Consider the following 66772-nt stretch of genomic DNA (forward strand, 5'->3'; position numbering starts at 1 on the left):
CCTCGGTCTTCCCATCAGTAAGGTGGGTATAATAATAATGCATCCCTCACAGGTTTGTGAGGTGATTAAATGAATTAATACACATGAAGCACTAAGGATAGTGTCCATGGCATAGTGCCTGCTGAATAAGTGTTGGGTATCACTTTATTATATTACTATTCTCATTCCACATTTAGAGGCCCTAGTCTGAGGACTAAGATGGGGCCAAGGGTGTCCTTCATGAACAGAAGCACAGAGCATATTGTGAAAGGTGCATCGTAACAGCAATCCTACCGAGGGTGACAGTAATAGCAAAAATGCACCGAGTGCTTACCAAATGCCAGACGCTGTGCTAAGCGCTTTAGTAATGAATTCATTTAATCCGCCTTCTGGGACTCTTAATCCCCACCCCACCCCCTGCTTACAGATTCTCCTCCATAGCCCATAGGCCCTGCAAGGCCTGGCCTGTGCGCCCCCCCCTCCCCACCCCCACCCACCACCTTCCTGAGCTCATCTTTCATCACTTTCCTCATTCCTCACCACTCTCTGGCCTCACTGGTTCTATTTTTGTTCCACTCTTCAGGGCCTTTGCACTGGCTATTGTTCCTTTTGCCTAGAAAACCCTGCTCCTGGATACCCCCAGACTTTTTTCCCCCCATACTTCAGGGATCAGCTCAAGTGCTACTTTCACAGAGGTGTTCTCCCTCACCCTCCTATCCCCAAACTAACCAGTCCCTCTCACATCATCTCTCAGCTCATCTCTTCCTAGGACCTAGTGCACTATCTGTAATCACTGGACTCATGTCTTTATCTGTTTATTTATTCTCTGTCTCCCCTCCTGTGAGCCCCAAGAGAGCAGGGATCTTGTAAAGTACTGGATCCCTAGGACTGCAAACCCAGATCTTGGTACACAGAAGGTGCCTGATACATGTTTGTTGGACAAAGAATTGATCCTAGGAGGTGGGGGCTAATACAATCCTCATCTTACAGGTAAAGAAACAGACGCTGAGAACGAATGGCACTTGGCCATTCATTCCACAAACCTTTACTGAACAGCTTGTCTGTGCTAAGCACTGTTCTCCACGCTGGGCCTACAGCAGGACTGCAGCAGACCAAGTCCCACAGCGGAGCTGATTCAAATGGAGCTCTGTTTTGTTTCTGGTTTGTCTTTTTGTTTTTGACCGTGCCTTGAAGCATGTGGGGATCTTAGTTCCTCAACCAGGGATCAAACCCGTGTCCCCTGCAGCAGAAGTGTGGAGTCTTGGACCATTGGACCACCAGGGAAGTTCCTCAAATAGAGCTCTGACTGATAGCAGAGACCAAGCCCCTTATCTGACTGCCCTTCGGCTCTCTCTTGCATAACTAACGCCCCTCTCCCTGGCAAAGAGCTCCCTGAAATAATAAAAATCATGTTGGTTACTGCTCCCTTCTGGGCCAGATGAGGAAAGCAACAGGCCTTGAGTCAGGATTCTCACATACAAGACTTCCCTGACACTGCTATGAAGGACAAATAGTCCCATTTTACAGACGAGGAAACTGAGGCTCTGAGAGGGAACAGCGCTTGCCCCAGGTCACAGAACAGATAAGTGGTAGGGCGCTGGAAACCTAGTCAGTTCCGGGCTTGTCTTCTTACTCACTCAGCTGGAGGATCCCAATTTCCCAGGGAATCTCAGCCACTAGTCTATCCGCCAGTTAAATCACAAAGGACTCTGGACCTAAAAAGATGATGACGACGATGGCCACACTCATTTCACGGATATGTATCTCTGCTAGACAACATATCCCAGGCTTAGAAACAAGAACCCATCCAGCTGTCACACAAGCCAGGCAAACACTTACGAGGACTTACAAATCCAGGTCCTCTTCTGAGGGCTGTTGATATTCATGTAGTCCTCACAACAACCCCAGGAGGTAAATAGTGTTATTATTCCCATTGTATAGACAGGGAAATCGAGGCAAAGACAAGTGCCCAAGGTCACATAATTAATAAACAGGAGCTGGTTTTGAATCCAGACAGTCTCTTCTCTTAACCTCTCAGTACTCTGCTGCCTCTTAGGTGCTATTAGCTTCATTTTCAGACAAGGAAACAGGCTCAAAAGGTCAAGTCCAAAGGCTCCTAATTAATAGGTAAGGGAGTTTGTACTTGAGCCCAGACTTGGTGACCCGTGGCCCTATCACACTAACCACCACACTCTACTGCCTCTGATGAAAAGGCATGAAAACTGGGACCTCCAAGGCCCCTCTTGGGCTTGCGTGGATGGACTTGGATGACGATCAGAACTGGGTTCCTACGTTTTCACAGAGAAATGTGAATACAGGAGAGTGGTCTCTCCTCTTAATTGCAAGATGGAAACTTCCATTTCACCTTAAGAACTCAATAAACGGAGATAGTAAAGCAAAGAATTAAGATGGGGGTGTCACACAAGGCACCTCTAAGACAGTGAATGGAACCCAAATAGTGTTGTTAGGGCCATTAAGTGTTTTGAGGATTGGGAGTGTGTGTTGGGGGTAGGTGGGTGTGTTAAGCCTATAGTCCCCTATCCTTGCTGTGTGTCCTAGGTCACTTCAGTTGTATCCGACTCTTTGTGACCCTATGAACTGTAGCCTATCAGGCTCCTCTGTCCATGGGATTCTGCAGGCAAGAATACTGGAGTGGGTTGCCATGTCCTCCTTCAGGGGATCTTCCAGACCCAGGGATTAAACCCATGTCTCTTATATCTCTTGCATTGGCAGGCAGGTTCTCTACCACTAGCATCACCATGGGAAGCCCTCAGGGAATGTGTATTGAAAGGCTAGAACTCAGAGTACCCAGAGGTGGGATGGGAAGGGATAAGAAGGGAGCCAGAGGCTCGCACGAACAGAATGTGGTCAGGGGTAGGAGTCCTGAGAACTGATGGAAGCTGAGGACCAGGGACTGAGCCAAGGGGTCAAGGAAAGAAGGTGGAGCAGCTAGACTGAGAGGTTTCGGTGGGGAAATGAACCATGTCGGGGAATACCTGTGTGGATGCCCCACTTGCAGAACAGGCTACTTTCCGAGAAACCGGTGGCCCCCATGATCTGTCCGATCACGTGCACCTCAGCCATTGCCCTGAAAGGGGAAAATATAATCACAGCCTTATGAGAAAAGTGTACAATTATCTCCACCTAATAGATGGGAAGACTGAGGCCCACCAAGTAAGGAGCAATACATGGGATTCCAAGCTAGTTTCGTCAAACCACAGAGGTTGCGGTTTCAACCATGATACTAACTGCCTCTCCAGGAGAGTCTCAGAAAAATGAGGGGCGAGAAACGGACGCTCCAAGGAGCTGGCGCGTAACTCGGCCTGCCTCTAAAATAACTTCTTCCTAGGCTCAACGCCACGGAAAGTCCCGCCCCAGGGGCCCCAATGGCTCCGCCCACAACGCAAAAGCTCCGCCTCCCACGTCAGATATCCGCCCCCCAAGTCCATGAGGCGCATGCGTTTTAAGTTCTGGGCGCCTTAGCTCCGCCTGTGAGTTCGCGCATGCGTTATTCCTACCTCAGCGTACTTAACGGTTAGGAGAGGCAAGAGCGCTTGCGGGGATTGGAGTTCATGGGCCTGAGCTGTCCCTCTCTCCGCAGGCGCTGACTTCCCAGGTCTGGCTCACGCCTCTCCTAGGACCTTCCTGGCAGCGAGAGAGCTGAGGCGCAGATCTCTCCAAGACCGCGCCCGCCTCCTGCCTCCCAGGTTGTTGCCGGGGCAACGGCAGCCTCCTCCCCTGGACTTTCACCCGCCCTGCGGGTTGCTAATTGGCCCTAGCGGCACTTGGGGGGCGGGACTATGCTGTGATTGACACTTTCTCTCCCCCACCCATCTCCATTTTTGGGTAAGAAGTCTCTCCAGCCACGATCCACGGTTCAGCCATTTGCGGCGTGGCCACATTGTGGCCATGTTGAGCGCGGCGAAGAAGTTTGAACAGTGCCTGTCCTAGATATTCTCATAACAGAATAATCAAATCCATCCATGCCCCATTACCCCTCAAACTGTCTCTCAACAGGGACCACAAGACAGACTTGAGCCTGAGCTAAGGGGGAATCTCAAGAGTTTGGGTGCAACCCTCTGCCTCCTAACTGGAAATAAACTTCATCTGGTTGGCGGGGTTCCCTTTTAGAGTTCCCCCAAGCTCCTCAAAGAATGATTAATTCAACTTCCGTCTCAGAAATACCGCCCATTTCTTCATTGTTAATGCTGATTCTGAGCAGTGAGTGGGTGGGGTGGGGGAAGGGGTAAGAGAAATGAGGAACTGAGGCCACTTTATCTGCAGAAAATCCTGTTTTTTGAAGGCTGGACTCTGTCAGTAACTTAGGACCTTGAGCAGCTCTAGGTCTCAGATATCTCATCCATGTCATGAGCCTAAGTGGAGTGACTGAGTCAGGCACTCAACGTTCTGATTCCTGAACAGTACCTTCTCCACCCTCCAAGTCCAGTTGAACCAAGACCAGGAGTCCAAAGGGAACTTATTCCTCTACTTATTGTAAAACAGGGACAGCAAAAGTTAGAGTCACCAGCTCAAAGTTATAGGGAGGGGGGCAACATTTCAACAGGATAGTGTCGTGGTTTGTGTGCAGGTTAGAAAGGAATTTCCAGACATGAAGCAGAATGAGAGGAAGACAGAGTTTATTAGAGAGGGAGATGCCCTAGGAACTGCAGGCCTACCTCCTGACAGAGCAGCGAGAGCTGACTGTTAGAACAGCAGGCCGGCTCAAGGGAGAACCAACGCCTTTCATCGGCTAGTAGACAATTTCTGTAGCCTCAAGGCAAAACTTCTGCTGGAAGGGTGGCATTAGGTGATTGGTTAGGATGCTGTAGGGTGAATAATGGAGTGGGTGTTTTTACCTAATATGGGGTCGGGGAACTGAGTGGTTTAGATCTGGGGGGTGCTCATGGCAATGGTTGCTATGGGGACTCTGGTCAGTTCCTGAGATGACCTTAGTACGGGCCTTCACATCTGTGGACTCGGTACAAGGCTTTACACCTGTGACCTTAGTGTAGGGCTCCACAGATAGTATTTATATAAAAAAAATAATTCAATATATAATTCGATAATATTTCACTAATAGGTATATTTGAAAGCTACCATTTATCAAGTGATCTCTCTGTGCCAGCCACTGTAAACTGATTGTTTTGTAAGCATGATCTCCTTTAATCCTTAGATATCCCATGTGTGTGCTCAGTCGTGTCCGACTCTTTGCAACGCTTTGGACTGTAGCCTGCCAGGCTCCTCTGTCCATAGGGATTTTTCAGGCAAGAATACTGGAGTGGGTTGCCATTTCCTTCTCCAGGGGATCTTCCTGACCCAGGGATCAAATTCATGTCTCTTACATTGGCAGGTGGATTCTTTACCACTGCACCATCAGGGAAGCCCACAGATATTCCACAGGGTGGGTAATTATCAGTTTTATTTAAGATGAAGAAATTAGGGCAAAATCATTTATCCTTAAACCAAATTGACTATAGTTCTGTCCTGTGCTACGTGCTCAGTCGCGTCTGACTCTTTTGTGACTGCATGGACTGTAGGCTGCCAGGCTCCTCTGTCCATGGAATTTTCCAGGCAAGAATACTGGAGTGGGTTGCCAGTTCCTACTCCAGGGGATCTTCTCGACCCAGGGATCGAACCCATGTCTCCTGCATTGGTAGGTAGATTCTTAACTGCTGTGCCACCTGGGAAACCCATAGTTATCTCACGCTCTGTCCCAAAACTTTATGTTCTTCACCTCCTGCTGTCTTACTTCTCTTGGATACACATCTCATCTCCCAGTATCAAAGGAATATGGAGGTCATAGGTGTCATCCTCAACTCCATCACGTCCCACGTCCAGCCAGTCATCAAAGTCCTATACATGGGACTCACCTGGTCATCCAGTGGTTAAGACTCTCTGATTCCACTTCACTGGGCACAGGGTTCATTCTCTGGTCTCAGAACTAAGATCCCACATGCCACACAGCGTGGCCCCAAAACAAACAAACAGAAGTCTCATAAAAAGCTCCTTCTTAAATATTTTTTCTTTAGTTGGTGTCTTTCCCACTGGTAATATTAGTGATTAAGAAAATGCTTCCCAGTTCAACTACCTGGATTTAAGTCTTAGTTCTGGCCCTTCTGTTTGACCTTTAGCCCTCAGTTCCCTCGTCTGTAACAGGAGAATGAGTAATGGTACCCACCGTGTTAGATTGTGGTCAGAATTTAATGAATGTATGAAACTGGACATTTAAAACATGTCCACAGATTCTTGACACTCCTTTCACTAGGCAGTGGAGCCTGCCCCTCTTGAGTATAGGCTGCACCTTGTAACTTGCTCCTAACCAGTAGCTCGTGGTACAGTTGTTGCTGTGTGACTTCTGAGACTAAGCCATAAAAGGCATTGAGGAGTCCGCCTCCATTTCTCTCTTGCACGGCTCACCTTGAGAGAGCCCAGCCACCACGATGCGACAGCAGGGAAGCAGCCAGCAGAGAGACCCAAATGGGGAAGAACCAAAGCCAAACAAATCAGCACCATGTGAGACCTCTCTTGGAAGATCGTCAGCTGCAGCAAACCTTCAGGTGACTGTTGCAGCTGGCCACCATGCCAACTATAACTTCATGACACCCTGACCCAGAGTCAGCCAACAAAGCCATCAACAGATTCCTGACCAACAGAAACTATGTCTGATGGTAGGATTTCTTGTTTTAAGCCACTAAAGTTTTGGAGGATAATTTGTTATGCAGCAATAATAACAATGTAAATGCCTAATAATAATAATAATACAAATGCCTAATGAGTTTAGGGTAGTGCCTGGCACATAAGAAGCACTATAAATGTTTGTTATTATTGATAGTTTTTACTGTTCATGTTGTTGTTACTGAGATGGCATATTTTACATATTTTTTACAAGAAGCACACTGAATATCTCTTTATGTAGTTTTTATTCTTAAAGTCTTTTCAATTGTGATAACATATCGTAAGATTAACCATTTTAACCATTTTTAAGTGAACAGTTCAGTGGCCTTAAGTACATTCGCATAATTGTGCAATGTCTCTATAACTCTTTTCATTTTGCAAAACTGAAACTATACCAATTAAACAAAAACTCCCATCCCTCCCTCCCTTCCTCTGGCCCCTGGAAACCCCCTATTTACTATTTCTATGAATTTGACTACTGTAGGTACCCGATATGAGTGGAATCAATATTTGTCCTTTTATGACTGGGTTTTTTCATTTAGCATAATTTAGCATAATGTCCTCAAGGATCAGCCATGCTGTAGTGCATGTCAGAATTTCCTTGTGTTTCAAAATTATATGGCAATTATTTATTTATTTTGAAGCATAGTTGACCTCCAACACCATGTTAGTTCCAGGTGCACAACATAATGGTTTGGTATTTCTATACATTACAAAGTGGACATCACAGAATTTCCTTCCTTTCTAAAGTTGAATAATATTTTTAGATATACACTCTGTTTTCTTTATCCATTCATCTAGTTGGGTTGCTTCCACCTTTGGGCTATTGTGAATAAAGCTACTATGAACATGGGTGTATACACACATCTCTTTAGTACCTTGCTTTCAGTTTTTTTGGGTATACATCCAGAAGCAAAATTGCTGGGTCATATGGTAAGTCTATTTTTAATTTTTGGAGGAAATGCTGTACTCATTATTAGAGTGACTGTTCATCCTCTTTTATATCTTGGCTTTTTTTTTTTTTTTGACCAAGCAGAGTGGCTTGTGGGATCTTAGTTTCTTGACCAGGGACTGAACCCATCTTTGGCAGTGAAAGAGCCTAGTCCTAACCACTGAACCACAGGGAATTGCCACATCTTGCATTTTTCACTCAGTGATACATCTTGAAAGGTTATCCATATCTTTAGATCGAACTCACATTTTCAAAAATAAATGTTTGGCAGTATGTGTACAGAAATGTGCACAAATCATAAGCGAACAGCTGAATTAAATTTCATTAACTGAACACACCTGGTAACCAGAACTCAACTCATGAAAAGAACATGGCTAGCCTCCACGGATGCCCTTCATGCCTCATCCAGGATGCCCCCAAGGGAAACCACTAACTGGACTCCTAACAATATGCATTAATTTTGCCTGGTTTTGTACTTTATATAAATGAAATTTCGCAGTATGTATTGCTTTGTGTCTGCTATCTCTTGCTCAGTGCCTTGTGAAATTTATTCCATGCCATTGCATGTGGCTGTAGTTCTTTCATTCTGCTATATAGTTTCCTCTGTGTGAAGATGCTATACTTTGTCTATCTGTTGATGGGAACCTGTTTTCTGGTGGACATATGTTTATATCTTATTGGACTGGAATTGCTGGGTCATTAGGTGGCTCATTAGTAAAGAATCCACCTGCCAATTCAGGAGACCCAAGAGACATGAGTTTGATCCCTCAGTTGGGAAGATCCCCTGGAGAAGGAAATGGCAACCCACTCCAGTATTCCTGCCTGGAAAATACCATGGACAGGGAAGCTGGGTGGGCTACAGTCCGTGGGGGTCACAAAGAGTCAGACATGACTAAGTACGCACACGCACACACAAGATATGTTCAGCTATAGTAGAAACTGCCCAGGAGTTTTCCTAGTGGTTGAACCAATTTGGATGCTCATTCAACCTAGTGGCTGAACCAGTTTTAGATGTGTGAGAGTTCCCCTGCTCCACATCCTTACCAGTACTTCCTGGTGGCTTCTTCTATCATTTAACCATTCTGATGGGGGTGTATTGGTAATACACTGTGATTTTAATTTGCATTTGCCTGATGATTAGTTGGGTAATTTTTTAAATGCTCATTGCAACCTTGGTTTCCTCTTTTTGTGAAGTTTCGTTCAATTTTTTCATTTGATTTTCTTTCCATATATATATATATATATATATATGTATGTATATACACACATATATACACATATACATATATTATATTCATAATATTATTTTAACAGTAAAATTCTCCCAAGAACTAGAGGGTTCTCCTATATAACCATAATACCAGTTTAACATTTCCCCAAGTATCAATTTAATATTGATAGAAAACTATCATCTAATTCATAGTTTATATTCAAATTTCTCCCATTGTCCCAATAACATACCTTGTCACCATGTGCTCTCCATCTGGGATCACACTTTGTGTTTATTTGTCATGTAGGTAAGTGTTAGTCGCTCAGTTATGTCCAACTCTTTGCGACCCCATGGACTGCAGCCCACAAGGCTCCTCTATCATGAGATTTTCCAGGCAAGGATACTGGAGTAGGTTGCCATTTCCTTCTCCAGGGGATCTTCCCAACCCAGGGATCGAACCCAGGTCTCCTACACTGCAGGCAGATTCAGTCATGTCCGATTCTTCGCAACCCCATGGACTGTAGCCCGTCAGGCTCCTCTCTCTATGGAATTTTCCAGGCAACAATACCAGAGTGGGTTGCCATGCCCTCCTCCTAGGGATGTTCCCGATTCAGGGATTGAACCCAAGTCTCTTATGTCTCCTGCATTGGTAGGTGGGTTCTTTACCACTAGCACCACCTAGGAAGCCGGTCATGTTTCTTCGGTCACCTTTAACCTAGAACAGGCTGCCAACTTTTAGATTTTTATGTTTTCGTTTTCATGACACTGACATTTTAAATATGTATATTTAATCTGGCTGCATTAGGTCTCAGTTGTGGCACACAGGCTCTCTACTTGTGGCACATGGGCTCCAGAGCGTGCAGGCTTCATAGTTGCAACTCACGAACTTAGTTATTCCTTGGCATTGTCCCCTGCATTGCAAGGTGGATTCTTAACCACTGGACCACCAAGGAAATCCTAATACTGACATTTTTTTTCCATTTATTTTTATTAGTTGGAGGCTAATTACTTTATACCAATACTGACATTTTTGAAGAGTTCAGATCAGCTACTTTATAAAGTGTCCCACTATTTGGCTCTGTCCCATGTGTTCTCATGATTAGATTCAGATGATGCATTTTTGGCAGAAGCATTGTAGAAATGATGTCATGTCCTTCCTTTTCAAGTGCACGTCAGTAGGCACACAATGTTGATCTCTTCCAATACTGCTGATGTTCACTTCTACCACCTGATTTAAGTGGTGTCTGCTGACATTGTTCATTAATACTGTTTTTTTTTTTCCCCTTTGTAATAAGTTATCTGTGGGGGGATCCTTTGAGACTAAATACATGTCCTGTTCCTCATCAAACTTTCACTCAGTGGCTTAGGCTTCTGTTGATAATCCTGGCTGGGATTTCACGTTCAGTATTTCAGGACCATCACAAAGCCCAAGAACCCTGGAAGGGGCAGGGAGACTGTACAAGGTTGATGGTGGCCAGAGAATGTAGAGAAGTGAATAAATCTCTAGGGTGTGGGACTTCCCTGGTGGTCCAGTGGTCAGGACTTTGCGCTTCCACTGCAGGGGGTGTGGATTCCATCCATGGAATAAAATCCTGCATACAGCGTGACTAAAACCCCCCCCCCACAATTTCTAGGATGGCCTACAGGGTTGGGGGGCCCCATATTGTTCAGGGATTCAGTAAAAATCAGTAAATTCAGCCTCAGTAAAATGTACCGATTCAGCCTCAGTAACAAAGGGAAGCTGGTAAGAATTCATGTGCCCACACCACAAATAGGTATTCAAGGCTTGCTTTGCACCCGGGCACTGTTCTAGGCCCCAAGGCGCAGCAGTGAACAAGAGAGAGCAAATCCCAGCTCAGCTGCAGCTGGCACTGATGTGGGGGAATTCAAACTACAAACAGCCAAAGTATGTAGTATGTTTCACAGTGATAAGAGCAAGGTTAAGGAGATAAGGAGTAACAGGTTATCTCTCCTGATAGAACAGTCCTGCTCCCTCTCCTCTTCTATCCTCCCGTGGGTCTCCCCGCCTGTTGTCAGCCAGAATCTCTGGCTGAGCCAAGTGCACTTCCAGACACCATCTGCTCTCCCTGGGAGTGGGGCCCGTGCCAACTCCAGCGTCTGGACTCTTGGCACGGAGCCCCAGAGCCCTGGAGCGAGAGAACTCTGGCCGGCCCCACATCAGGAAGGGAATCCTCCAGTTTGGCTGTCTGCGACTGGTGAGATGGAGGGCTTCCGAGAGACAGGGAAGCCAGTGCAAGCTGGGTGGCCTCCTTGAAGGAGGTCGAAGCCTGTAGCGTGAGAAGAGTCCCTTCATCAGACTGAAGATGATGACTATATTAATAAATAATTCTATTCCCTAAGCACTATTAAACACGTTCAGAGTGCCTAGTTTGGGGCAAATGCTGGACATGTGTTATTGCACCTAATTAAAGTGCTTTATATATGTGATCGCAATCTAAGAGTCAGGGAGTACTTACCCCATTTTACAAATGGAGAAACTGGGGTTCAAAAAGGTGATGCTATTATGCAGAGGTCACATAGCAAGTGCTTTGAAGAGCCTGGAAAGGAACTCAGGTCTGTGTGGGTCCAAACGATAACTCATAACCACCGCCTGTACCACCTGATAACCAGCACACCATCCCTGGTCCACTCCCACCGCCGGCCCTTTACCTGGAAGCCCCCACCTCACCTTCTGCCTGTTTTCACCCCTCTAGCAGCCAGCAAGAAATACAGCCTTGGGTTAGAATCTGCCTGTGGGTCCTGGCACTAGTTGTTTACCTTGGACCAGTGAACTCACACACATCTCAGCCTCAGTTGCTTGATGTGCAGAATAGGGAGAGAAATAGAGAGGAATCTGTGAGATGATGAATGCAGCCCATCTAACGCAGGGGCAGGGCGTGGGTCACTGCACTCAGTGACCCTGCTGCGCGCCCTTAGGCAAGCTCTAACTCTCGGCTCCTGTTTCCTCCTGGGCACGACAGGACCACCAGTGATAGTGCCTCTCAGGTCGTTCTCAGAAACAAACGTGTCCGTGTATATACAGAACGTGTGTATGTAAAGCACTAAGAACCGTGCCCACAGTTAGCTGGGGTTGCTGCTTTGACTGTTGGGGAGCGGGGAGGGCGGTGGGCTGGAGGCGGGGCCAAGCCAGGAAGGCCCTGGAGAATCGGGGCGCCCCCTCCTCCGTCCTGCAGCTTTAGGGTCTGGGTTCGGGGAGTCAGGGCCCGCTGTTCTCAGAGACTCCCGCCCGCTCCTCCACACCGGGGAAGGTAGGGGTCCGCGCCCGGAGCTGACGTCGGCCTTCAAGGCCTCATCCCCGGGCCTCCACGGAGGGCGGAGCCCGGGAGCCCGCCGCCCCGCCCCCATCCCCGCCCCCGCGCGCTGCGGGCCGGGGGCGCTGAGAGGGGCACCGGGCTGAGCGTGGAAACCTCGAGCCCGCAGCCAGGCCTGGACCCCGGGGAGAGCGGGGCTCACTGAGTGTCCCCACCCTGGGCGGCAGGGTCGGGTCGGGTGTCGGTGCAGGGAACCCAGGTGGTCCCGGCCTATGGCTGTGGGCGGTGAGTGAGGGGCGCGGCTGCGGGCCGGGGGCACCACTTTTAGCCCAGGTCTTGGGTTTGGGGACAGGGAGGCAAAACCTTGGCGAGGAAATCGGCTCAAGCCAGGTTTGGACTGAGGGCAGAAGACTTGGGGACCCCCCTCTCCCCCCGGGCGATCGTGAGGGCCAGAAGAATATTGTCTGTGGTTGAGTGGAGTGTGTGGTGGGTTGGTGGTGTTCTGGGGGAGGAGTGCAGCGGTGGATTCTGGTCAAACAGGAGGTGTCTGGGGAGCAGGTGGGTGTGGGTCATGAATGTGGGTGGAGTAAGAGAGGGGTGTGTGGACCCTGGTGTTTGGGGCAGGTGTGCAGGGGAAGTGATGGAAACGGGAGAGTGTTCTGTCTGCGTGTAGGTACATATAGGTACCTACAGTGCATATAGGTACATCTGGGGAAATTCTGATGTTGAGGGGATTAGGATGAATGTACGAGCTGTTTGGGGTGAGTGTGTAAGAAGGTTGCAGGCCTCAGAGGGGTGTTTCCTGGGAGCTCATGTTGTTTGGGGCAAACTCCCTTGGGACATGGGTGTGCACAGGTGGGGATTGGGCTTGCCTGGATGGGTATGTGTGGCAGGGACTTGGGTATTGAGTATGCAGGCTTGGGGGGCACAGGGGGTGTGTGGACTAAACATCACTGGGGATGGCTGTGCTGGAGAGGGATGGGAGGGTGAACCCAGGATGGGTGTGTAGTTCCTGGGCCAAGTAAGTGTGTAAAGCATGGTTTGGAATAACTGTGGAACAGGTATGTGGTTTTGCCCTGAGGAGAGAGAAGCCCAGAACTGAATGTCCAGATTCCTGAGTGTTTTTTCTTTTTTCACAACTTGGACCATCCTCTTTAACTCTTTTTTTTTTTTTTTTTTTAATTTGGCCATGCTGGGTCTTAGTTGCAGCACACGAGATCTTCAGTCTTCATTGAGGCATGTGAGATCTAGTTCCCTGACCAGGGATTGAACCTGGGCCCCCTGCATTGGGAGTGCAGAGCCTTAGCCACTGGACCACCAGGGAAGTCCCTCTTTAACTCTTTAGACCTCAGTTTTGCTATCTGTAAAATGGGTCTTAGAATGGTTCAGCTACCTAGTTTCTGCCTGGAGTCTCTCCAAAGCCAGGAGTCAGGGGAGGGATGAAGGTGAAACTGTTAACATTGTCTTGTCTTTTCCCCTTCCCCTAGGAAGGAGCCTCTCCCCAGCCATGGAGAGCCCCAGTCTTCGAGAGCTCCAACAGCCCCTACTGGTGGGTGGTGAGCTTCCCATCCAGAAGTCCAGTGAGCCTGAGCTGGGGCCTCCCTTTCGAGAGACAGCCTTTGTGGAGTCGCTGAAGGGTTGGCAGTTCCTGCCACCATCTCTTCCTTCTGTGAGTGCAGGACTAGGGGAGCCAGGGACCCCCGACTTTGAGGTAGGAGCAGCACCACTAAGGAAGGCTCCCTAGTGGGAACTGGGGGAAGGGGCTGGAGGGAAACCCAGCTGTGGCCAACATCCAGCAGGCTGGCAGGTGTAGTGCCCATCTTTGGCCTGGAGTCTCACTTCCCAACTGCGTGCATGTTCCTGGGTTTCCAGTTGTGGTTTTTCCTGTTCCTCCTCTCCCCTGCTTTCTTTACCTTTTTCTCCCCAGATTCGTCTCTCATCTTTGTTCTTTTTGGCTCTTTCTTCCCAATCATTTTTGACCCCCTTGTTTTCTCTCTGTCCGTCTCTCTAAAGGTGATGCATCTCTGCAGCTCTTTTTTTCTCCCCCCCAGTTAATGTCATTTTTTATCATTTCTTATTCCGTGTCCGTATTCTCAAGCTTGTCTTTTATTTGCAAAGCATGGTTTTCCTGTTGCTACTGGTGTATAAGAAATCACCCAGAACTTGGTAGCTTAAAACGACAATCACTATCATGGCTCATGGTTTCCATCGGTTGGGAATTTGGGGAGGACTTGGGTGGTTCTGCCTCGGGGTCTTTCATGAGGTCGAGGCCAGCCAGTGGCCAGAAGTGGAACAGTCAGTGTCTGAAGCAGCAGGGGGGTCTGGTTGGGTATCTCTCTCTTAATGTGGTCTCAGGGCTTTCGCAGGAGTCACCCCATGTGGGCTGGTTTGGGCTCATGGCACGTAAGCTTCAGGACAGCACTCCAAATGTGCCTCCAGCCCTCCAGCAGGAGTGTTTCAACAAAGCTGAACCTGCCTCACCTTTTCTGACTTAGGCTTGTGAGTCGTGTGGTATTATTTCCACCACATTCTATCAATTACAGATGAATCATAGCCTGCCCAGACTCAAGGAAAGTGGACACAGACCTCACCCCTTGATGGGAAGATTATCAGTCACACTGGAAGAAGAGCCTGTGGGAGGGGAGAGGTGGTTATGGCCATTTTTAGTAACAGCCCGCCACACTGTGGCAGTAAGCTTCACTTTGACATGGTTATGTGTCTGATGATTCCAATATTTGAAGACTTTCAGGGCCTGCTAGTTCTCCTCCATTGTTCCTGCGTACCTGGTTATCTTTGATGGCATGTTGGTTATTGTATTTGAAAAATGGTTTTGAGGGTTAGAATGAAAGTACCTTGTCCAGAAAGGATTTGGTCTGCTTCTGTCAACTGCCCAGGGGCACTGCCATTCAGAGATCATTTTTAATATAGTTCAGGGTCTGAGTGAAAGATTAATTTTTCTGGGATTGGGAAATGCCTGCTGGGCAGAAGGGACCTTCTCTGTTAATTTTTTTTGTTGTCGTTGTTAAATTGATTTTTATTTTCACTTCAGTTTTGGCCTTACAGTAACTCCTTAAAGTCTTGTGAGCTATTTGATGCAAGATTAAATATATATATATATATATATATATATAATTCCAACTGACTCATTGGAAAAGACCCAGATGCTGGGAAAGATTGAAGGCAGGAGGAGAAGGGGATGACATGGGATGAGATGGTTGGAGGGCATCACTGACTTGACGGACATGAGTTTGAGCAAGCTCTGGGAGTTGGTGATGGACAGGGAAGCCTGGCGTGTTGCAGTCCATGAGGTCACAAAGAGACAGACATGACTGAGCGACTGAACTGAACTGATATATATATATATGTTAACCTAGAACCTGTGGTTTCAGCAGGCAGGTTTGTCCTAGTAATTCAGGCCACCAGAGCTCTCTCCTCTGATCTCCATCTTTTTGCAGGTTCCCGTCCCCATTGGTTTCTGTGTCTACTTCAGGGATTTTTAACTCAGGGCTTATGAGCAGGTGTAGTACCCACCCGTGGCTGGACCTGTGAACTTCTTGAAATTGAACTCAAAGCTTTTGAGCATGGGGGACGTTTTTCTCAGGAGGCAGGGTCCAAAGCTTCCCCTCGGAGACATCCAGGATATAGAGGGGTCACAAGTCTAACTCTGGGAACATTTCTCTCTCTTGGTGTCTTTGGGGGCATGGGGAGCAGAGCAGCGGGGCAGGGAAGGGGGATGGAGATGGCCACTCAGGCTGTCTCCTGCCCATAGGATGTCTCATCCAGTGACAGTGACTCGGACTGGGATGGGGGTGGCCTCCTCTCCCCGCTGCTACCCCACGACCACCTCGGCTTGGCTGTCTTCTCCATGTTGTGCTGTTTCTGGCCCTTGGGCATCGCCGCCTTCTGCCTGGCCCAGAAGGTCAGTCTCTGGGTGGGGTTGAGAGGGGACTGGATATAAAAGAGAAAATGGCATTTGAAAGAAAACAAATGAGAGGAGCCCTGCTTGGGTGGGTTGGGGGGGCGGGTTGGGAAGTGAAGAGGATTCACGTAGAAATATTCAGAAGTGAAACGAGGCGTGTTTGTCACAGAGGGGAGTGCAGAGTGAGCTCCACTCCTAGGCCCACCCCCCAGCCTCTGGTAAGGTGGTGGTCAAGCCACTTAACCTCCCTGTGCCTCATTTTCCTTATCTGTAAAATGGGGATGACTAATTCGTACCTCAGGGTCATTGTGAGGCTCAATGAGTTGGAACTGTGGCATATAGTAATATATGTCTATTTTTATTAGTCACCCAGTAAACCCAGTGCCCAGCTGTGCCTGACCCACGGTAGCTGCTCGCTATGTTTTTGGAACATATGAATACAAGGGTGTGGGGGATGGAGGAGGGATTGGGCTGCGGGAAGCAGGGTGGGATGAGGGGATGCCTGAGTCACCGCTGCCCAACGCCTCTACAGACCAACAAGGCTTGGGCCCAGGGGGACGTCCAGGGGGCAGGGGCCGCCTCCCGCCGAGCCTTCCTGCTGGGGGTCCTGGCCGTCGGGCTGGGTGTGTGCACGTACGCGGCCGCCCTGGTGACCCTGGCCGCCTACCTCGCCTCCCGGGACCCGCCCTAGCTGCCCCTGCGGCCCCCGCTGTGAACCCAGAGGCCGGCTGCCCAGCGCGTCTGCGGTTGGAGTGGAGAGTCCCGGTGGACGGGCGGCAGCGGCAGCATCCAGAAACGGGAGTGGGCTGGGCCGCCCCCTCCCTCCCGCCTCCCTGGAGGCCGCAGAGAGCGATTAAACACCAGACACTCTTGCCGCCAAACCTGTGTCTGTCTGAGTGTGTGGGCAGGTGGACAGGCGGGGCCAGAGTGACAGGCTGTCCCCCCGGGTGTTCCTGGACACCTCAGAGCCAGAGAAGGGAGAATCCATGGAGGCTCAGAGGGCCCCCAGATGGCAGAATATTCTCTCAGAACATGGGTGGTGGGCAGGGAATTAGGGAAAGCGAGGTTCCAAGTCCCTCCTCCTCTGAGTTCACTGTGTAACGTGTGGTCTGAGCCTCACTTTCCTCATCTGCAAAATGGGACTGATTTCCCCCACAGCTGGAGCAGTTATAGACACCAAATGAGTCGTACGGTCTACACAGCAGTCTCCTTCTGAGTCCCTTTAACAGCAGTGGCAGAAATCCAACTCTCTTACACAACAAAGGGGAGGAAAACAGAGAGAGAACTGGATTCAGGGTGTCGAGTGAAATGGTCTGGTCTCCCCATCTCTTGGCTTCCATTGTGCAGGCTCCCCCTCCTGGGGGAGGAAAATGGGAGCGGAAAACTCTGTTGCCACCAAGGTTGTCTTTGCCAGGCACCCTCTCATTGGCCCACCTGGGGTCCAAGGCAGCTGCATCCCACAGCCTGAGATTGGGATGGCTGGAGCCTCAAAGCATCAAAGCGCTAGCAGGCAAAATAGCTCTGTGCCTAACGTGCTTGTCAGATACATTAAATGGGGCCTGAGGGACTTCTCTGGTGGTCCAGTGGTTAAGACTCCACACTTCCAATGCAGGGGACGACAGTGCCATCCCTGGTTGGGGAACTAAGATCCCACATGCCATGGCCATCCCCCTCACCGCCCCCCGGCTGGATATTATCAAGTAATGAAGTGAGAGCTGTTTAGTTTTCTTCACTTAACGCCATTTTGGGGTTTCTCAGGTGGCACTAGTGGTAAAGAACATGCCTGCCAATACAGGAGATGGAAAAGATGTGGGTTTGATCCCTGGGTCAGGAAGATCCCCTGGAGGAGGGCATGGCAACCCACTCCAGTATTCTTGCCTGGAGAACCCCATGGACAGAGGAGCCTGGTGGACTACAGTCCATAGTTGCAGAGTGGCGCACTACCAAAGCATGCACAGGCACACTGCCATTTAATCCTGCTAGAAGAAAACATTATTCACTGTCTACGCTCTCCTGAGCATTTTCACGGAGCATAATTTCAAGCTATTTATGCATTTCCTTGGTTACTGGGGATGAAAATGACACCTGCCCAAAGGGGCAACTGTGAGTCAGTGCACCCATGTGAAGCTGCAGTGAAGGACCCCCTCCCCCAACACGTCGTTTTCACCATAAACCCCCAAACACCAGTGGCAGACAGGATCTGGCAGGCATGTGGCCCACCTGTGGGAATGTTATTCCTTGCAGGATGCTGCATCTTCTTGGCTCCTGCCCCCCAAATCTGAGGGTGGGGATCAGTCAAATCAGAACTGAAAACATACCTGTTTCCAGAAGCCCCTTATGGGGTGCTACCACCCGACTGAGAACCAACAGGCCTTGGCCACTTCCATTCACCGTCAGGGACCTGAGGTCCAGAGTGTGCCGAGTCTCTTGGGGTCTGAATAGTGAGGGCTCTGGGTCTGGACTCCAAGCAGGGACCCGTGTTCCACCACTAACTAGCTAGTGACCTCCGGTAGTTAACTGGCTCCTAAGTTTGTTTCCTTACCTTAAAATAGGGATCGTAACAGCCCCACCTCAGGGGGTTGCTGGATAAAGGCAGTGCTCAGGGGCAGATTGCCCTCCAAGGCACACGAAGCCCGTTGTCTCCCTGACCATCTCTTCCCTCCCTACCGCCCTCCTTTCCTCTACTCCAGCCACACCAGCCATCCTGCTGGTCCTTGAACCTCTGCCTATCTCTGCCAAGGGGTCCTCCCCCCCATGTGTCCATGAGTCCCTAAGCTCATCCCTGGCCTCCTTCTGGACTTCCCTCGGATGCCCCCTCTCCACAAAGGTGTCCCCAACTGATGGACTGAATCTGTCCCCTTCCCCCACCATGAACTCACCTAAATCCCCCTTTAAAAAATTTTTTGTATTGTTTTATTTTTTAAATAGCATCCACCATCCAACACACACTACCGTTATTTGTCTATCACCTCACCATTCCTCGAACCTGGGCCTCGTTCACTGCTGAGGCCTTAGCACCCAGCAGGCTTTGCACACTCTTAACTGCAGTCTCGGCTTCATGGGGCTGTTAGAAGGAGTAGCTTCATTCAGTGAATGCACTACCCTACCAGTGTCTTCCTGGAGTGGGGTGGGGTCTGTGCCCGTCCCCCATGCCCAGGGGGCTGGCTATAGCCACTCTCTTCTCGCCAGGGCTGGCCTGCTGGCTTCTTTGACGCTGGAGGTGGCGGGAGGGGCGGCCTGCCCTGGCTTGCCTCAGCTCTTGGAGTAACGCCTCTGCAGCGATTCCCGGTAGAAGCGGAAGACGTGTGTGGAGGCAGTCTGGGCCGCAGCCAGGCACTGCTGGAGCTGGGAGGGGAGAGGGGGGTCAGTGCCGGGGCCCCCACCTGACTCCCAGAGCCCCCCAAACCTAACACCTCCCCTTCCACTAGGAGCCTCTCTCCCCAGGGGAGGGTGGTGGTGAGGGGGTTACTCCATGTGCGTTCCTATCCTCCCCACTTCATGGCCTCCTTAGAGAAGGCTTCAGGGCTGATTAAAATAGCTCCAGGCCCTCAGACCAACAGCATCAGGCATCCTGCCCCCTGGAAGCATTCCCAGGCTTATTGAGCTCCGGACCCAGAGAGATTGGAATTTTAGACCCAGAGGCCCTGTGACTCCAAATACTCTTAAAAGTCATGGAACTTAAGATCCCAAATCTTTACTGCCGTGTATACCTGGATTCACAGGAGGGCCAGGTGGTAAATGTTCTTGGTGACCATTATTTGGCCCAACAGGTGCCAAACTCTGTTCAGACACCTCAAACTCCGGGGTGCACAGCTCTGAGCTGGAAGCTGGGAGGCCTTCAAGTGCCCTGTGTCCTGATTTCCACCTGAGCCCCTCTTCTCATAAACTGGGCTTCCCTTTCAAATTCCCACAAAGGTTTCTATGGCCACAAAGTTTAGAAACTCCTATTTACAGAAGGGGTGCAAGGAAGGGGTTCCCCTTAAGCCTCTTAGAATAGTGACTGGACCTCATGTCAGGTGGGTGGGAAGGATCTGGCATTCACCCCCAATCGTGCAGTGGTACCTCGGCATCGGAGTAGAGCCCCTTGGTGGTGGACATCAGCAGCTTCCGTTCCACGCTGTCAAGAGCAAAGGTCAGGACTGCCCGGGCCTCCTAGGAATGAGAGGTACAAGGTGGAAGACCTGGGACCTTCCTCTCAGATACAATCACAGCTGGCCCCAAAGCAGGCATGCGCTTGTGTGTGTGTGTGTGTGTGTGTGTGTGGGAGGGGGTTGCTTTTTCTGCAGCCAGGCCCTCACGTAGCAAGTATATTATTTGAGGGGAGTCTACACATCACCCCTTCCCTGGGGAATTGCTCCCCACGTGATCCCATCACATGGTTCCAACAGGGGTTTCCAAAGCACAGTATCCTGCCCCAGAGGAGCAGCCACAGTAATGGTCATCCCCCAGTGCCTCCCAGCAGTGCTCTGTTCTCTGGGGCTGGAAGCCAGCAAGCTCTGTTTCCCAGGTTCCCCTGCCAGTTTGGTTCTAGCGGGAATCTGGTGGGAGACAAGAAAGGAGAAAGCAGCATCCAGGTCCTCACAGGAGTTTGGGGCTTATCACCTGCCACAGTCATTATGGAGATGGGGTGGCTGTTTCCATTAGATCTGACTGCTCGCGTGTCCCCAACAGCACCCAGCAGGAGCTGGCTTCAGGCTTCTCATCTCGGGGTGGAGGGGTCCTCCCTTCTTCCCTTTTGCTTCTCCAGCTCTTCCAGCATGGCTGTTGTGACCAGTTCAATCCCCCCGCTACCGTCTGAAGCCCTCAAGGGGTTTCCTTCTGCTTTCCCAACTGGATGTGACTGTCACAGTCCTGAGCAGATAACTGGGAATAACCGGAGCCCCAGCACCTTGTGAACTTGAGCCACTGAAGAAACTCTGATTTTTTGCTTTTGTTTTTGAACCTCTTAAAATCAACTCCCTTGTCATTTCAGCGGGTTAGAGCTGGGTTTCTAGCAATTGCCCAGAGGAACAGAGCGGAGCTTGCCAGCTGAGCCTGAGGTGGTACCAGCCAACTGTTTCAGAGAAGCGAGGCCCAGAGGAGGAGAGGGAGGGTGCCTGCCCAGGGCCTTTCATCACCCTGCCCTTCATCCTTACCTTTTCCTGTTTAGCAGTAGGGTCTAGCATGAGGGTCCCATCAGAGTCCAGAGCACAAGTGACCCCACAGAAGAGGGCCCGCATGGGCACACCGGCGTCCACCAGGGCCATGCAGGCAGCATTCAGGCAACAGGCCAGGAGCTGAGTGCCACAGGCAGTGGTTAAGAGTTTCTTTTTTAATCCTTTTTTTTTTAACCACTCTATGTGGCTTGTGGCATCTTAGTTCCCCCACCAGCAATTGAACCCGGGCCCTCAGCAGTTACAACGCAGAGTCCTAACCACTGGCTTGCCAGGGAATTCCCATGTTAAGAGTTTCTACTGAAGCTTGGTCAGCAGAACACATCCATGACTCCGGTTCACCAGGCCAGTGCCTGTGAACACCAGACATCTAATTGATCACAGAAAGGCAGAGTAATCCTGGGATCTAGTATCCCTGGGTTCCAAACCTGAACTGCTACCTCTAAGCTGTGTGACCTTGAACAAGCTACTTACTCTCTCTGAGCCTCAGTCAGGGATCACAATGATACTCAGCAGGTATGCACCTTCAGGGAAACAAAGGTCAGAAGCCTTTCAAGATAAAACAAGGAGGCAGTGGCAGAGCCAGGCCCAGGGCTGGGCAATTGAGCAAGCAGTGCTACCAGGTGACAGACTGGCAGGATGATGGAGGGAGGAGTCAGTGTCCTCAGGGAGCCTGCAGTCCAGGGGAGAGGTGTGGCCCTGGCCCTGTGCAAGGTGAGCACAGGTCTGAGTCAGACAGCTAGCCCCAGCTTAGTTTCCTCAAGTCTTTCCCCCCCAAGGCCCAGCTTTACAATCAATCAGTCAGCCCCACCTCTGCCACTGCCCCTCCATTATCTCCCATCTGTGAAGTGGGTTCACAGTGATCCGCTTCCCCCATCTGTGAAGTATCTGCCCAACGCAGGGCCACACACACACCCACAAAGCTGTCTAGAAATGCCCATTTCTGGGCCTCTGCCTCTTGCATCCAAACTGCAGCCACATTCCAAGGATGAGCTGCTGAACCAAAGGCTCTGCCTACTCAGGGCTCCTGCAGTGTTGAGCCTCAAATTCAAGCTCAGGATCAGAGATGAGGTCAATGGCACAGGCTCTGGAGTCAGAGATGTGAATTCTGCATGTGAATTCAGCCTCTGTCGCCTTCCAGCTGTGTGACCTTGGGTAAGCGAACTCCCCTCTCTTGGCCTTGGTTTCCTCACCTGAAACATGAGACGAGGACCCAGCTGCTAGGGCCTTGAGCTCTAGAACCACATGGCTTGGGCTCATATCCTGGCACTGCCAGTTACTAGAAGTGTGAATTGTCCATGCTGTATAAATTGCCTGACACATAGTAAACACTCAAGCCGTGTTTGCTGTTCCTACAAGTTGACATCTGTCAAGCAGACTAGGAGAGGGTGTGTACATGGCCATCGGCAAGAAGGGCAGTCAATGAGATTCTGGAGGACTTCCTGGAGGAAAGGATACAGAGCCAGCATCGCTAACGACCTGCAGCACCACAGTTATGGAGGTTCGGGGGTGCAGCGCTCCCAGTACCACCGCTTCGCATGTGTTTCTGATCAGCCGCTCCCGGCTCTTCTCCGCTACGCCTGCAGAAATCAGGGGTGGGGTTGGACTGTCAGGCTCTTCCTGTCCAGCTGGCTCACCTGTCTCCATATGCCCCAACCAAGCCTCCAGAAAAGGGCCTGCAGTCTCAGCCCGGAAAGATCTTGCAGGGATGACAGAGGAGTCCCAGGGGGAGGGAGGTGGGGCCTGACTGCCACCCACTTGATGCCTGCCACCTCCAGCACCCACCAAGGGAGCCTCTCGGTGGCGGGGGAGAACCTCAGAGCTCTCCCATGTCATGCTGCTGTCCATTCCCATCCCAGTGCACCTGGCCCTGGGGAGTGAGGGGGGCAGAGAGTAAAAGGGTGGAAAAACAGATTAATGGAAAGGAGGAGAGATGGAGCCAGGAAAGAAGTGGGGTGGGGAGTGAAGATGGAGAGAGACAGGGAGAAAAGTGATAGAGACGTACAGGCAGACAGCTGGTGAAAAAGACAGAAATAGCTGAGGGGAGATGAGAGGAGTGGAGACCAGAAAGGGCAGTGACGGGGATACTGGGCGAGAGGACCAGTTACCAGGCAGACCAGTCTTCGGCCTCAGGATCACTTCCAGCGTGGCCTTGTTGAAGATCTCTTTGCTAACCTTCACCTCGGCTGGCCCGTACACGCCGGCCAGGACGGAGGTATCCCCTGGGGAGACAGCGTGGGAGAGCTCACCCACATCTTCCCTGCCTCTGGGGTCTGACACGAGGCACTTAACATGGTGGGCCCTGAGCTGGGCGGCCAGGGGTTCCCACGTCACCCTCACTCTGGCCCACCACTTGTTGGCAGTGATTCCTTGAGCATTTGCTTCATATCTCTGCCTCCACTTCCTCATCTGTAAAATGAGGATAACTACAGTATCCCTGGGACTTCCCTGGTGGTCCACTGGCTAAGACTGCGCTCCCAATGCAGAGGACCTGGGTTCGACCCCTGGTCAGGGAACTAGATCCTGCATGCTACAGCTAAGAGTTTGCATGCTGGAACTAAGACCCGGTGCAGCCAGAAAAAAAACCCAAAAAACAAACACAAACACCTACAGAACATCCTTCACAGCTATGAGGATTAAATGAGATAAAAACAGAAACACTTAGGATGCTGTCTGCAAATTTGCTGAGTGCCCAAAGGACTTTAGCTACTATTATAAACTTTAACAGGAAGTTCTTCCTGAGTGCTAACCTTCCTCTTTCTTACTGCTACTAGTCCCAACTTCTCCTTCCAAAGCTTCCCCCAGGCCAAGTTCTCTTCCCTCTGGCTCACATGCCCAAACTCTGCAGCAGTCAGGACACCTGAGAAAGGGATGAATGTCTAGGGCTGGGTCCTGACACCTGCTTATTTCCTCCTGGCTCTGTAATCTCAGCTGATTTTGCTTACTTCTCTGGGCCTCAGTTTTCCCATCAGCAAAATGGGTAGACTGGACTACAAGAGCAGCTTCCAAACATTCCTGATCCTAACTCCCTGTAAGAAATACATTTTAGACTCAAATACATTTCAGGACCCAAAACTCACACAAATCTGTGTGGATGTAAATCGAACAGACGCCTCCCAAAATAACTGTTACTGTTACTGCTTTGATGTACTTGGATATTTTCTACTCTATTTCAGTTACAAAGAACCACTAAAGGGGACTTCCCTGGTGGCCCAGTGGTTAAGAATCCGCCTTCCAACGCAGGGGATACCGGTTCAATACCTGATCAGGGAACTAAGATCGTGCATGCCGTGGAGCAACTAAGCCCATGCGCCACAATTAAAACCTGACCTGACCAAAGAACAGAAATAAAATGGAAACAAAAACAAAAACCCACTAGTGAACACAGTAGTTCTCAACCCTGTATGCACACTGGGCTCACTGCAGAACTTTAAGGACTGGCATCCTTGGGTCAGGAAGATCCCCTGGAGGAGGAAATGGCAACCTGCTCCAGTATTCTTGCTGGGATAATCCCATGGGCAGAGAAGCCTGGCTGACACGACTGAGCGACTAAACAATAAGGACAAAGAGGGCTGACCTTAGTTGGCGTAGGTAGGTTCTGGGGCTTGGCATTTTTAACCTCACTGGAGAGTCTAGTGAGGGTTTGCAGAGGACCCTGCTGCAGGGTCCTGGGCTTTGGGGTTTTAGAACATACAAGGGGCTCAGTATTTCTTTCTTTTTTAGAACACACAAGGGGCTCAGTATTTCTTAAATTCTAAGAACCTCTAGGTAGCTGCCCTGAGCAAGACAGCTAAGCCTGGGGAGGTCCCAGGTAGAAGCTTTTTTGTTCTGGGGCTGGGGAGGAAGAGCTGCCATACAACTGAGGGACTCTCTTGGCTCCAGAAGGGACTCTGGAGGGGAAATTATCCAAGCAGAACTAGATCCACACTGGGGTCTTCCTTCCTGTTACTCCAAAGGCGCTGTCCGTGCTTCACCTGGGCACAAGAGTGCCTCCCTTCTCATCTTCCCAAGGCCATGGCTCTAGCAATTCCCTCCCCTCTGGGCCCCACATCCATCTAACTCCTGGCCCTTCTATCTTATCCTGTTACAGCAAAGCTCCTGAAGAGCTGTCTCCGCTCACTGACTCTTTCTTTTCCTCCTTGACTCCACCCCTCCACTGGAACAGCTTTTTCTTTTTTAAATTTTACTTATTATTTTTGGCTGTGCATTGGGTCTTCGTTGTGATGCGTAGGTTTCTTACTGCAGTGGCTTCTCGTCTTGTGCAGCACAGGCTCTAAGGTGTGTGGGTTCAAGTAGTTGTGGTGCAAGGCCTGTGGAATCTTGCTGGACCAGGGGTCGAACACGTGTCCCCTGCACTGGGAGCTCAGAATCTTAACCAGGGAAGTCCCAGAGTGACTCTTGGCTGCACCACCTACAACAGACAACCAAGTTGTCAACCCACAGGTCTAGTCCATCCTCACATGATTCAGTCTCTCAGCGGGACCAAAACAGTTGGTTGGTCCTTACATTTCAAACACGTTCTCTGGGCTCCAGGTCACTGCCCTCTCTTGGTTTTTCTCCTACCTTACTAGATGCTCCTTCTCAATGTCTTTTCCTAGTTCCACCCAGGCTAGAAGGCACAGGGCTAAGTTCTAAGTTCTTCTCTTCTCCATCTATATCAATTTTCTTGGTGATTCCATCCAATCAGTAGCTTGAACTGCCATCTAGAGCCAAAGGACCCCCAAATTCCAGTCTTGTATGTCCTACTGCCGAATCCACACTGCCATGGGAAAGTCTATTAGGCACTGCAAATGTAATGCTCCCAGTTGAACTCATTTTCTCCCAGCACAGCTGGTCTGGGTAAAAAACTTTAGCGTCATCCCTGACTCTGTCATACCCCCAAACCAAACCACCTGCAATTTGTCAGTTTTATCTTCAGACTCTCACGACTTGTACTGCTTCCACTGTGGTCTGAGCCACCCTCCTCTCCTCCTTTCCCCATGCCCTTTGCTGTCAACACTGCAGCCAGAAAGTCTAAAATCTATAAAAATATATTCAGAGCATGTCACACGGCTCCATTCTCAGTCACCAGACTGTATATGAGGGGCAGGCCTCCTTACCTCCACTCCACCTCTTGTCACTGCTGCAGGCACCCCTGTTCCCCTGACTGTGACTCAAACACATCAGGCAAGTTTTGGCCTCGGGGTCCTGTGGTTCCTAATGCTTCATAAGCTTTCCTCTTGATCTCTGTGGGGTTTGCTCCCCCCTCCACCCCAGCAAAAAGCCAATTTTAGGGGAAAAAACTGACTTAAAAAAATTTTATTTGACTGCACTAGGTCTTCATTGCAACATATGGGATCTTTAGTTGGGGCATGCGAACTCCTAGTTGTACCATGTGGGATCTAATTCCCTGACCAAGGATTGAACCCATTGGGAGCTCAGAGTCTTAGCAAGTCCCATCTTTAAGTGTTTATTCAAAAGGTACCATCTCAGTTGATGCCTTTCCTGACCATCCTAACTAAGACTGCAACCCTCTCTGACACACCCCATTCTACATCCTTACTGTATTTTTCTCCAGTTTTTTACTACATATTTTACTTATCTTTTGCCTGTCTCTCTGACTAGAATGTAAGAATGTCAAATCCGTTATGGCAGGGACTTAAAAAAAATTTTATTTACTTATTCTTAGTGCCCAGAACAATACTAAGCAAAGGTACATGTTCACTGAAAGAATGAATGAAAGCAGGTTTTGTATCTGGGTTTCAGACCCCTAGAGCAGGGTCTGAAGCATTTATGGGAGTGACCCTTAGGCCTATCTCCAGAGGAATATTTCCCTCAGAGGGGTCAGGGATTTGAGTCTAGTTTCAGAGTTGTTTAGCTAGGAAAAGGGGATATTTCCGTAATAGGTAAGAACTGCCCCAATCTTAGGGATATAGGGAGATTTGTGTATCCCAGTCAAAGGGACATTTACCCAGGAGGTGGGGCTGGGGACATCACCATCAGTATGAGAAGTAATTATTTGGATGAAAAATACGCCACCGGTCTAGGGAGTAAACCGGAAGTGCTGATCTGACAGTCCACAGGGTATTTATGCAAACAAACAGGTTTGCCTCAGCCTGGGATGTATGGACCCAGGGTGCGTGTGTGGGAAACCGGAGAGAAACCTAGTCAAGGGAGACACCCGGGTAAGAAGATTTCCCCTATTCTGGAGTATTCATTCTTTAGAGGCGGTCTGCCCTCTCCCATTCTGCGTACTTAACAATCTTCTCCTTGCTAGTCTAGAGGAAGAGACATATGTCTACCTGCGTATGCAGGTGTATCCACCCCGGCAAGAACTGCACCAGTTCAGGAGAGATTTTACCAGCTAGCGCAGTACACTGTAACCGCCCCCCAAAACGAATACAACCTACGTAGTTCCTACCTTGCAGAAAAGAGGCAGAGCCATCAGGCCGGGATAACAAGTTCTGTTCGCAGGCAAAGTGCCGGAGGCTACAGCCGGGGCCCCGAGGGCCGTGCTCTGTCCCAGAATCAGCCCGGATCTTGGATTCAGTCTGCACTGCCACCTCCATCGCCCCGGAGCCCACGTGCAGCCGGGGATTGTTGCTTCCGCCCAGAAGTGCGCGCTTGCGTCCGAAGTGCGTACTCAGTACGCATGCGCCGACCCGCGGGCACCAGGAGGGGCGCCCGCACGTGGCTCGGCGTTTACTAACAATCTGGGCCCGCCCACTCCCGCCTCGGAAGTCCTGGAAAGCCATTGGACAGAAGAGAAGAGTGGGCGGGCCTTGGCCTGAGCTCGTCCTACCCTAGGCCCCCGGCTCTGAAACCCTAAGGCTCTGAACGGGTTGTCCTCTTCTTTGCCTGTTACAGGAATAACTAACGTGAGGCAGTCAGAGTAATTTTGGGGAAGTTAGGGGGCCTTATGCACCTACATGTGTGTCCTAGAGGCTGCAGAACTAGTAGCGTATGGTTTCGTGGCAGGGTGTTGCTGGCATTTGAGTCAGGCTTATGAAGGGGCAGCCTCGGTCTCGCCGAGGAGAGGGGCGGATCTCCGAGAGATGGTCAGCCAAGATGGCGGTGGCGGCTGCGGCGGCGAGAGTTTGGGGAGCAAGTCGAGGCTTGGGACGGGCCGGCCTACCGCTCCTGCGGCTGCTTGGGGCTCGTGGGCTGGCTAGATCTGTGAGTACCTGGGGCACCTGAGAGTTTTCTCCAAGGAGGTATCGGAATGTTTATGCCTTCAGAGTGAGGGGGGGGGGGTCCCTTAGGTCCTTGTAGGAAGTGAAGGAAGGGCTGTTAGAGAAAGGACGAGGGCTGGGAGAACCACTTGGACAGGACATGCAAGGGAATAACTTACACTTCCTTAGGAGAAAAGCCAGGCAGCTCCTTTGTGACCCTTAGGGAGGGGGAAAACTTGGAGAGAGCGAGGGAGTTTCTTAATTGCCGCCCATCCCCAGGGGAGGCCGCTTGGAGAACACGGGAGAAGGGTGTGATCTCTCTCCTCAGGAGCTGGAGAAAATTGTGTTTGTAAGGGAAGGGCTTTCTTCTCAATAAAGTGTCCACTTTAAAGGAGGAGGAGAGAGACATCAGTTGCCCTTTCAGGGGCTTTTATGGTGCCCGTGTTTCTTTGCTCCAATTCTGATTTTTAAAAAAAACTGCGTTAAAAAAAAAAAATAGTCGTTCTGGGATATCTCTGGTGGTCCAGTGACTGAGACTCCGCGCTTCCAATGCAGGGGGCCTGGGATTCATCCCTGATCAGGGAACTTGGTCCCACATGCCGGCAGTTAAAGAGTTCGCATGCTGCAACTAAAAATCCTGCATGCCACAACTAAGACCCAGTGCAGCCAAATAAATAAAGATAAAATACTTACAAAAAGCCGTGGATCCTGTGCCTCCGATATAGAACGATAGCCAAGGGCCTTGTCGGTTTTGGTCACTCTAAGGAGGAGGTGATCAGTGAATATTTACTGAACTAATGAGGGGAGAGGTTCTGGCAGAGCACTTAGTCCATATTTCTTAGAAACAGTGGAGAAATGCCTTGTTTCTTGTCTAAAGGAGCAGACTCCCTTTAGACTAATGCTGCTAATGGCAGACTCGCACAGCAGAAATGTAGATGGGAAACACTATTTAGAGGGAGAGAGGAAGGGGGCTGAGAAAAGCTGTGAACTGAGATTTTGCATATAAGAGCGTAGTGGTTAAGAAGACTGACTCATGCTAAATCATGTGAGGCTGTGTTCTGTAATCTACCACTTTCTAGCTCTGTAGCTTTGGTCAAGGGACTACTCTTCTCTGGACCTGATTTTCCTCTCTGTAAAATGCTAACAATGGTCACCTCGTAGAGTTGTTGTGAGAATTAGATATGTAAAGTGCTAAGAACTGGATCTGGCATATGATGAGGGCAATTGGAAGTGTTAGCCACTGTTTAAAGTGAGGTTGGAGGGAAGGGACAAAAACTGACCTCTGAAATGGGGGGTGGGGGGGAAGAAGGGAGGTGACCTGGGAAAGGCCTGGATTGGTGAAGGCCTTGGCGGGAATTCTATCCAGATCTTGGGGGGTTGGGTGTGACCATCTGATCACCAAGCCATTAGGAAGGGAAGATGGAATCGGGGAAGAAGCTTTTGCTAGAAGGAGAAATGGGAGGAGGATGGGCTGTGAATAATGTGTGGGAAGACCTGAGAAGGGAAGTCACTTGAAGCAGGTAATTTCAGAAAGGTTACTGGAGCAAGAAGGAGGTGGGAGAGTCCCTGCCTTTGGGCTGATCTCTGTGGGGGTTTGGTTTTGATTTGAGCAGTCAAATCCTCCACAGCTCCGTCTTTGGAGCCCATTGGTTGAGCCTGTGGAGTGAGGGTGAGCTTGACTGGGTGGGAGGAGGGAAGATCACTCACGGCTGGTTAAATCCACCTCCTTTCTGGCTCAGTCTCCTTGCTAGTCTTCCCTCTTGCCTTCCCTCCTTTTTTTTTTTTTTTTAGTGAGGTCATTTGTTGGCGGGGAGGGAAGCAGAGGGGGTGGTCTTTCATTATTTATTTGGCTATACTGGGTCTTCCTAGCAGCACGAGGGAGCTAGTTCCTTGACCGGGGATCGAACCTGGGCCCCCTGCTTTGGAAACGTGGCTAAGATTGGGAATCAGCCACTGGACCACCAGGGAAGTCTCTGTGTATTTTGAGAGTCCCTGTTTCTTCTTCTCCACTTTAAATTATCTCACTTGTTTTTCTTAAGCTTAAAAAAACTTTTTTTTTTTTGGAGGGAAGAAGAAGGAGTAGTAGCATTTACTCAAACATCTGGGGCCTGGTGTGTCCAGTAGCACCTTCCCTCATGACTCAGATGGTAAAGAACCCGCCTGCCAATGCAGGAGACACAGGTTCGATCCCTGGTTCAGGCAGATCCCCTGGAGAAGAGAATGGCAACCCACTCCAGTATTCTTGCCTGGAGAATCCCATGGACAGAGGAGCCTGGTGGGCTGACTTTTTGTGATGATATCCACGTTGTTCAGTACGGTAGCCACTAACCACCCATGGCTACTGAGCCCTTGAAATGTGGCTAGTATGACAGAGCACTGAAGTTCTCATTTAACTTTAATGACTTTAAATAGCTAGAAGAGGTTGGTGGCTGCCATATTGGATGATGCAATTTTAGCCAGTCAAGGTGGAGTCAGGAGATTGTATCTTGGAGGCAGGTTGGGAGGTTGTGTTTGTAGTGGACTGGTTGGGTTGTTGGGGCAGGCAGTGTGGGGAGGAAGGCTCCTCATTCTCCACCCACCCACCCCAACCCCCGCCTGCTTGTCTCTCCTTTCACTCCCCTTTACTCACTCTGTGCTCTGTTGCCCTGGAGGCATTTGGCTGGTTCTGCCCTCAATCCTGTTTCTAGCAGACATTTTATTGTTCAGGGAGAAGAGGAAGAAGGGAAATTGGTTGTCCCGGAGTCCTAAGTTGTTTGCTCAGCCACCACCCCAAGAAGCAAGTGTGATTTCGATCAAGTCACTTCGCTTCTCTGAGCTTTGGCAGGTGGGGTGACTAGAGCGCCTCCTGCCGCTGGGAGTCAGGGAACACCTCAAAGCTGGGTCTGTGTGAATTATCAGTAACGTTCTCTCTCGGACCCTGCTGTTCAGGCAGTGTGTCTGGGGCCCTAGCACTCCAGGGCCCTGTGCAGCATCTCCATGTGGTTGGTGCCCAGAGTATATCGCAGCATGAAACCATAGGAGTTCATCTCCCTCTTGGCTGGTGTCTTAATGAAGCACTTTATCATTGACAGGGCCAACTCATACCATTGTTAAAAACACTGCAAGGTACATACTGGTAGTTTTATTCTGTTACAGGGGAGGAAACTGAGGCACCGAGAGGTGAGGTCTGAACTTGGAGCTCTGGACTCTAGAACTGCCCGGAGAAGCAGGGACAGGACTTCGGTTCAGGTCTTACCACATCCTGCTTAGTCCAGACTGGGTGTGCATCGTCAGCCTCTGCCTGGGGCTGGTGGCAAGGTGGGGTGCCCTCCCCTCCCTGCACTTCAGCACCACTGGCATTTTCCCTTCCCTTGGGTGAGCTCCCACCACCTGGGTAGGGATATGGTCTTTCCAGTGTGGGCAGACAGGGCATTTCTTCAGAGAAGCTTTCCCTCCCCCACCACCAGTCTCAATCTGTAGAACAGGGACTGTAGCAGTACCTCCCTCGGAGAGAGATGGTGAGGGTTAAAGGAAACGGTTCTTAGGAAGCACTTATGACACATACCTAGGGCTTTCCTGGTGGCTCAGCAGAAAAGAACCCTCCTGCCAAGCAGGAGACTCGGGTTCAGTCCTCGGTTGGAGAAGATCCCCTGGAGAAGAAAATGTCAATATTCTTGCCTGAAAAATCCTACGGACAGAGGAGCGTGGTGGGCTACCGTCCATGGGGCCGCAAAGAGTCAAACCCGACTTAGTGACTAAACCACCACCACCACCCACACCATGCGCTCCATGAAGGCTCAAGAAACGGGAGCTGTTGTTTTTCTCCAGGGACAGGGACACTGGTGTGGCTCTGACTGATGCAGAGCAAGGATGCCTTACACCTTCAGTGACTTGGGGAGCTTAGTGCTACTAAACCCCCCGGGTCCCTGAGGCCAGAAAAAGCCTGACCTGTCTCCACCCTTCCCTGGCTTCCCCAGCCAGGCCCCCAACCCTCTCTGGCCCCAGAAAAGGGAAGCCACTAATGTGGATGTTGACATTCTCAGCTGGAAGTAGAGCCAGGGTTTAGCTCTCTTTGAGGGCAGTGTGCCTCAGATCCCAGAGAGCTTTGGCTGAGGTGACCTTAGCCATCTTAGCCTCAGAGGACCCAGTTCCCTGGCCCCATCCACAGAGCTGTCCCAGGCTGGATCCCGCCGTCCTCTCCAGCTTCCCTGTAGTGGTCAGGATGCCTGGCTTCATATGCTGACATCGCTGCTCCCGATCTCCTTGGATCGCGGACAAGTTGCCTAAGCCCTCTGAGCCTTGGGGCCACCTCTCACGGCGGTGTGGTCATGGTGCCCTCCTCGGGTTCAGTGGGACATGGACATCACCCAGTGCGGGCCTGGTGTGGCCCGGACGCACGTCCTTAACTGCTGTCATTAACGTGCCGCAGCCAGATGGTCTCCACGGTGCCAGGGTCTCTCCTCTTGCCTCAGCCTTTGTCCTTTCAGAGAACTGACATGTTCCCCCATCCCAGTTTTTGCCTGGCTCACCCCTGCTCGTTCCGCAGGCCTCAGCTTCCCTCTTCCTTTTCCCCGAGGTTCTTTCCTCTTACACGTGATACAGATAGTGAAAGGCTTCCTTCTCCAGGTATAGCAGGTGCTTTTTACCCGCCCACCAGCAGCTGGTGAAGTAGAAATTCTTCGTGGGTTCAGGGAGGCGGTCTCCTGTCCCCTGTGACGTGACTGGAGAGCCAGGATTCAAGCACGGGCCGCTCAGCTCTCCAGCCCTCACCCTACCTGACGTGTCGACCCTTCCCAGTCCTGCCTCCTCTGAGATCGCCCCTCCTGATGGTAACTCCTGTGTTCAGTGTCCATCATCCGTCTCTCCCCATCGTCGCCAGCCCTCAGTTCAGGGCCTGACTTAGAGCAGATTTTCATTGACGCCTTGTTTGACCACAGTAGCCATCAGGCACACTTGTTAGGTACTCACATTTGTCCAGTGTTGCTTATACGCCAGGCATGAGGTCCTCTACACACAGGAGTTCTTAATCTGCACACCAACCTCCGTATACACATGAGGAAACTGAGGGAGCTGTAGTTCCACATCCCGGAAGCAGTGGTGGACTTGGAGTCCTTGTCCTTAACTGTGCCCCGTCAGTACTTGTGGGGCAGACCTGGCCTTCCAGAGCATGTCTTGGTCCTGTGCTGGGAGAAGGCATGGCTTCAAGGCTTCCTGTAAATCCATGCAGTTTCTGCAGGATTCCACTAGGACCAACCCACTTGCACCAAAAAGAAGGGAACATGGTTGGAGAGGCATATATCCTCTGCACGTGATTCACCGTGCCCCCCATCCCCACCATGATGGAGCCTTTCCTGAGGGCCAGGCACTATGCAGAGCCCTTTGAGAGCTCATGGAATCAGCACAGTATCCTTGGCGTAGGTACCACCTTCATCTCTACAGGCCCCGGATGTGGGGGTGCTGCCAAGGCCCAGCTCCAGGGACAGCACCCTGCCGGTAGCCCTGCAGCCTATGGGGGCAGATAGCCGTGCCCTGACGCTGGGGTTTGCTCTGAGCCCTGTGACTCTGTCCTGGGTCCTGCTGGCCCCTGGCCTCGTGTCCTAGAGCCCCTCCCCAGATGGAGTCTCCCCTGCACCTCAGTCTGGAGTGTCCACTGGGGCCCTGTCTGGAGTTAGCATCTGCTCTGAGACGCAGGCAGTCCTTCCCAACTCCCCTTTTCCCCAATCTTCCCAAATGCCAGTCAATTTCTCTTTTATCATTTCTCCTCCTAGATTTTGGTTTTTTCCCCCCTTCTACCAGTTTTTGAGCATATAATAGGTCCCACAGCTGTGCTGAACCCTCTGCATACCTTATCTGAGGTACTACTTATAACCCTGCGCAGCCTTTTTGCAGATGAAGAAATTCAGAGACACCGTGTTTTGCAGAGGGCTGTGCAGTGAGCTAAGAAATTGGAACCCAGGTTGGTCTGACTCCAAGCCTGTGAACTTAACCGCTCATTCATGCGTTGGGTCAGTAATTCTCTGTTGAAGTGTGTGCCCTGTAAAGCCACGTGGACATGCTCCCTGCCTCTGGAGCTCGTGTGTGTGTGGGGGGGAGATGACACTTAACCAGGTGGTCGGGAGGGTCCAGCCTGCGTGAGCACCCTGAAAGCAAGAGGGTGGTCTGCAAGAGCTGAGCAGCTGCCCTGCTGTTGTCAGGCCTGGGCCTGCCCTGCCGTTGGAGCATAATTTCCTTTCTTTCCTCACCACCACGAATGCAGAGAAACGCACACTCATTCACATTCCCCCACTGGCCCCTTTGCCTCAATTAAAGGAGGGAGGGTGGGGAACCCATTTGTGCACCCACGTGTGAGACCCAGCTCAGGACGAACCCAGGTGTCGTTTTTCAGTTCCTTTGGGAAGTGAAGCCACAGTTAGCCAGCCGAGAGAGGACCCTGGGGACCTGTGGGAAGTCAAGATGCAGACGTGTGGAAAGTAGGCAGCTGGGGTGGGGAGACTGGGCTTGGGGGTCTGGCTGTCAGCCCTGCCCAGGTTTGAAGCCCAGTCCCGACTTGTCTGGTTTAGCTCTGGGGCCTGGTGTAGGAAGTGGTATTACTGCCCTGAGCCTCAGCTTCCTCGTCTGAAGGGCAATAGTAAGTACGCTCTGCTTCCCGGACATGCTCTGAGGGCTCAGTGAGGGTTGTGTCTAGGGACTTCAGCCTGGTACCCTGCTTGGGCTTAATGAAGGGGCTCTGTTGCGCCACTGAGATGGTTCAGGGCTGTCTAACTGGAGGGCTGAGAAACGGGATCAATTCTCCTGGTGCGCATGTGGGCTTCTCCTGGGCTCTCCCTGCCAGGCCTTCTCTGAGCCGGGGGTTGCGATGTTTCCCACCGGACTCCCCCCCAGTTCCACAGATACACGCCACTCCTCACGGTCTGCTTTTTGCCTGTTCTGCCTTGCCTGCATGCTAAGTCACTTCAGTCATGGCCGACTCTTTGCGACCCCATGGACTGCAGCACACCAGGCTTCCCCGTCCATCACCAACTCCCAGAGTTTACTCAAACTCATGTCCATTGAGTCGGTGATGCCATCCAACCATCTTACCCTCTGTGGTCCCCTTCCGCCTTCAGTCTTTCCCAGCATCAGGGTCTTTCCCAGTGAGTCAGTTCTTCACATCAGGCGGCCAAAGTATTGGAGTTTCAGTTTCAGCATCAGTCCTTCCAATGAATATTCAGGACTGATTTCCTTTAGGATGGACTGGTTGGATCTTGAGAGGACTCTCAAGAGTCTTCTCCAACACCACAGTTCAAAAGCATCAGTTCTTCAGTGTTCAGCTGTTTTTATAGTCCAACTTTCACATCCATATATGACTACTGGAAAAACCATAGCTTTGACTAGACGGACCTTTGTCAGCAAAGTAATGTCTCTGCTTTTTAATATGCTGTTTAGGTTGGTCATAGCTTTTCTTCCAAGGAGCAAGTGTCTTTTAATTTCATGGCTGCAGTCACCATTTGCAGTGATTTTGGAGCCCTAGAAAATAAAGTCTCTAACTGTTTCATTGTCTCCCCATTTATTTGCCATGAAGTGATGGGACTGGATATCATGATCTTCGTTTTTTGAATGTTGAGTTTTAAGCCAGCTTTTTCAGTCTCCTCTTTCACTTTCATCAAGAGGTTGCTCAGTTCCTCTTTGCTTTCTGCCGTAAGGGTAGTGTCATCTGCATATCTGAAGCAGAATACAGGCAAGAATACTGGAGTGGATTGCCATGCCCTTCTCCAGGGGATCTTCCCAACCCAGGGATCGAACCCAGGTCTCTTACATCTCCCATATCGTCAGGCGGGTTCTTTACCACTAGAGCCACTTGGGATGCACGTATGTTCTGTTACCCCGGCCTCAAATGCGCCTTCCCTGACTCCTAGATATCCTTTGGGTCCCAGATCTCACATCACTTCCTCAGGGGAACTGTCCCCTCTCCACTCTGCTGTCACCCCACAGCCTCTCCTGGAAGAACACACACCACCCTCGGTGTTACTTGTTGGGGATCTGTCTTCCCTGCTGTGTGGAGGGGCAGGTGTCTTGCCTCTCTTAGGTCCCCAGAGCCCAGCACAGGCCGTGGAACAAAGCAGGTGCTCAAATATTTGTTGAATGAGTCAGTCTGGGCTTCTGGAGGGGGTTAGGGCTGGAGAGGGCGGTGAAGCGTGTGGAGCTCTTTGCCAGGTGCTGGGGGAGGAGGCCTTCTAGTGTAGATGAGAGCAGAGATGTGGTGGTGGAAACGAGGATCAGCATTACTTTGCAGCTTCACGATAGGTACAGATACTCTGCTTACCGTTTTATACGCGTGCTTTTGTCTAAGCCTCCCAGCGTTTCCATGAGGTGTTCTCCATGTTACAGGTGGGAAAGGGGAGACTTGAGGAGGGAGACCCTCATTCCCATGGTCACACAGAGGTAGGCTGACTTTTAAGGGCTCCCAGATGTAAACTCTAAGCTGAGAGACTGGCTTAGAGTGGTCTCCTTGTTGGTAGAGGGGTCGGTGAAGAGCACACTTGGGTGTGTGTGTGTGTGGTCATCATGGGAGATGAGAGGAGGGGGTAGTTGTGGTCAGCTTTGAGAGTCCTTGAATGCCAGGAGAGGAATTTGGGCCTCTGATAATTATAGCTACCAGTTCCTGAGCCACCTGCCACTTTATTGGATCATTTAAGCTTTACAACAACCTTGTGTGATGGATACTATGATTTTCACCCCAGTTTTACAGCCGAGGAGCCGAGACACAAGGCAGTTACAGGAACCTGCCCGAGGTCACACACTGGGAAGGTGATGGAGCGGGAAGTCAGACCTTGTGTGTCAGGCTCCAGAGTCCACCACGGCCTGGCGGCTGCATCACCAGCAATACTGCCTGCCACCACAGGGAACCTCTGCTGCTCCTGACTTGGGTGTTCCCCTCCATTCTCTATCCCCAGCACCCCCACTGGTGGCAGCGACAGCAGCACTTCTCGTCCCTGGATGACAAGCCACAGTTCCCAGGGGCCTCAGCGGAGTTCATAGATAAGCTCGAATTCATCCAGCCCAATGTCATCTCTGGGATCCCCATCTACCGCGTCATGGACCGGCAGGGCCAGATCATCAACCCCAGCGAGGATCCTCACGTAAGAGGCCGCCTCCCCCTGACCCCGTGCCTCCCACACCCAAGCCCCTTGCCCATCTCCTCTCTGGCCCCAGCTGGCCCACGTCTGTTTGTGCCTTTGTCTGCAGCTGCCCCAGGAGAAGGTGCTCAAATTCTACAAGAGCATGACCCTGCTCAACACCATGGACCGCATCCTCTATGAGTCCCAGAGGCAGGTGCGTGGGGATGGGCTGGGGAGGGGGCCTGGGATTACCTGAGGTCCTGCACCCTACCTATGTCTGGGCCAAAAGACAGCACCCAAAGAAGCGGGAGTGGAATGGAGATCCCTGTTTTGTGGTCCTGCCCCAGGGCAGAAGGTTGAACTGGATCACAGGAAGCCTGTTGTCTGGTGGGCTGGGGCTTAGCTGTGCTGGGGACGGGAAGACAGAAGACTGGGTGGCCCTTCCTCTCAGACACTCACAGTCCTGAGAACAGGGTGACCCTCGGCGCTTCCTGGAGCGCCTGTGTGTCGTGCGCTGTGGAGGGACAGTCAGCAGTGTTAGCTTCAGCAGACAGAGACCGAGGCACAGCAGTGTCAGCGGAGAGGGGGCTTGTGGACTCGAATACCTGCAAGTCTACAAGGCCCTGTTTCAGGCACGGCTGGACCCAGGGACCCGAAAAATGTTACCAAACCTGTTTCTCTCTCCTAGTGTCTCTTCCATTCTCCCTTGCCTTGGCTTCCCTCATGCTCAAACCGCGGTGGTCTCTGGACGCTCCAGGCTCACAGAGCAGGGGCAGTGAAAGGGTTCAGGGTGTGGGCTCTGGAGCAGGACTGCAATCGGAGTCCTCATTCTGTCACCCTCTAGCTTTGTGATCCTGAGAAAGTTGCTTAACCTCCCAGTGCTTCAGTTGGCTGGTCTCTAGCTACCTTATGGGGTTATAGCTACTTTGCGGGGGTTGATGGTGGCGTACATAATAGCCTGAGAAACAGTGAAACTGGCATTTGTCATGGATACCAGCCTCGCAGTTACTATCTTCTCTACTTAGCAGTGGAAGGAGTGTCTGGTCCCTGACTTTCCAGCAGAAGGCCCAGGGCTGATGCTCATTGGCCAGGCTTTGGTCACAGACAGATCCCTCTTTGAACCAACCCATGAGATTGACTGGCCAGGCTGGGGGACCATGTGCCATTGCCTGGGAACCGTGGGAGCAGATGCCTGGAATCTGTCCTTCCTGGGCTGCAGAGACTTAAGAACAGGGGCACGGGGTTCCTGTTAGAAAAGTGGGAGAATGCAGGGCAGGCTGGCCCTCAGCGTCCACCACCCCTGCTGGGTCAGACGTGGGGATGGGCTTGGGAATCTGCACCTGTATCAAGCCCCCAGGTGACCCCACTGTGGACTGAAGCCCGAGGCCCACCGAGGGCAGTTCCAAGCAGGTCATGTGGGCAGCCAGCTCACAGCAGTGCTGCGTGTGGGTTCTCCACCCTGCCCTTGGCTCCTGTCGTCCACAAGATCAAGACCGGCCCTTCCTGTCTGCCCTGTCTCCCGTTGTGGCGCTCAGCCATCTGTTCGCCTCTGCACAGCCTCAGGGCCAGGCCACGCCTCCCATCCACTCATGTTCATGGGCTCCTTCCTGCCCCTGGGTTGACTGTGCACACGGGACCTTTGGAACCTGATGACGTGGCCCCGAGTCACGACTGTGACTTCAGGCAGTTGGTTTTTCTTGTCTTTGCCTCAGTTCCCTTAGTGTATTGAAGAAAAAAAGTAGAAATAAAAAAAAAAAAAAAAAAAAAGTAGAAATAACAAGAGAACACATCCCACAAGGTGGGGTGGGAGTTCCGTGAGACGCGCACATCAGGTCCCTTTGCCATTGGCCAACAATGGGAACCCTCAGTAAGATCAGCTTGGCCATCAGGTTCCAGCCTTTATTAGCTGGGATGACGCTCAGCTATAGGTAGCAGACAGCCCTCCCTCAACACCCCCCAAATCATAACAAAAATAAAAGCAATAGTTTAAACAGATTAGTAGTTTCCTTTTCTTGCATAAAAGAAACGTGGAAACAGGTGGTTGGGACTGGTACACCACAATGTCGCTGGACACCCAGCACTGGCTTCTAGCCTCTAGGGCCCCTCAGGAACCAAATGGCTGCTGGAGCCCTCCATCACGTCTTACTCCAGGCAGGAAGTAGAAGGAAGGTGGAAGGTCGGACATGGCACTGCCCAGCTATCTCCCCACACCCACATTTATAGAACTTTCTAGGTAGACCCACCAAATAACACCACACGTGTCACTGGTCACTCCCAGCTGCCAGGGACACTGAGAAAGTAGTCTGTCAGCCTGGGCAGTTGCTGCCGGTGGTATAATGAGACCTGTTAGTAAAGACAAGAGGGATCGGATGCTGGATAGGCAGCCATGACCTCTGCTACTAGCCTATGTCCCGTTTCCTAGGGATTCCTCCTCCTCAGGCTCCTCCCCACGCCACCCTTGACAGCCCAGCCAAGTACTCAGCATCCACCCACTCGCTTGGCACCGGCAGTCAATTAACTTTTAATTGGCTCCCCACTTGGAAGCAAGTATTATTCATCGGTTCCCGGACTGTGACGGGAGGCTAGGCCTGTGGGACATGAGGCCTGGGAACAGGGCATCCTGCAGAGGCCGACCTGACTGTCCGTTTTACCTTCCATGCGGTCCTGCTTACCGCCCATCTCTTTGCCGGGGCTCCCAGGTCTCCAGCTAGACTTCACCTCTTAGCCCCAGTTCTGCTTGACTTCTCACCCTGGGTGTCCCTCACCGATTTCAGCCTGTCCGGACTTGACCTCAGCACCTTCCTCCCAGACTTGCTCCTCTTCCTTCCTTAGGCCATTTCTCAGTGATGGTGCCACCATCCACCCATTTACCCAAGCTGGAGTCCCGCAGTGCACCCCTGTCCCCTCCTGTCCCCTAGCTATCACTTCCCCTCTCATTCTGTCTGTCCTTAGGTCTTTAATTAGAAATCCATTCTGCTCAGTACCACAGTCAGGAATCCAGACTTCCTATGTTTCTGCTTCATCATCGTGGGCAGCTTGACTTTCTTCCTGTAGTTGTTGCCTCATGTTCACAAGATGGCTGCCACAGGTCGAGGCTTCATGTCTCTGTGCGAAGTAGGGGAAATGGATGACAACGATGCAGTCATCTCTTTTATCAAGAAAGCAAAAGCAGACTTCCACTTGTCTGGCTAGAACTGTGTCCTGTGGCCACTTCTGACTATAAGGGAGGCTGGGAACCTGCTTTTCCAGGCTCTGGGATTGAGGGGTTCAGGAAGGGGGAGTCACCTTGGGCACTGGTGTATCCAGCTAGGAGGTGCCTCTCTCTCCAACCTTGCCTCCCCCTGCCCCCTGCCACACTTTACATCCCAGCCCTTCTGGCCTCCTGGCCTTTGTTGTTAGCTCCCTGGAAACCTCCACCATCCCGACGTTTGCTCACCTTAGGCCTTGCTCTGTGATGCCTCTCCATGGTGGAGTGGGTACACCTTCAGCTTCCATCACCTGACCAACCTGGCACTTCTTCCATGGAGGCAGGCCTGCCAGCGTGGCCTGGCCCAGAGCCGGCCTTCAGGAAGCATCTGCTGAATCACAGAGTCAGCAGATAGTCAGCATTTGGATACTTGTCTGTTGTTGCCCAGCCTCACTGAACCTGGGCCCTTGGGCCCCCCTCTACCCCCAGGGCCGCATATCCTTCTACATGACCAACTATGGCGAGGAGGGGACGCACGTGGGGAGCGCGGCAGCCCTGGACGACACAGACCTGGTGTTTGGCCAGTACCGGGAGGCAGGTACGTCTGACCTGGGCCAGGCCCTACGGAGTGTGGGCCTGGGGCCTGGATCAGCCTCAGTCCCGCCTGCTCTGAAGGCAAGGCCTACGTTAGTTACCAGTGTGCCCTTCTGTGAGCGGCATGATGCCAGGGAAGACTCGGGGTACTTCCCCTCCGAGAGGCCTGGCGATACCGTAGTTAAGCGCCTGTGCCCCTAACCTTTCCATGCCCTGCTGGTGATCGGATGTTACATTTGGGACAAGTCACTTCCATTCTCTGACCCTCATTTTTCTCATCTTAGAGATTATGATGGGGCGGCGACCCCCTGCGTGGTGGGGCTGCTGGGAGCCTGCAGTGAGGGCAGGCTGGGCTGTGGGACCCCCATCCACACGTATAGGGCTCTGCCGGCCTCTCCAGGTGCCGGGTCACTCACCCAGCAGAAGCAGATGGGCGGTGTGTTCTAACCACTTCTAAGTGAATGAGGGAGAGGATGGAAGAATCACAGACTAGGAATGAAGAAGACAGACGAGCGTTTAGGAGAGACCGAGGAGAGGGGAGCTGAAGTTGGGGGTTCCAGAGCAGTTGTTGGTGTGGGGCCAGGGGGGAGCCCCGTCTGTCCCTTCCTCTTAAGTGCTGCACAATCCTGGGCAGGTTGCTTAACTGCGCCGTGCCTCAGTTTCCTCATCTCACGTCCTCACTGTGCAGGACGGGGACCCCTCCCAAGACAGCTTCACCGGGCAGATGACACGAAGCCCTCAGCACAGGGCATACGGTGCAGAATAAGCCCTCAGAGTTGGAGAGGATGCTGCGGCTGGAGCCTTGCACCCTGCGCAGCATTTCCGGGAGGTGTGGCCTGGCCAGGCTGGCTGTCCAGAGCCTGGACCAGCTGGCATGGCCGTCCCCTCAGACTGTCTCCTCTCAGCTGCGCCAGACCCCCCACCCCCACACACTCCGGGAGGACAGACGCCCCGTGATAATGACTCTGGTTCAGCATCATTAGATTTCCCCGGGCGCTGGGCCACAAGCCAGGCCCTGCCAGGTTTGCCGAGTGCTTCCCGCTGTTTCTGCCGAGGGGTTCTCTCTGGGGAGGGCTCCAGGCAGGGCCTGGCATCGCGGGCATCAGCTGGGCGCTGCACACAGGGGCCGTTAGGGCCCGGGCCGCCTCTCCAGGAGTGAGCCGTCCTCCCTGGGTCCTGGAATGCCCTGCATCCCAGCAGCTGCGGGGGGCGCCTGTGCAGGGCAGGAGGAAAGGCCGACCCCGCTTGCCCGTCCTGACTGGGCAGCTGCTTGCCTGGCTGACTCAGTGTCTCCCGTCTCTGAAGTGGGGAGAACAAGGGCACTCAGGATGGCGGCTCTCCTGGCAGCCTGTCTCCGTTCCCGTCACAGGGGGGTGGAGGCCCCTGCCAGCCTTGCACTGGAGGGGCTGCATGGGGTCCCCGCCAGCCCTGCCAGCCGGGTAGTGTGAAGCCCAGGTCAGAGAGGTGTGCGCTTGTGGCTTTTGATGATGAGGTAGGTGTCCACCACGGGTTTTACTGCTGAGAACAGATTTGAATGTTTCCTCCCTTAGTCCAGGAGTCATGAACATGACCCATACGTTTGTTTGGTACGTATGATTTTTTTTTTTTTAAGTAAATGAATTAGAGGAACACTTAAAAATCAAGTGGCTTCTCAAAAGAAAAAGAACAGGCAAGCTGAATTTCTCCTTTTGAAAAACGAAACCATGTGGACTTCGTGAGCAGAGGTCAGTGGGCCCGAACAACAGCCTCCCTGTTGAGCCAGGCCTTTCGGCTCTGTGCACCGTCCCTGTGAGCATCCGAATGCGCCTTCGCCACTCTAGTCTGGCTCCCTTGCTGTACCGGCAGGGGGACGGGGCCTGGCGGTGGGTGAGGGGGTGGCCTTCGGGGGTTGGCCTGCCCCCCATACCAGCCACCAGAGTAGCCCTGCCTCCTCCCGCTCCAGGTGTGCTCATGTACCGGGACTACCCGCTGGAGCTGTTCATGGCCCAGTGCTACAGCAACGCGAGCGACCTGGGCAAGGGGCGCCAGATGCCCGTCCACTACGGCTGCAGGGAGCGCCACTTCGTCACCATCTCCTCTCCACTGGCCACGCAGATCCCCCAGGGTGAGAACGCGCGCCCAGGCCCGGCATACGCAGACTGACAACGTTCCCCGCTCGGGCCCTCACCTCCTCCACCGGGGCCTCCTGGTGGGCGCCAGGACCGAGCGCTGGTCTGGGCACTAGACTTACAAGATCTCTCTTTCTGGGACCCTCGTAGGAGGGCTCTGGTGGCATTCGGCAGGCACAGCCACACTTTGTTTCCCATGCTGGTGCTCGCCTTGTGTCTGTTCACCGGCACAGCCAGCCGTGTGGAACTGTGTGCCAGGTTCCTCGCTAAAGGTCACTGGCAGGTTGCAAGAAGAGTTGGCTCTCATGTTGTGGACCAGGTGGCTCTAGAGCCCAGGTTCTCTACCCCCACCCTGGTCTTCCTCTGTCCTCGGAGTCTGACTCCCCCAAAGCTGATTCTGGAAGCGCACGATGCTTAGCGTAGCCGGTGTGACTTCTATTAAAGATGACCGCTTGTGAAGCAGACCCGCTTGGGGCCAGGCCTGCAGCCACAGAGTGCAAAGACAAGGTCAGTCTGCTCCAGGGCAGACACTTGAGCTGATGTGTGCAGGGTTTAGCAGAGTCCCAGGCACGTTCGCCCCTAGTAAGTTTTAGATATCTGAGAACAAGGGCGGTTTATGTCTGAGGTGGGAGGTGGACAGGGCAGCCTTCTCGGTGGAGGTAGCATTTTTACTGATCTCCATTCCGTAGAATTTCCATAAGGTGGGGTCAGGCCCTCACCTTCTGTTTGGGTGAGCGGTTTAGTCAGTCAGTTGGATATGTCTGGAGTCCATGCGGTGTGCTGGGCTCCGTTCTAGGAGCAGTGAACAGAGGCAGCAAAACCCTGAGGCCTCCTGGTGCTGACCTTGGTGGGGGAGATGGACAGCATCCAGAGCAGATAACACGTGGAGTATGTCAGGGGTCATAAGGCCTACCAGGCAAACAGCCCAGGTGTGATACGGGCTCTTGACTTTTGAGCACACTGGCTGGGGGAGGAGGAGCGAGTCCCGTCAGCCTGGCCGGGGGGCGGGTAACAGGGTGGGGAGGCTCAGGCGCGCAGGGGGGAGGCGGGGCTGGGACCACCAGGGCAAGCTGAGGAAGAGGTCAAACTTTAACTCCCATTTGGAGGTGGAGCAGGTGCGGGAATGACAGGACTGAAAGACGCTGAAGGTTTTGGCCTGAGTGGTTGGAAGGATGGAGCTGCCATCAGATGAGGGGAGAGGACTGGGCGGGGCAGCTTTTCAGGGACTCAGGTGTTTTCATCCCCTCAGAGCCTGGCGACCGCCAGCCTAGCCCCAGAGGCCCGGGTCAGGAACGGGTGTGAGTGCTGGTGAGATGCGCATGTCTCTGCTTCTGCAGCGGTTGGGGCGGCCTACGCGGCGAAGCGGGCCAACGCCAACAGAGTGGTCATCTGTTACTTCGGAGAGGGGGCGGCCAGTGAGGGGGATGCCCACGCCGGCTTCAACTTCGCCGCCACCCTCGAGTGCCCCATCATCTTCTTCTGCCGGAACAACGGCTATGCCATCTCCACGCCCACCTCGGAGCAGTACCGCGGGGATGGCATCGGTGAGGGCCCTGCTGGGTGCCTGCCCCTCCCCTCCCCTCCCCTCCTGGCTCAGGTCTCGACAGAGCCCTGGGGCCGGGCCGGCCTCTCTGTCCCCACAGCGGCTCGAGGCCCCGGGTACGGCATCCTGTCCATCCGCGTGGACGGCAATGATGTGTTTGCCGTGTACAACGCCACCAAGGAGGCCCGGCGGCGGGCCGTGGCGGAGAACCAGCCCTTCCTCATTGAGGCCATGACCTACAGGTACTGGCTGGCTGCCCCCTATCATCCCCCAACCGTGACAGCCTGTCCCTGACTCCTCGCCCACATAGGTCACTGTCCCCACTGCACGACCCCATTGCCCGAACCGTCTGGCCTCTTCTGGCCTTTATTCCATTCCCACTCCTTTGTTCCTAGTCTAGCCCTGCCCTCCTGACCCTCGCCTGCGGGCCGCAGCCTGACCTGGGCCTCCCCTCCCCCTGTAGGATTGGGCACCACAGCACCAGTGACGACAGCTCGGCGTACCGCTCGGTGGACGAGGTCAACTACTGGGACAAGCAGGACCACCCCATCTCCCGGCTGCGGCATTACCTGCAGAGCCGCGGCTGGTGGGACGACGAGCAGGAGAAGGCCTGGAGGAAGCAGTCCCGCAAGAAGGTAAGGCAGGGCTTCCCTGCCCCAGTTGGAAACCACCCCAGGGGCCATGTTCCCGTCTGATGCTTCATAAGGAACGCTGCACGAATGGAGAGGCTGAGGGGGTTGTTCGTTGTTGTTTAGTTGCTCAGTCGCAACCCACTCTTTTGTGACCCCATGGCCTGTAGCCCACCAGGCTCCTCCGTCCATGGGATTTCCCTCGTAGGAATACTGGGTTATTCCCTCTCCAGGGGATATTGCGATTTCCTTCTCCAGGGGATCTTCCCAACCCAGGGATCGAACCCACATCTCCTGTACTGGCAGCAGGATTCTTTTCCACTGAGCCACCGGGGAAGCCCAGCTGGGGGTGGGGTTGGGGGGTGCCACTGAACGGAGTCTTGGGGATCGCCCTGATGTCACAATGCCCAGGCATGGGCACCTTGGCCATGTCCCAGCAGGTGTCTGTCCCCAGCTCTTTCACCTCTGAAGAGGGATACTGGGTACCTGCCTCAGAAGCTTGTCTGAGGCCTTGCACTTACTCCACATGCAGTTTAGGTGTCCACTAGAGTCCGTGCACTGCCCTCCTCAGCCCTGGTCATCAAATGCCAGGGACATTGCAGCCCAGTGGGCAGGGCGGACCCTGGTGTTGGCCAGCACGTGCTTCCTGACTCTGCCCCGACCATGTCATCATGGACACGTTTTTTTCTTTGCCTTGCTTTCCTCACCCGAGTTACCTGCTTCTTAAGGCCGCTAAGCGGCCGAGATGATTCTGTACTCTCAGTACAGCGCCGGGTTACACTAAGGATGGAGAGGCTGGGGTTGGTGATGTTAGCTGTCACCACTGTTATGATGATTATTTCCATCATCTGCGTGGGAACTTGAGGCTCAGGGGGGTCCCACAGGAAGAGGTAGGTTCCTGGGTGAGGGATCGGCTGCCTGCCCACCGCCCCTTGTCTCCCAGGTAATGGAAGCCTTTGAGCAGGCTGAGCGGAAGCTGAAGCCCAACCCCAACTTGATCTTCTCGGATGTGTATCAGGAGATGCCTGCCCAGCTCCGCAAGCAGCAGGAGTCTCTGGCACGTCATCTCCAGACCTATGGCGAACACTACCCGCTGGACCACTTTGAGAAGTGAGGCCACTCGCCCCAAATGAGGCCCCACAGACCTTAGGGTAGTGCCTCAAATACCCCAAGAGGCAGCCCCAGTTTGAGGGGCAGACGGGACTGGCAGGGTGCCAGCTTCCTCAGCAGCTGCCTCCAGCACACTCAGGAGCCAGGCAGTACTTGAGGTATCTCCTTTTCCGCTAGGCTGTTACACTGGGTCAGCCCCCTCTCGGCCCTGAGTTACATGGGCTTCTCTCAGGGGCTGGGCGAGGGCACCTCTGGGGCTGGACGTGGCCGGTTAGCCTGTGGAGCTTGACTCAGGATGAGAGGTCAGCACGCAGTGAATAAACTGTCTCTGTGTTTGGCTCCCTGCCACCTCTGGTTTCTGTTTCCTGGAGTGGGGACAGTGGAGCGAGGCCAGCATGGCTGGCTTGGGACTCCCCTAGCTCCTCCACTGGAGATGAGTAAAGCCACGGCTGTTGAGCTGTTGTCTTCCTCCAGAGACTTTCATAAGCTGGAGGGTCAGCTTCAGTGAATGGCATGGGGGTGGGGTCCTCCAGAGATGACCTCAGGTCTCCCGAAGAACGGGTCAGAGCTGGTGTCCAGCATGACGGCTCGGCCATTAGAGCGGACCTCGCCCAGGGTGGGGGCAGCCGAGCCTTGCTCTGTACACTACCCCAGGTTCCGATAGACAAGAGAGATGACTCTAGGTCTCAGAATGCGGAGCGCACGTATTTTGTTTCAAAAACAAAAAGACGAGGCCCAGGAGGGGCAGCCTCCATTCCAGGACCGCCTTCCTCACCCCTCAGGGGCTGCCCTGCCCGCCCCTCCGCCTCCGGGGCTCAGCACTGGAGCCCAGGGTCCTGCAGCTGTTTCCAGAGCCGGATGCTGTCCTGAGGGCTGAGGGGTCGCACAAGCAGCAGGTCTCGGAAGGCACAGGGGTCAGCAGTGCGGTCTGCCGGCCAGGCCGTGAGGAAGCCTTTGTGAGTCCTGGGGGCCAGGCCCAGGGCTTGGAAGCACAGACCAGTGTAGACGTCGCCAAAGGGGAAGGGGGCCACGCGGGCCGCCGCCTGCAGCAGCCAGGGTGCCAAGCGCCCCGAGATCACGTAGCCACCCCCGCTGGCGTAGGCCGGGTAGCTGCCCTCGAAGAAGGACCCGGGCACGTAGAAGGGTCCTCCGGGCTTCCGGAGGGGCTTGGCCTGGGTGAAGACCTCACCCAGGTAGAGGCCCCGGGCCCGGGCAGGTGACAGGCCCCGCAGGTGGTCCAGCAGAGCAGGGGTGTGCACGAAAGCGTCGTCCTGGGCCTGCAGGACAAAGCTCACGCCGGGGCAGTGGCGGCCAAGCCAGGCCAGCAGCATCAAGTCCTTGAGCGTCTGGTTGAAGGGGACGTCGAGGAAGTCCCAGAGCAGCAGGTCACTGTAGCGGCGGCTCTCCCAGGACACCAGGGTGCTGAGGTCCGGCCCCGCCTGGCCCACTGGGGACCCCAGGAGGAAGAGCAGCCGGATCCCAGGGGCCGACCCGCCCCATGTCTGCCTCACAGCCTGTCGTTCCGCAAAGCGCCCTGGTTCCGACTTGACAGCCAACAGCAGGAAGGGGACGTCACCGGGATCCCCGCAGCCGGTCACCTGGCCTCCGCCACCTGCGGGCAGCCACTGTGGGAAGCTCCGGCAGGCAGCCCACAGCAGGAAGCGGCGGAGGTCCTCGGGGTAGGAAGTGAAGTCAGGGATCTCGGCCGCAGCGGCAGCCCCCCAAGCGCCACAGTCCCCTGCCTCTGTGCTGTTCACTCCGGGCAGGGTCCCCAGACGCCACTGCTGCTGGTTCCAGTAAGCCGAGGGCAGCGGGCCAGTCTGGCCCAGACGGGCTGAGAGGTTGGCTGGCAGGGTGGGCTCGGCGCTGGCTGCCGTGGAGCCTGGCGGGCTGCTGCGGGGTCCTGGGTAGGCCTTGCCCAGGTGGGGCTCGGACATCCACTCGATGTACACTTTGAGGCCCAGGAGTGTGAGCAGGGCTGACAGGCAGAGAAGGCACTTGTGGCAGCGCATGACCTGGCCCGGGGAGGGGCGGCTGTGGGAGCGGCTGAAGAGACACAGGGGCCTTTGGGGCCGGCCGCTCTGGTGAGGCTTCTGCGGTCCAGAACCTGACCCGGCCCTCCACCGACCACCCGAAGCCCGTCTTCCCGGACCGGCGAACCCCCGCCCCACTGCCATTCCAGCTCCTGGCTCTTTCCACTCAGCCACTCAGACCCCTCTGTCTTCCCCGTCCGCATTCCCACCCTCCTAGAGACCAGGGGCTCCTCGTCCCTGCCCCACCCTTCCCCTGCTCACCAGGAGTCAGGATCACAGGGATCACGTCCTCGCCCCACAGCCCCCACCCCAGGCACTGCTCCCTCCTCCTCACCTCTGGGGCCAGCTCCGGCCAACTCCAGCGCCCTGGGCCTGGGTCCGGCTCTCTCCGCCTTCGGTCCGGAGGTGCCCGTGTTGTTCTCCAGCCCAGCCCAGCCGGTCCTCGGGCGGGGAGGGCCCCAGGGGCCGGGAGGGGCTGGGGCGGGGCTGAGGGAGAAGGGGGGCGGGGGAGGGCGAGAGGCAGGCCTGAGGGATGGGGCTGGGGCGTGTCGGGGCTGGTTTTCTGGTGAGACCGGGAAAGGTGCGGGGGAGCCGGCAGGCCCGGGAGGGGAGGACCGGGGCCTCAGAGAGAGTCCCAGGGAGGGTGAGGCTGAGGGCCGCTGAGCCGGGGCTGGGAAGTGTTAGAGTGACCCAGGGAGAGGCAGAGCCCTAAAGTGGCCAAGCCTGAGGCCAGGGATTGGGCCTGGCCAGGGGTGGAGGCGGGCGGTGAATGTGCTGAGAGGGCAGGGGGCCTTGCCAGAGCGGAGGGTGTTGCCAGGAGTCAGGGTGGAGGGGGGAAGGGGACTAGTGAGGAGAAGACACAGGCCGAGGAAGCAGAGAGCTGGGGAGACCACAGGGGCAGGGCAGGGGGGGAGAGAGGCCCAGGGAGGCCCAGAGGAGAGGCTAGAGGTGGAGCCGCAGGAGATGGGGGAGCCCGGGGGGAGGGGGGGGAGAATGTGGAGGGGCAGGTGGAGGTACCGGGGTGGAAGCGGAGAGCCGGGAGTGGGTGAACAGCCAGAGCCAGGGAGAGGCCGAGAGGGCGCTGGGGAGGAGCTGGGGAGGGAGTGGGCGGAGGGGGAGCCAAGCCAGGGGCAGTGAGGGGTGATGAGTGGGGGCACCGGGAGCCCTGGAGCTGGGCTGACCCCCGCACCCCCTCCATTCCCTTGGATGCCTGGCAGGGCTGCAGTCCGTCCCTCCTGGTCCCTCTCTCCAGCCCTGGGCCGGCCCTGCCTACAGCTGCACGGTGACTCCAGGAACACTCACATCCGGCCCCCTTGGGACCAGAGGGTGTCTGCCTGTGTTTATGGCCCTGCCCTCCAGGGGCCTCTGCTGTTGGGGCTGCTCCAGCTGTCTGGGGAGGCAGGCCAGTGGGGCCGGCTCATCTAAGACCTCCTGGAGCCTGGGGTGAGAGTGAGGGAACCCCCCCTCCCCCGCAGGTGAGCTTGGCCTGACCCCCCTGCTTGTTGGGAACTGTCCAAATCGCTGCAGGAACCCTGTCTGTCAGCAACAGCAGTTTGAGTAATGGAGCCCATGAGACCAGATGGAGGAAGAGAGTGTGGAGAAGGTGGGGACTATTGATGGAGTAAAAGCCAGAGTGGGCTGGGGCAGGGCTCTGAGAGCCCCTGGAAGGGGTCTGCAAGCCTTTTTACCCCCAGGCTGGGCAGGGGGGCTGTCTAGCCCCCCGACTCTTGGCTCATCTAGCTACTCCCAGAGCACAGACCAGGGGCAGGGTGGAGAGTTTGGGTTGCTGTATACCTTAGTCTGCAGACATTCCAGTGAGGAGAGAAACCATCCAGCGACTGGAACAGGTGAGGTCAGATGTCGAGTGACTAAAGAGGTAGATGCCTTCTGGTAGAATGTGGACCCCAGCCTGCATTTCTGCCTCCCCAGGTCTTTGGATCTCCCTCTCCAGTTTATGCCTGGGCAGTTCAGGTTTCTCACCTTAGTCACCGTAGGTCACTGTTGAGTCCCAAGTTCCAGTCAGCCAACCAAGAAAACTGTCAGGCCAACACTAGCTGCACTAGCTAACTCACTATATCCAGAGTCTCCAGTAAGTGCCCTTCTATCAGTGAGCTTCGCTCCGTGCGGTGTGAGGTCCGCTCTCCCTGGCTTAACATCCGAGAATCCACTCCCGTGCGGCTTCTTGAGTGTTGACTGTACATCTCTCTGCAGGTCTTGCCCTTCCGTGTAAGAGCTGTTCCCTTCTGGGGCGCGGTGAGCACCTGCTCCCTGGAGCTCGCTGAGGCTTGACCTGCGGCACTTGCGGTCTAGTGACAGCAGGGGGCGCTCGTGGTAAGTGTCAAGAAAAGCTGATCTCCCTTTCAAGGCATTTGCCCCAGGGGAGGTCATGGCTGGGTTTTCAAGTGTAGGATCGCAGGTGGTCTCCCCACATTGTTAGGGAAGGCTTCCAGGAACTCGGGGGTTCAAGGTCGTCTGTTTCCTCTGGGTCCAACCAGATGATCCGAGTCCAGGTTTCTGGATCCCACCGTGTACCAGTCAGTGCCCTCACTTCCACCACACAAGAAACTTGTCCAGACTGTGGGGTTCAAGTGTCCTAACTCTGCAACCCACAGACCTAAACACTGTGTTGTATTTTCAGCAGTATCTATGAGCAATAACTTTGGCGGGGGGAAATGCTGTCATGGGAGCTTGCCAATTCCGAGGGGGTGACTGAGCTGGGCACTTGAGGGAATCTGCCCAACCCTATCTTTAGAGCTGGCATTACTGCCAGTGTCACGCCCAGCAGCCACAGGGCCCCCCAGGGCACATGGCACCTCACTGGCACCTCATCACAACCCCAGGCGATAACATTTTTGTGATGCTGCTGCATGCCTTGGATTTTTATTTTTTTACTTTTTATTTTATACTGGAGTATTCCCAGGTAGCTCAGTGGTTAAAAAAAAAAAAAACCTGCCTGCCAGGGCAGGAGATGGTACATTTGATCCCTGGGTTGGGAAGATTCCCTGGAGGAGGAAATGGCAACCCACTCCAGTATTCTTGCCTGGAGAATCCCATGGACAGAGGAGCCTGGTGAGCTACAGTCCTTGGGTTCACAGAGTTGACTAAGTGACTAAACAATAGTTGATTAACAGTGTTAGTTTCAGGTGTATAGTAAAGTGATTCATGTACATGTTATCTATTTTTCAAATTCTTTTCCCATTTAGATAATTACAGAACATGAGCAGAGTTCGCTGTGTTATACATAAGGTCTTTGTTGGCTATTTAGCCTATTTTTTATTTGTTTGGCCCCTCTTAGTTCCCCAGCCAGGGATTGAACCTATGCCTGAGAGGGTAACAGGCAAGAAGGCCAGAGGTTCCCAAGCAGCAGGAGGAAATAAACTGCAAGTGGCAGACGTCCTGCCTTGAGCTAACCAACGTCTTTCTTGTGGAAATGTTTTTTAAACTACGTACTTGCTTTAGAATTTGCCTTTCTTCAAAATGGTTCCACCCAAGACTAACTTTTTTTTTCTTTTCTCAAACCTTGGGCTGATAATGGCTCAACAAGCCAGTGTTCCTATCAATTGTTTTATGGCTGGGGGATGCCATCCTGTCTATTGTGGGAGAGGTCTGGTCAAACTCCCTCGGCCTTGAGCTGTCTCTCATATCTGATTAATAGCTTTCTAACAGATGTAAAACACCTTGCTAAAAACTAGCAAGGGGGCACTCTTTCTGTCCCCTTATGATATCCATGTCAGAAGCTTTCTCTATACTCTAATAAAACTTTGTTACACAAAAAGTTCCCCAAGTAGTCAAGCCTCATCTCTGACCCCAGATTGAAATCCTCTCCTCCAGAGGTCACGAATCCCGGTGAAACACACAGCTCACAGCAGCAACCTTTCATGCCGTCAGCAGTGGAAGCACAGTCCTAACCACTGGACCACCAGGGAACTCCCTATTTTAAATATAGCAGCTTGTGCATGTCAATCCCAAACTCCCAGGCTATTTCCTCTCCTTCCCCCTAGTAGCCATAGGTTTTTCTCAAGTCTATGAGTTTTTGGTTTGTAAGTTCATTTGTATCATTTTTTAAAAATTCTACATATAAGTGATATATTTTTCTCTCAGACTTACTTCACTTAATATGATAATCTCCCAGTCGATACATGCTGTTGCAAATGGCATTACTTCTTTTTCATGGCTGAGTAGTATTCCACCATGTATCACATATACCCCCTACATCTTTGTTATCCATTCATCTTGTTGATGGCATCTAGGTCATGGATTTCTAATGTTTCATCTCCTACTGCCAAGGAGCTCAGCAGTGGACTCAAGCCAAAGGCATCATTATTCATTCATCCTGTTGATGATATTTAGGCCATGGATTTCTAATGTCTCATTTCCCATTGCCAAAGAGCTCAGTAGTGCAATTAAGCCAAAGGCCGGAAACAAACCAACCCCCAAATCCTGTCTTTGTGAATTTATCTCTGGGAACACTCCAGATGCCAAGGCTCTTATCAGTCTGGATCCAGTCTATAGAGAAAAGCCACACAGTAATTTGAACAGGGAAAGTTTAATATAGAGAATCCATGACTTTAACAGCAAAGTGAAGTAAGAAGGGGATTCACTGGTAAGGGGCCCTGGGAGTTAGCGGAAATCCACCTTCAGGGGTGTGGTGGAGAGACATTCAGACACCTCAGTGGAGGCTGTCCTCTGCAGAGTGGGGGGTGGAGGGCGCCAGGGGAAGCTGCTGACCACCTGATTCACCTCAGCAGATGCGGAGAGCCCTGCACCACCATGCGCTGCAGGGCAGCTGAGCAAGGACCCCTGAGCAAAGCCAGAAAGCAAAAAAGCCTTCCCTCCCTTGAGGAACATCTCTCGGGCGCCCTCTACTGGCAAACCTTATCAGGCCAGTTATACTGGAGAATATTTCTAAGGCCCAGATCAATTTTCACAGAGCAAACAAAGTTGAATTTGGAGCTGAGCATCAATAACTCAGTAAGGGGAACACTGTGGAACTCCCCGCATGCAGTGGGTATGGACGAGGGATGCTGCAGCCCGCGGTGAGCCGAGTCGTCCTACATAGGGAAGAACCTGCCCTGTAGAATGCCAGCAGTGCCCCCTGGCAGGGAACAGGAGCATATGCAAGTGGGATAATCCGACAAGACTCTTCTGACAAGTCAAGAGAAGTTTCTTGCCAGAGAAGTGGGCACGGTGCGGGGCAAGCACAAGGAAGAGTGCAGCTCCCTGGGGCTACTTGCAGCCAGAGGCCCTTACCTCCCCCAGGCTGGAGAAGGGGGCTCCTGAAACTGGGAAGGAGAGAAGCATGTGGAGAGGGCTACCTGACAAGCTGACAGGAGCTGTAAGCTTCAGGCTGGCTGCAGCCAGCCAGAGCACCCCGGCAGAGAACAAATGTCCCAGCCTCAGGCTCTCCTCCCCTCACCCCAGCCCGACCCCCGGGGTTGAATGAGCCTAACAAAGAGGATGAGCTGTTGGGCTCTCAGCAGAGCCTGGCCAAGACCCAGCTCGACGGGGAGGAGCCGAAGGCTAGGCAGGGATGGGGCTGCCGGCTGCATCCTGGGACTGCTCCTCTGGCCCCACCTTGAGGCCCTGTGCCCAGTCAGCCCCCAGAACCTCACAGTGGGGCAGCATCTCCTCCACCAGGATCTGAGTGAGGCCCGGGTTGGACACGGCAGGAAGGTCGGAGATATCCAGCCTGCGGAGGTTCCTGAGAGGAGGCAAGATGCAGGGGGGTCACATATAAGGATGGCGTGTGTGTACACACACAGAGTGTGGGGGGTGTACCTGCCCCCACGCTGACCCCCAGCTTTCTAATAAAATCTTTGCTCAAGTACATGAGATCCACTGTGTGGATCTGCACACCTCTGGCTCCTGCTGTCCCACAACAGTGTAAATATCTTGTAATTTCATCAATACAAAAAGACAGGAAGACTAAGAGTCCTCCCACCCTCCCAGAGGTTCACTGCACAGCTCATCTATGCTGACCCACCACCAGCTCTAGATCTGTCCAGGAGGCAGGGATGGGGGACTGCCCTCCCTTGGTCTGGGGCCCAGCCTCTCACTGGAGGTGGTGGAGGCAGGCGAGGCCCCGTTCAGAGATGCGGGGGCAGCCGGCCAGCGAGAGCTCCTGCAGCGAGTCGGCCAGCTGGTAGAGGCGGCCGAGACACCAGTCATCCAGGTGGGGACAGCGTCGCAGTGACAGGGACTGGAGCTCCTTCAGGGCCACTGCAGGGGGCAGAGGGTGGATGGCACTCAGGGCCCGTCTGAAGCCCACCACAAACGGGCAGCGCCTGGCCCGTCTCCACCTCCTCCCGCCCCACCCCACTCACAGAGGTTGTCCAGGCCTTGGTAGTTGATGGCACAGCCACTGGCATCCACTGCCTCCAGGGGCACCTCCTGGAGCTTCCGGAACTCAAGGGAGGAGAGGCCACGCTCATCCGCCCGCATCCACTCCCTGTCCCGAAACCTGGGAGAGAGGGCGTGTCAGCAGGGTCCCGAAACCTTCCAACCTCCTAATAACTCCTAGCACGGTATCAGAGAAACTGGTGCGCTCACTATACACCAGGCCCCGCGCTAAGGGCTTTACATGTCTGGTCTCATTGGGCCCCCTGACAACCTCATCAAAGATGGAGTGTTTGGCCAATTTTACATACCTGGAAGCTGAGGGTCGAAGAGATTATGGATATTAACATGAGAAAAAAGAGCTATGAGACAAGAATCCTTAGAGATGGGTGAATGTTGAGATATTTACAGACAGGTACACTATTTCTAAGCAGGGTGCTGGATGAAGTACTTAAAACAAGTGAAATCTTAATCGGAACCAAGAGGAAGGCTAGATGAAGCCTATGTGAACTGTGTTTTAAAAACAGAAGGAAAATAAAGGGGAAAAACAACAGGAGGAGGAGGGGGAAGGAAGAAAGAAAAGACACACTAGTGCTGACCGAGCACGCATGCTGTGTTGGCCTGTGGCCCATGACAAGTGTCCAGACTGCAAAGTGTCTCTGAATCTTTACCGCACACCTTGTAGGTTAGACACGACCACCATCCCGTGTTACAGATGACAAAACTGAAGCTCAGGAACAAGTCCCCAGCCACACGGCCAGGAGGGGCCAGAGACCAGGGTGTGCACGGAAGCCAGTCAGACTGACATGAGCCTGTCTGACGGAGGAGCCCCAGGTTTAGAAAGCAGCTCTCCCGCCTCCCCACCCGACCCCACCCCCATTCTGACACCTTTGCCGTCATACTTGACTGAGCCTCCCTGCTTCAAGACGAAATAGGCCCCTGCGATGTAGGGGCCGTATCGCTCCTTGATGTAGGTGACAGACCTGCGGGGAGAAGAGTAGCCGAGGGTGAGCCTTGGAGCACCACACCCCTTGCCAGGCCCTGGTGCTGCTGAGAGGGTCACAGTCCACAGCACGGGATTGAGATGGGCAGGCAGACTGAACCAGATGGCAAATATTTACTGAGGGCCTCTGAAGTGCTGGGCACTGGGGGACAGTGGTGATCAAGGAGGATCATTGTTCCTGCTCTTGCAGAGTTATTTCACAGGGGAAACAGATAACCGGCAAGTTAAGAACAAATCTCCAAGTATCAATTCCGTGATGAAGTTAATACTAAGGGAACAGACTAGGAGTGGCTCGGGTCGGGATGGGGGATGGAGGTGAGTGATTTGGTTTTCGTGTTGGAGGAGGTGAAACTTGAGAGTTGAATGAGAGAGGGATTGCAAAGGTCAGGGTCAGAGTCTGCCAGGCCAAGGGAAAAGCCAGTTGCAAAGGCTCAGAGGCTCGAATTAAGATGAACAAACGGCAATAAGGATGCCAGGCTGGCAGAGGTGAGTGGGTGTCCCAAGTAGAGGTCTCAAAGCTCAGTAAAGGGCCAGATTTTCGGCCTTGGAATTTGGCTTTTATTCTAGTTTGCAGTCGGAAACCATAAGAGGGTTTTAAGCAAAATGGTAATGTTATCCATCTTCCTTTCTGAAGAGTCCTCTGGCTGCTGTATAGGCTATAACAGGGGGCAAAAGGTGACCAGATAGGAGACGACTGCAGTCATCCAAGCATAAAATAAAAGGGCTCCGACCAGGCTACAGGCAGAAGGTGACACTGATGGACTGGATGTGGAGGGAAGGGAAGCAAAGACAGGAATCAGGGATAACTCCTTAGAATGTGGTCTGAACAACGGATGGGCAATGGTGCCACTGACCGGGATGGGGAAGGCCTGGGGGTGAGAAGGCTGTTTTAGGGGGAAACCAAAGTGTGCTGTTAGCCATGTGAGGTCTGACGTGCCAGCTAGACTTCCAAGAGGATATAGTAGGCAACGGATTGCCTCTATGAGTTAGAGGGTTTCATAAGCATGTGGGCTGGAAATGAAGAGGCACCTGGGCAAGGCTCACATTTGGAAGCCCTAGGGCTTCCTGGAGTGGCAAGGGCAGGGTGGGCAGACCAGGGAGGCCTGGATAGCAGGGCTGGGCAGGCCAGGGGTTCTCACCGATTTTTCTTTTGCACCTTCAACACCTGCTTCCGGAGAAGGTACTCCCTCACAGCCTCCACATCATAGAAGCGGTCAGTCAGGAATTGGAGCAGCGTCCTCCCCTTCCTCTGACTGCCCTCCGGGTCCACTGCCTTGCTCAGGCCACGGATGCCGCTGGTACCCCTGTTCCATACTGGGGCCACTAGCCTCAGGGACTGGGGAGAAGAGGGGAGGAGGAGCTGAGCATAGGGCTTCCTTCGAGACACACAGCCAGATTCCCTTGGTTTTGCTCCCAAATCTTCCCTTTTCAACATTTCCCTGCTCATTTCTCTTCTAAGAACTTCCAGTTCTTTGGAATCTGCAAAATTTCCCCAGGCTTTCCCCAAGTTTTTTCCTTTAATCAATCTTAAATTCTCTTTGGGACTTCCCTAGTGGTCCAGTGATTAAGAATCTCCTTGCCAATGCAGGGGACGTGAGTTCGACCCCTGGTCTGGGAAGATCCCACATGCTGTGGAGCAACTAAGCCCACGTGCCACAACTACTGAGCCCACTTGACCTAGAGCCTGTTCTCTGCAGCAAGACAAGCCACCTCAGTGAGAAGCCCGGGCACCACAGCTAAAGTAGCCCCTGCCTGTCACAGCTGGAGAAAGCTTGCACGCAGCAACCAAGACCTAGCGCTGCCAAAAAAAATTATCTTTGATTTGGCCCAAGGGTCTTCTGGTTTTCCTAAATTCTCCCCCTAACTTCCTCCAAGCCCTTAGTCTCTCACCAAACCTCTATTATCTGAACTCTTAATGTACTACAAATTCTCTCCTTAATTTTATCCGCTTCCCAGCAGAGTTTTCCTAAATAAGGCATTCCTTTCTCCTAAATGTAACTTTTTTTTTTGGCTATGCTGAGTCTTTATTGCTGCGCAGACTTTCTCTAGTTGCTGTGATGGGGGGCTACTCTTCCATTCCAGTGTGCAGGCTTCTGATGCTGTGGCTTCGCCTGTTGCTGAGAAATGGAGTCTAGGGTGCTTTACCACTGAGCTACCAGGGAAGCTCCCAAATATAATCTTAATTTCTCTCCAAACCATCCTTAACTTACCTCTCGAAGCTCCCAAACTGTCTTCAAGTTCCACCCCACCAAAGTTTTCTCTTAAAGTGCCTCAGTTTCTCTTTTTGCTTTAACCAAATTCTCCCAATAGTTTTGCCCACATCCTTATTTTCCCTTAAAATTCCTTTTAAGCTCCCAACCTTACTTTAATTTTCCTAGGTCCATTCCTTGATTTTGCCGAATTCTTCCCAAATTGTTTCCACAATATTGCAAATTCTCCCCTTAATTTCCCCTAGATCTTTTCCCTTGGAATTCCCAAATTCACCTCTTGGGTTCTCCATCAAAATTCCTAACTATTCCATGAGTTTCCCTCACCTTTGGTCTCCTACTCTTGGACCTCAAACCTCAGTTTTTCTGCCAATTTCTTCCAAACCCTCATCCTTTGCAAGTCCCACTGTCGTCCGCCCCTAGACGCCCAGCGCCCGTCGGATCCCTCCCTCTGATTGGTCTGGCGCACTTTCTCAGTCGGCACGCCCTGCTTCCCCATTGGTTTCTCTCCTTCGCTGCCGGTGACCCGCACCGATCCTCCAGCCCCCGAGGACCACACGTCTCCGCGCCCAGAGCGAGGCTTAGCGGGAGAGGCCCCCTGCTCCTTCCCGCTCCTTGTCCGCTGGGCGCCGAGAGAGGTCCTGAAGGCAGAGACAGCAGAGCGGACACTTAGAGGGCTCTAAAAGCTTCGGTCACCTACCGCCCTGGGCACCGCCATCTTGCTAGGACTATGTAACCGGAAGGGGCTCATCTTATCCAACCCACCAGGTCTCTTATGACCACGCCCCCTCCGTTTTCCAGCCCTCCTCTTAAAGGGCTTCCGTGGTGGCTCAGACAATTAAGGATCCGCCTGCAATGCAGGAAACTCGGGGTTGATCCCTGGGTCGGCGAGATGCCCTGGAGAAGGGGATGACAACCCATTCCAGTTTTCTTGCCTGGAGAATTCCATAACAGAGGAGCCTAGAGGGCTATTGTCTTCTACCGTCCACGGAGTCCCTAAGAGTTGAACATGACTGAGCAAATAACATTTTTTTAAATTTACTTTTTACTGAAGGTTAATTGCTTTACAGAATTTTGTTGTCTGCTGTCAAACCTTAACATGAATCAGCCATAGGTATATATGTATCCCCTCCCTTTTGAACCTCCCTCAAATCTCCCTCCCCATCCCATCCTTCTGGGTTGATACAGAGACCCTGTTTGAGTTTCCTGAGTCATATAGCAAATTCCCCGTTGGCTATCTATTTTACACATGGTAATATAAATCTACATGTTACTCTTTCCATACATCTCACCCTCTCCTCCCCCTCCCCATTTCCATAAGTCTGTTTTCTTTTTTTTTTTTTTTTCATAAGTCTGTTTTCTATGTCTGTTTCTCCATTGTTGCCCTGTAAATAAGTTCTTCAGAACCGTTCTTCTAGATTCCGTATATGTGCGTTAGAATATGGTATTTATCTTTCACTTTCTGACTCACTTCACTCAGTATAATAGGTTCTAGGTTCATCCACCTCATCAGAACTGACTCAAATTTGTTCTTTTTATGGCCGAGTAATATTCTATTGTGTATGCGTACAACTTCTTTATCCATTCATCTGTCGATGGGCATCTAGGTTGCTTCCATGTTCTAGCTATTGTAAATAGTGCTGCAATGAACAATGGGATACATGTGTTTTTTTCAACCCTGGTTTCCTCAGGGTATTTGCCTTGGAGTGAGATTGCTGGGTCACATGGTGGTTTTATTTATAGTTTTTAAAGGAATCACCATACTGTCTTCTACAGTGGCTGTATCAACTTACATTCCCACCAACAGTGCAAGAGCATTTCCTTTTCTCCACACCCTCTCCAGCATTTATTGTTTGTAGACTTTTTGATAATGGCCATTCTGACTCGTGTGAGGTGATATCTCGTTGTGGTTTTTGATTTGCATTTCTCTAATAATGAGTGATGTTGAGCATCTTTTCATGTGTTTGTTAGCCATCTGTATGTCTTCTTTGGAGACATTAGGTCTTTTCCCCACTTTTTAAAATAACACTTCTTAAAGGAGCACACACTTATTACTCTTCTTGGCTTTAGCAGTCTGTTGGACCTCCCTTTCCAATGGGCCTTAAAATGGGACCTGGCAGCCTTTTCCTTAAGAGAGGGCTGTTGGAGTACCTCCCTTCTCTCTGACTGCACTCATAGTCCCTGTGAGCTTTCCTGTTTCTCTAGATCTAACTAACTGTTAATGCTTCCTTAGAACAGAAAAAGATGAGCTGAGAAACTCCATATCTTTATTTTTTAATTATTATTTTTAAAAATATTTATTTATTTTTGGCTGTACTGGGTCTTCGTTGCTGAGGGTGGGCTTTCTCTAGTCGTGGAGAGCGTGGGCTACTCTGCTTTCCATCCTTGGGCTTCTCATTTCTCATTCTGGGTCCCACTTTGGCTTCTTGTTGTGGTCATGGGCTCTAGGGCAAGCAGGCTTCAGTAGTTGCAGTGCATGGGCTTAGTTGCTCCTAGGCACGTGGGGTCCTCTTGGATCAGGGATTGAACCGGTGTGTCCTGCAATGCAAGGTGGATTCTTATCCACTTGGCTACAAGGGAAGCCCTCATCTTTCTTTAAAGCAGGGTCAGGGAAGGGAAAGGTCGAATAGATGGTGATCTTAGATTTCAAGGTAAGGGACAGAGACAGAGTTTCAAGACTAGTAGTGTGACGTGTTGGCAATTTCAGTTTAGAATTCAAGGCTACATCTCAAGGGAAAATTCATTATGAAGTCTTGTGGATAGAATTACTCATTCATTCATTCTACAAATATTTACTGAGTCCCTACCATGTGGCAGGCACTGTTCTGAGTTGTGAGATTACCATGGAACCAAGGCTTTTACTGGAATGGAGCCAACATTCCAGTCAGTGAGAGGATGGTTAAGAAACAAATGAATAAGCAAGATAATTTCAGACAGTGTTTGATAAGAGGCAAATAAAAACAAGCCATATAATAGGGAGTGACTGAGGCACAGGGCCATCAGTAAAGACCTCTGTGAAGTGGTGACTTTTAAGTGGAGGTGAGGGATGAGAAGGAAACAGCCATTCAAGGGCCTGGGGGGAAAGTGTTTCAGGCCGAGGTAACAGCCAGTCCAAAGGCCCAGAGCTGGGACCAGCTTGCACAGAGGTGTGGGAGACTGGGTCAGAGAAGTGGGCAAGAAATTGACTGTGCTTTATTCCATTTGTACAGGCATGCCATGGTCTGATTTATATTTTCTTTTTTAAGATTATATTTATTTGTTCATTTATTTATGGCTGTGGTGGGTCTTTGTTGCTGCACACAGGCTTTGCTTTTTCTGGTTGTGACAAGCGAGGAGCTACTCTGTTGTGGTGCGTGGGCTTGTTGAGGTGTATTCTCGTGTTGTGGAGCACAGGCTCTAGAGTGTGCATGCTCAATAGTTGTGGCACGGGGAGTTAGTTGCTCCAAGGCATGTGGGATTATCCAAGACCAGGGATCAAACTTGTGTCCCCTGCATTGGCAGGTGGATTCTTAATCACTGGACCGCCAGGGAAGTCCTAACAGATATTAGATGCTAACTATGGACGGTGATTGCAGCCATGAAATTAAAAGACGCTAGCTCTTGGGTAGAAAAGCTATGACAAACTTAGACAGCATATTAAAAAGTAGAGACATCACTTTGCCGACAAAGGTCTATCTAGTCAAAGCTATTGTTTTTCCGGTAGTCATGTACGAATATGAGAGTTGGACCATAAAGAAAGCTGAGCACCTAAGAATTGATGCTTTTGAGTTGTGGTGCTGGAGAAGACTCTTGAGAGACCCTTGGGCAGCAAGGAGATCAAACCAGTCAATCCTAAAGGAAATCAACCCTGAATATTCATTGAAAGGACTGATGCTAAAGTTCCAATATTTTGGCCACCTCATATGAAGAGCCAACTCATTGGAAAAGACCCTGGTGCTGGGAAAGATGGAAGGCAAAAGTATAAGGAGGTGGTAGAGGAGGAGATACAACTGATAATTGTGGTGGTGGTGGTTTTGCTGTTTAGTCGATAAGTTGTGTCCAGCTCTTTTGCAACTCCATGGACTGTATGTAGCCCATGAGGCTCCTCTGTCCAAGGGATTTTCCAGGCAAGAATATTGGAGTGGGTTGCCATTTCCTGCTCCAGGGGATCCTCCCCACCCAGAGATTGAACCCACATCTCCTGCATTGCCAGGCGGATTCTTTACTGCTGAGCCACCAGGGAAGCCCCTCCAAAAAAAAAACAAAAACAAAAAACCAAAACTGTGGTAGATCTATCCAATAGAATTCTGTGTCAGTCAGGATCCCAGCAGAAAAGTAAGTCACACACAAGTAAGATAATTGAGCATTTAATAATAGCACTATTTACAAAGTGAGGGGTATCCAATGAGGGATGGTGAAACACCTGTAATCTAGCCACAGAGAGGCTCTGTTACACACTTTTCCTTGAAGGGTCAAAGGGAGAGAGCAGTCCCTGGAACTCGGTGAAACCTATGGGTACAAAAGAAGGCCAACAGGAGTCATGGCCAAAACAAGTTGCACAACCAAGCTCATCAGTGGGGAAGAGGGAAGTAAAATCCTCTCCTAAGGAAAGGACCAGTGGGAGGGAAGAAAATATTTTGAAAATAATACAATCTACCACAGAGGAGACTTCCAGCAACTCTCCTACCACCATATGGATAATACCAGACAACAGAAGAGACAAAGAGAGCAGAGAGACTGAGAAAACCAGAGTCCCACTCCATTATTCTTGCCTGGAGAATCCCAAGGACAGAGGAGCCTGGCAGGCTACTGTCCATGGGGTTGCAAGAGTCAGACACGACCTAGTGACTAAACTACGGCTGCTGCTAAAGACATCATCACAATAAAAAAGGCCAAGTGCTGAAGAACTGATACCTTCAAACTGTGATGCTGGAGAAGACTTGAGAGTCCTTTGAACAGCAAGGAGATCAAACCAGTCAATCCTAAAGGAAATCAACCCTGAATATTCACTGGAAGGACTGATGCTGAAGCTGAAGCTCCAATACTTTGGCCACCTGATGTGAAGAGCCGACTTATTGGAAAAGACCCTGATGCTGGGAAAGATTGAAGGCAGGAGGAGAAGGGGATGACAGAGGATGACATGGTTGGATGGCATCACTGACTCAATGGACATGAGTTGAGCAAACTCTGGGAGATGGTGAAGGAGAGGGAAGCCTGGCGTGCTGCAGTCCATGGGATCACAAAGAGTTGGACATGACGGAGCAGCTGAACAACAACAAAGACATCATTTAAAGCCTGAATCCAGCATGTCTGTCTGCTCTTGGCCTGCCCCAGAGCTCCTAAAAATAGATTCCCATTTCTGCCTAAATGAATTTGAGTTAGATTTCCATTGCTTACAGCAGTAGAACTACATCTTTGGAGGGAAAGGCTTCATCAAGCTCTGTTACACTCTCCCATCATTCATGAGCACTGACTCAACTCCCATTGGTTGAAAATCTCAACCAATGAACTTTCCCAAAGGAATCAACTGTCTCCACTAAGAGACAGAGACCAATAACATCATAGCTTCCTAACATTTTAATAGGACAATTTGAAAATTTACAGAAAAGTTGAATGATTTTTTACAGTAAGTCACTGCCTAGGTTCTGTAACTGGCATTAGTAAATGTTAGTTACTCAGTCATGTCCAACTCTTTGTGACCTCCCATGGATTTTAGCCCACCAGGCTTCTCTGTCCATGGAATTCTCCAGCAAGAATAGTGGAGTGGGTTGCCATTCCCTTCTCCGGGGTATCTCCCCACCCGAGGGATCGATCACCAACTCAATGGACATGAATTTCAGCAAACTCCCGGAGGTAGTTTGGTGTGGACAGAGGACAGAGGAGCCTGGTGTGCAGTAGTGCATGGCGGGGCCTGAATTGCTAGTGATAATGTCTGTGGACAAGTCCAGGGTTGGCAGAACTGCTGCTCAGCCTGGGCTAGCAGCCTGGGCACCAAGGCACTCCGGCTGAGGGATCGTTCTCCTGGAAGCCACTCCTGGTTCCTCAGGCACAGGGGCTGGGAAGCCCTGCAAGGGCCAGAGTGGAGAAGACAGGCAAGGATCAAACCAGGGGAAGATAGAAGTAAGTGGAGGGGAGGGCTGCAGGGGGAGTTGGGGAGGAGCAGTGGGCGGGACCCAGGAGGGGCGGGGCAAGAAGAGGCGGGGCAGCCGCTCACCCGTGAGGGGTCCATCTGAGAAGCGGCAGGGAGGGGTGGAGTTTGACCTCCGGCCAGAGGGGCTGAGGTTGGATCCCTGTGAACTGACCTGATGTTACACTTCAATTTAAACACACACATACGCGCGCGCGCGCGCGCACACACACACACACACACACACACACACACACACATCCTCCCACACACACGAAGCTGCTGATCCTCCGTGGAGAACGGACTTTGTGATGCCAGGGGGTGCTCCCCCACCCTCCACTGCCCTTTACTCCCCTCCCCCCGCCCCCAACTCCCCAGGGGCTAGGTCACTCTGGACCTTGCTACTTCCTGTTCCTGACTGCCGCAGTTCAGAGGCTATGGAGCTCTGGAAGAAGCTGAGGCAGGCTGGACTGGTGCCCCCAGGGCTGGGCCCACCCCCGCGGGCCCTGAGGGGAGTCCCCCCAGCGGAGAAGGCGGGTCAGACCCTCGCGTCCCCAGGGGCTGGCGCTGGAGGTGCCAGGGAGAGTCTGCTGTGGATCTGGGAGGAGCTGGTGAGTGAGGGGTTCAGAGGAATCAGAGATGGGGGAGTGGGGAGTGGATAAATGAATGGGGATGAATGAAAATAAAAGATGCCAGAGACTGAAAGACAGAAAGTGAGAGACAGGAACAGAGAAATAGAGGCAGAGACAGATACACACAAAGTGAGACGGAGACAGATAGAGACACAGAAAGACACTAAGAGTGACAGACAGTAATAGAGACAGAGAGACCCAGAGGCAGAGAGACAAGAGATGGAAAGCAGAGACTGAGAGCCAAAGACGGGCTCATATTAAATCTGAAAGACGGAGATGGAGAAAGTCAAAGGCAGGGGCAGAGAAATAGAGACAGACAGAAAGACAGGATCTAGAAAGACAGAGAGGGAGACAGCCAAGTAGAGACAGAGAGATGGAGACAGATAACAAGAGAGGGGACCTAATAAGAGAGACGGAGACTAAGATCAGGACACACAGAGAGAACAAGAGAGGCGGAGAAAGCGAGGGACAGTGAAATGCAGAGACCATGACCGTGGGAGACAGGACAGAAGCAGGCTGACAGAGTCCAGGGACACGGTGAGGGTCCCACCCGTATGCTGTGGGCCAGGACTGTTAAAGAAAAAGATGACACCTGTTAAAGATGGCAAGGCTGTAGGTATAAAGACCCACTGTGATGGGATTTTGTAGTAGAGGAGAGAGATTGGGCTGAACTTTGAATATAGCATGGGCAATTGGGAATTGACAGCCAAGGAGCAGAGTCAGAGGATAGAACATTCCTAAGAGGCTGGGGTGTCCCTGGAGGTCTAGTAGTTAAGCCTCAGAGAGGTTCCAATGTAGGGGATTTGGGTTCGATCACTTCCGGGGTAACTAAGGTCCCACATGCCAAGTGGCACAGCCAAAAGGGGGGAAAAAAGGAAAATTCCTAAGAGGCAACCTCAGGGGTGAGGGGGGAGTCTGGCTAAACTGATCTAGCAGGATTCTTGCTGAAGGCAGGCCAGGGTGATCAGCCATCACCTGGGGGATGGGGGAGTGGGGAGGATGAGGAATCTGATCAGATATGGAAGAGGGTGTTGTTAGCCTTTTAGTCGAGTCCAACTCTTTACGACCCCATGAACTGTAGCCCGCCAGGCTCCTCTGTCTATGGAATTCTCCAGGCAAGAATACTGGAGTGGGTTGCCTTTCCCTTCTCCAGGGAATCTTCCCGACCCAGAAATTGAACCAGGGTCTCCTGCATTGCAAGCAGATTCTTTACCATCTGAGCCACCAGGGAAGCCCAAAACATACAAAGAGGGGGATTCTTGCTAAAACTGGATTTTACTGATACAAGGAAGTACTGATGGACCCCGGAAAATGTGCAGGATCCTGACTAAAGTTTGGTTAGGCAAAGAATCTGTGTTGGTACTTGAGCTGGGAGCTGCTCCCACTCAGGTTTCTAGGCAGAGGCACACTAACCCTTTGCCGTCTGGAGTGGCACGCCCATGACTGCCCCTTCCCACCCCAGGGGAACCTCCGCCGAGTGGATGTCCAGCTGCTGGGCCAGCTGTGCAGCCTGGGACTGGAGATGGGGGCACTGCGGGAGGAACTGGTGGCCTTCCTGGAAGAGGAGGCAGAGGAGAACACCGAGGAAGAGGAGGAGGAGAACAGAGAGCTGGAAGGGAAACTGGAGGGGGCCTCCAGTCCAGTCCCCGGCCACCACCGCCCCCCTGACTTTGAGATGACTATCTGAGGTCCTGCCAGTGTGCTTCCAGTGGACACGTGAATGATACGCAAATTTATGTAAGAAGGCAGGGGAAGGGAGGGATTTGCAGGTCAAATTGACCTGCAGATGTCCAATTTGGTACTGTCATTTGCTCCTTGAGCAAGTGCTTTCTCTGAAAGTGTCTGAGAGGAGATTGAGGGGTGGGTCCCTGAATGGTGGGTGTGTTTCTAGATGCT

General features: G+C 52.4%; 7 protein-coding genes and 1 non-coding gene across 22 annotated transcripts in view; 3 read left to right on the forward strand and 5 right to left on the reverse strand.

The window, feature by feature from the left end:
• Window positions 1-3726, reverse strand: part of B9D2 (B9 domain containing 2) — a 7379-nt gene extending 3653 nt beyond the window's left edge. The window contains exons 1-2 of the mRNA XM_061139373.1: window positions 3498-3726; window positions 2976-3067 (exon numbers count right to left, since the gene is read on the reverse strand). Coding sequence (XP_060995356.1) covers window positions 2976-3063 — 88 coding nt within the window. The 5' untranslated portion in view covers window positions 3064-3067; window positions 3498-3726. The remainder of the gene's footprint in view (window positions 1-2975; window positions 3068-3497) is intronic.
• Window positions 3727-6595: 2869 nt separating this feature from the next.
• Window positions 6596-16880, forward strand: TMEM91 (transmembrane protein 91). 5 transcript variants are annotated; one of them, XM_061135672.1, is made up of 4 exons: window positions 6596-6647; window positions 13576-13799; window positions 15858-16007; window positions 16540-16880. In XM_061135672.1, the coding sequence occupies exons 1-4, from the start codon at window positions 6638-6640 to the stop codon at window positions 16696-16698; spliced, it is 543 nt and encodes a 180-aa protein (XP_060991655.1). In that variant the 5' UTR covers window positions 6596-6637; the 3' UTR covers window positions 16699-16880. The 5 variants fall into 5 exon arrangements, with proteins under 5 accessions (XP_060991655.1, XP_060991661.1, XP_060991645.1 ...); XM_061135678.1 differs by lacking the exon at window positions 6596-6647 and adding an exon at window positions 11974-12085; XM_061135662.1 differs by lacking the exon at window positions 6596-6647 and adding an exon at window positions 12212-12373.
• TRNAG-CCC (transfer RNA glycine (anticodon CCC)) lies at window positions 13340-13412 on the reverse strand. The gene has a single exon. It is a non-coding gene; the product is annotated as a tRNA-Gly (tRNA).
• A 2013-nt stretch (window positions 16881-18893) lies between the features above and the next one.
• On the reverse strand, window positions 18894-27776 carry EXOSC5 (exosome component 5). The gene is made up of 6 exons (XM_061139374.1): window positions 27561-27776; window positions 23269-23382; window positions 22619-22740; window positions 21143-21283; window positions 20070-20159; window positions 18894-19352 (listed from the first exon to the last, which is right to left on the reverse strand). The coding sequence occupies exons 1-6, from the start codon at window positions 27706-27708 to the stop codon at window positions 19260-19262; spliced, it is 708 nt and encodes a 235-aa protein (XP_060995357.1). The 5' UTR covers window positions 27709-27776; the 3' UTR covers window positions 18894-19259.
• Window positions 27777-28158: 382 nt separating this feature from the next.
• BCKDHA (branched chain keto acid dehydrogenase E1 subunit alpha) lies at window positions 28159-52370 on the forward strand. 4 transcript variants are annotated; one of them, XR_009692400.1, is made up of 11 exons: window positions 28159-28315; window positions 37224-37409; window positions 37516-37602; window positions 41065-41173; window positions 43112-43273; window positions 44615-44821; window positions 44921-45062; window positions 45284-45455; window positions 46393-46559; window positions 50804-50923; window positions 51888-52370. XR_009692400.1 is itself a non-coding variant. In XM_061139377.1 (10 exons), exons 1-10 carry the CDS (start codon window positions 28208-28210, stop codon window positions 50069-50071), a joined length of 1344 nt encoding a protein of 447 aa, XP_060995360.1. In that variant the 5' UTR covers window positions 28159-28207; the 3' UTR covers window positions 50072-50086. The 4 variants fall into 4 exon arrangements, 3 of the variants coding, with proteins under 3 accessions (XP_060995360.1, XP_060995358.1, XP_060995359.1); XM_061139377.1 differs by lacking the exons at window positions 50804-50923; window positions 51888-52370 and adding an exon at window positions 50068-50086; XM_061139375.1 differs by lacking the exons at window positions 50804-50923; window positions 51888-52370 and adding an exon at window positions 49810-50032.
• B3GNT8 (UDP-GlcNAc:betaGal beta-1,3-N-acetylglucosaminyltransferase 8) lies at window positions 39080-50797 on the reverse strand. 6 transcript variants are annotated; one of them, XR_009692403.1, is made up of 5 exons: window positions 50387-50797; window positions 48927-49078; window positions 40825-40966; window positions 40373-40493; window positions 39080-39731 (listed from the first exon to the last, which is right to left on the reverse strand). XR_009692403.1 is itself a non-coding variant. In XM_061139379.1 (4 exons), the coding sequence occupies exon 4, from the start codon at window positions 48569-48571 to the stop codon at window positions 47375-47377; it is 1197 nt and encodes a 398-aa protein (XP_060995362.1). In that variant the 5' UTR covers window positions 48572-48623; window positions 48927-49078; window positions 50387-50460; window positions 50573-50797; the 3' UTR covers window positions 47301-47374. The 6 variants fall into 6 exon arrangements, 3 of the variants coding, with proteins under 3 accessions (XP_060995362.1, XP_060995363.1, XP_060995361.1); XR_009692402.1 differs by having other exon boundaries at window positions 39080-40493; window positions 40825-40963; XR_009692401.1 differs by having other exon boundaries at window positions 39080-40493.
• A 749-nt stretch (window positions 52371-53119) lies between the features above and the next one.
• On the reverse strand, window positions 53120-58812 carry DMAC2 (distal membrane arm assembly component 2). Its single transcript, XM_061139382.1, has 6 exons — window positions 58608-58812; window positions 57071-57267; window positions 55831-55911; window positions 54916-55052; window positions 54649-54811; window positions 53120-54293 (listed from the first exon to the last, which is right to left on the reverse strand). Exons 1-6 carry the CDS (start codon window positions 58635-58637, stop codon window positions 54113-54115), a joined length of 789 nt encoding a protein of 262 aa, XP_060995365.1. The 5' UTR covers window positions 58638-58812; the 3' UTR covers window positions 53120-54112.
• Window positions 58813-64634: 5822 nt separating this feature from the next.
• The window catches only part of ERICH4 (glutamate rich 4), a 257702-nt gene continuing 255564 nt past the window's right edge, over window positions 64635-66772 (forward strand). For 2 of the 3 annotated variants that reach the window (XR_009692406.1, XR_009692407.1), the window contains exons 1-2: window positions 64635-64855; window positions 66339-66613. Coding sequence is in view for 1 of the 3 variants with exons in the window: in XM_061139386.1 (XP_060995369.1) it covers window positions 64682-64855; window positions 66339-66563 (399 nt within the window). In the remaining 2 variants the exon portion in view is untranslated. Of the gene's footprint in view, window positions 64856-66338 lie in introns of all 3 variants that reach the window. The other variant, XM_061139386.1, reaches the window with a different exon arrangement.

The sequence above is a fragment of the Dama dama genome, chromosome 4 (genome assembly GCF_033118175.1).
Source record: "Dama dama isolate Ldn47 chromosome 4, ASM3311817v1, whole genome shotgun sequence".
Lineage (NCBI taxonomy): Eukaryota > Metazoa > Chordata > Mammalia > Artiodactyla > Cervidae > Dama > Dama dama.

What these genes read in the sequence shown, in the direction of transcription:
- BCKDHA (XM_061139375.1), top strand. Translation starts at nt 28,208, where the DNA reads ATGGCGGTGGCGGCTGCGGCGGCGAGAGTTTGGGGAGCAAGTCGAGGC. An exon ending in GGCCACGCAGATCCCCCAGG is followed by an intron (nt 43,274 to 44,614) that starts GTGAGAACGCGC and finishes CTGCTTCTGCAG; the next exon opens with CGGTTGGGGCGGCCTACGCG. An exon ending in GTACCGCGGGGATGGCATCG is followed by an intron (nt 44,822 to 44,920) that starts GTGAGGGCCCTG and finishes CTGTCCCCACAG; the next exon opens with CGGCTCGAGGCCCCGGGTAC.
- B3GNT8 (XM_061139379.1), bottom strand. Translation starts at nt 48,571, where the DNA reads ATGCGCTGCCACAAGTGCCTTCTCTGCCTGTCAGCCCTGCTCACACTC.
- TMEM91 (XM_061135662.1), top strand. An exon ending in CAGGGACCCCCGACTTTGAG is followed by an intron (nt 13,800 to 15,857) that starts GTAGGAGCAGCA and finishes TCCTGCCCATAG; the next exon opens with GATGTCTCATCCAGTGACAG. An exon ending in CCTTCTGCCTGGCCCAGAAG is followed by an intron (nt 16,008 to 16,539) that starts GTCAGTCTCTGG and finishes ACGCCTCTACAG; the next exon opens with ACCAACAAGGCTTGGGCCCA.
- DMAC2 (XM_061139382.1), bottom strand. Translation starts at nt 58,637, where the DNA reads ATGGGGAAGCAGGGCGTGCCGACTGAGAAA. An exon ending in AGGGCGTGCCGACTGAGAAA is followed by an intron (nt 57,268 to 58,607) that starts GTGCGCCAGACC and finishes TCTTCTCCCCAG; the next exon opens with TCCCTGAGGCTAGTGGCCCC. An exon ending in CCAAGGCCTGGACAACCTCT is followed by an intron (nt 54,812 to 54,915) that starts GTGAGTGGGGTG and finishes TGCCCCCTGCAG; the next exon opens with TGGCCCTGAAGGAGCTCCAG.
- EXOSC5 (XM_061139374.1), bottom strand. Translation starts at nt 27,708, where the DNA reads ATGGAGGTGGCAGTGCAGACTGAATCCAAGATCCGGGCTGATTCTGGG. An exon ending in GCCGAAGACTGGTCTGCCTG is followed by an intron (nt 22,741 to 23,268) that starts GTAACTGGTCCT and finishes TGATTTCTGCAG; the next exon opens with GCGTAGCGGAGAAGAGCCGG. An exon ending in GGCTCTACTCCGATGCCGAG is followed by an intron (nt 19,353 to 20,069) that starts GTACCACTGCAC and finishes CTCCCCTCCCAG; the next exon opens with CTCCAGCAGTGCCTGGCTGC.